Source organism: Lepisma saccharinum, chromosome 14 (genome assembly GCF_977018435.1).
Source record: "Lepisma saccharinum chromosome 14, izLepSacc3.1, whole genome shotgun sequence".
NCBI classification, from domain to species: domain Eukaryota; kingdom Metazoa; phylum Arthropoda; class Insecta; order Zygentoma; family Lepismatidae; genus Lepisma; species Lepisma saccharinum.
This window is the reverse complement of record NC_139242.1, coordinates 26,198,200-26,259,147: the sequence shown is the minus strand read 5'-3', so window position 1 is coordinate 26,259,147 and position 60,948 is coordinate 26,198,200. Positions and strand designations below refer to the sequence as shown.

General features: G+C 38.7%; 1 protein-coding gene across 2 annotated transcripts; it reads right to left on the bottom strand.

Moving 5' to 3' along the window:
• Nucleotides 1-6,316: 6,316 nt before the first annotated feature.
• Nucleotides 6,317-43,371, bottom strand: LOC145998459 (transcription factor 15-like). 2 transcript variants are annotated; one of them, XM_083134870.1, is made up of 4 exons: nucleotides 43,113-43,371; nucleotides 14,774-14,904; nucleotides 13,737-13,837; nucleotides 6,317-6,909 (listed from the first exon to the last, which is right to left on the bottom strand). In XM_083134870.1, the coding sequence occupies exons 1-4, from the start codon at nucleotides 43,250-43,252 to the stop codon at nucleotides 6,829-6,831; spliced, it is 453 nt and encodes a 150-aa protein (XP_082990996.1). In that variant the 5' UTR covers nucleotides 43,253-43,371; the 3' UTR covers nucleotides 6,317-6,828. The 2 variants fall into 2 exon arrangements, with proteins under 2 accessions (XP_082990996.1, XP_082990995.1); XM_083134869.1 differs by having other exon boundaries at nucleotides 14,774-14,914; nucleotides 43,114-43,371.
• Between the last annotated feature and the right edge of the window lie 17,577 nt (nucleotides 43,372-60,948).

Below are 60,948 nucleotides of genomic sequence, written 5' to 3'. Positions count from 1 at the left end.
TCATATTTCATTACACAGAAACTAAGAAAAGTGTTGCTTAACTATCAGTAGAATAGTTACTTTAACATCAAAAATGTAATCTGCACGCTTTTCTGCCTCTCTGGCAGGCCCGTAGCCTGGATTTTATTTCGGGTGAGGGTCATCCCTAATCAGCACAGGCATCGCCAAAAATATTTGATAAAACTTTATTATTAGAAATGATAATGACAATAATAATTATTACCACGGTTAAAATTTGTCATTTTACAATAATAACTATTATAAGTTATTAAAAATAAACCAATTTTAATTCCAAATTTATTGTTATTATTATAATTATTATTATTATATAAATGGAGAAGCTATGCTACTCGATCCACCTTATGAGTGAATATCCAACACTGTTGTCCATTATTTTTCTCACATTTTGTACAGTTAGTGTACTGAATTCATAGTTATTGTATTTCTCACAAAGAAAACTATACATTTTGATAGCTGTGGATCCATTTATTCTTAGGATTAAATGGTAGAAAATAAAACTATAACCTGGTTCCACTGTTATACACTAAACGTTTTTTCGATCTAATGTATATTCCTGCCAAGGAAGTAAAATTAATTACCACTATACACTATTTAAATTATATATTTGTAGGATTTCGGGGAGGGCTTCAGCCCCCTTAGCCCTCCCCTGGCTACGTTAATAGCGACGATGTGGATGAATGATGAAATGGATGACTGGGCAACTTGTCAAAATTATTGGGGGGGCTCTGATCACTGAAATAAATTAATGAATGACTCACTCTCTCCCTTTTTTAAGTTTTGATCTCAGTGTTCGGAATCACGTAAAACCCCATGAATTCCTCACAAATATCAAAGTTTTTATTCACAGTTCGAAAGCAGAATATTAATATTGTCCACGAATGGATATTTCACAAGTTTCGTCAACCATAATAGCAAAATATTCCCGACTTTTAATATCTGCTACCACGGAGCGCAAAACAGATCTCCCTAATATATCAATGATCTCGTTCTGAATGTCATGTTAGAGCCATTTGTAGCCCAAAAGTCTCATCCACTACCCTAGTTCATGCACATCGTCTTTTGAAACTCTCTTTAGTAAAAATTTTAACAATACTCATAATTACATACTTAGTATATAGTAATAAGTCATGTGTTTTGCTGTCTCTGGTCATAGCCCCCCCCCCCCCAAAGTTGATGGTTTAGCGGCCTCAGCCCCCCCCCCCCAAAGTTGATGGTTTAGCGGTCTCAGCCCCCCAAATTGATGGTCTAGAACATTTCAAATGTGTATTTAAAGTTAAGTTCATGTGGCACAATTCTGAGTAAACTTTACAAGAGAAGCAAAATAATACATTAGTTCCTCTAAAGCAAAATTATTTGGGGGCTCTGCCCCCTTATCGTTAACATTGGGGGGGGGGGGGCTCGAGCCCCCCCAAGCCCCATGGAGTCGGCGCCTATGCTGGGCAATGAGACATATATACGTTAATAAGGGTTCGAACTGCACTGCCTCTATTTATACTGAAACCTTACAAAATTGTTTTCTTCCGCTTGTCACGCTACTTCTACCATTTGTGTCCTCTTCTTATAGTCTCTCTTATTTTTGTCTCATACTTTTTTTTTTTTGCAATTTACTTCGTAGATTTTCGGCCCCATTAATCTTCTATTAATGTGCTTGTACTTGGAAGAATTGTAGCTGAAAATGTGTAGGCTCGACCAGAACTCGAAATTGGGTCCCTGGCATAATTACCCTCGTTCTACAAACCATAGCCCGGCTATGAGAGAGCTATGTAGTACAAACAGACTCAGCCTTGGTTTCGCCAAGTCATAAAAAAGAGGACACCGCAAAAAATGGCAACTCATTTTGCCATTCTACTCTCAATTTAATCAATATAGAAAATGAAACTACCAACACTTTGCTCACAGATAATTCTGATGATTTTTCAATAATTTCCTCTTACCTTTAAGCAAAGAAAGCAATCTCCTAATCTATTCTTTAACACATGACAATCATAACTAAGAATATCTATGGTTTGAAGCACAGAGTGTTATTCTTTTTCCAATTCTTGGATATTAGAATGCAATATCTCCATAAGTGAATGTAAATGTAACAAGTACGGTTCGCTTTAACTTCTTTCCAAAAACCGAATTTAAATTTTAGGTAGTTCAGAGTGGGTCAAGAAATATGAATTTAATGCCAGGAACATTTCTAGAACTCTTTCAACAGGGGAAAGTGACAGCCACCTTACACTTTATCTCATATTCGTTTCTTCCTTCCTTTAAAAGCTGGAAATTTTCTTGCAAGATCATAGATGAATTTACACTTTCACTTAATTATTTCATAAAAGTAAATATGACTTAATAATCAAAATTCTCAATACGCGTTTCTGTATAGTGTATGTATGACTCTAAAATGAACTGGCCGCCCTTTGTAGCGAAGTGGTTAGCACACCGTGCCACAACGCCAGAGGTTTCACGTTCGAATCCCAGCCTGGGCATGGGTGTTCTTTGTGAGTGTCCCTTCATCAAAATCGCTCATCCTCATCTTCATGACCAAACGTTTCAGAAAACCGAATTAAAATAAATCATATCAATCAATCGAAAAGGAACTGCTCAGATTACAAGCAACAAGTTAGAAAATACATACAAATGACTAGGGGTGTGTGGAACAGAACTTTTCTTGTCGGGACAGGAAAATTTTTAAAATCCAGACGTGCGGGACGGAAAAAAAATAGTGGGAAATGTTAAAAATTACTCGATGCTGTGGAAATCACGAATTTTACACGTCATTTTCCCTTACTTTAATTTTTTTTTCTAAAATCTCTGAAATAAAAGCTAAAAATTTCATAGAAGTGTCAAGACACCTTCAATGCAGAAAACATCAAGAATTAACCACTGTTCAAAATGACCATTAGGAAGTTCCGGACTGCTCGGGATCCTGTAAGGTCTGGAAATAATTTGCCGAAATTGTGTTCGGGACGGAAACATTTTTTTACCGATACTTTTCTGGATACCGCACACTCCTACTAATGACTCAGGAAAGTGATCGTGTTCAGCTCCCAGATGAGCATTGATCGAATGAATACTTAGCGCACCCCAAGTTATATGATGTTCGTTATGAGTGGAAGCATTCTCTAAGCAGTACATTTGCTACGGTCATGCTATACTCTTTCCAAAAAACGAGGACATTTACAGATTTCTAAAAAAATCCGCCCGGACGCCTAAAAAGGAAGACATGTCCGGATAAAAGAGGACGTCTGGTCTCTAGCTAAGAAGGCTGAAGGCCCCCCCCCCCAAATTCTACAAATCTCTTATTTATATGTTAATTTTTATTGTTAATAACATAAATAAAGTCATACCCACAGTAAAAACTGCATTACATCGAAAAAAATGTAGTGTATAATAGAATATAAAAATATAACCCTTCCTCTAACATTTAATCCAAAGAACAAATGGATCAACAGTTTCCAAAACTTATAGTTTTCCTTGTAAGAGATTACAGAATATAAACTTTATAAGTAAAATTTACCACTAACTGTAAAAGCCTTTTTTAACGATTGTGTAAAAGTTAATAATAAAATACAATAACTAAGAGTTTCAGCACACCAACTGTGGAAAGAAAAATAATGGACAACAATTGTGTTAGATATTCACTGATGCAGTGGATCGAGTAGCAAAGTGTCTCCATTTATGTAATAACCATAAATTTGGATTGAAATTTGTATATTTTTAATAACTTGTAATTGCTATTATTGTAAAAGAACATTATTATTGTCATTATTATTTGTACTAATCAAGTTTTATCTATGGCCTGACCCCCATATACAAATATTTCTGGCGAAGCCCGTGACAAATGATGAGCTTTCTTCAACCCCCCCCCCCCCACCACCACCCCGAAATAAAATCTTGGCTTGAAGTGAAAGCTTTTAGCGAGGGATTCAGTGAGGTGTCCTGGGATTTCAAAGGTGGCGTTACATAAATCTGCATTATTTTAGTAGTGAGATCTCTTTTACTATCTTTTCCTGTCTTTTTTTTTATTTTAGGAATACTTGGCCAAAAGGGGGGGGGGGTGTATGACCCACACCAACCCCAGTGGGCACGCGAATGGGGATATTATACTCCCTAAAAATCCCACTCTTCCCCTTTGAGAACCGAAAGTACCTTCTGCATGTGTGCCAAACCATACCAACCTTACTCCAAATAGTTTTTAAACTTTTTCTCTTGGTTTATTTTTCCTTAGTTTTCTCTAGCATTTTCATGTCTCCTCCTTTCAATATGTTTCTTACATTATTCTTATTTGCGTCTCCCGTCTCTTTCACACAAACCACATAAATATACATATAATAAAATATTTCTATGATACTACAGGAAGCATTTCAGCACTACTTCTCTGTACAAATATATTGTTTAAAATTTAGTAAGGTATAGATAGATAGTTTTTCTTGTATGTACGCATTGCTTGCATTATAGAATTATTTTCCTGTAGTTTACGGTTATTACAAGCATAAGAAAACAGTTTTTCTTTGTGACGTTTCAGGAGAAAATGTAACATTGACAACATCCATTATATAACAGATTCTTTTTGTTTAAAAATTACTAACCATTGTTATAACTGTATCTTTAGTCAAAATGAAAATAAATGTCTGATGAAAGGAGCGTATAGATAGACCTGATGATTTTAAAATTACAATGAAATACAAATGACAATTTTGCAAAATGATTTTATTATCATACATAACAATACCTCAAAGCATTTCATTTATGCAGCAATCAGTTATTGAATGTGGTGTTCATTGCTGTCAACATATTCTTGAAATTGTTCCTTGAAACTTCACATGACTCTGCACTGCACATGGGGTGATGCCACATAATTACTGATATCTGCTTTAACTCTTCCACACAGTCCTTGGTCGATTCTTGTACGTACACCCAACGGCAAAATAAATAGTAGGCGAAACGTCCACCTAGGGTGACCAACTTAGTCGCGACAAATTTTTAACATTAGTAGCGGCGCGGCATCAGTCCAGCAAATGTTTACGGAATGGATAATATTAAACATAATAATTCATTTACATTTTATATAATACACAGACAGTGGCGTGCCGAGAATTTTCGAAATAGAGAGTTACACTTACTTTTTTTTTTAGTAGTTATCATCCCTCACTTTGCCATCTTTCCCTGCTTTGGCGTTCTTTTTTTAAGGATACTGTGCCAAAAGAAAGAGGGGGGGGGGGTTGCAACACCCACCAACCCCTTGGACACGCCACTGTATACAGATAACAACAGAGAATAAAACTTTACACATTTGCATGTTTTTTAGTCCTAAGCCATTTGTATTTGTCCGTTGTTGTTACAGAACTAAGCATCAATCAACTAATGCAAAATATGCGTCAACTTGAAGTTTTGTATGGCTCGTCGAACTCTGAATGAGTTGAAATTTCGCGATCTTCGGTGTTAATTATACTGGAGAATTTCAACCTCTCCCTAAATCATCTATCCCAACCAGGGGAATAATACCCTTTACATCTTCTACCATTGGCTTTTAATTTCAAGTTAATTTTGCACCAATAAGAATTTTCTGTCAAATTTGTCTTCCTCTAGCTACATCTACACAATAAATTTGTCGATATGAGTGCAGGGGTTACTGATAGTAATGACACGTGGTTAAATGTTGGATTTCTGTGTAACTATTACAACTAAAAGAAATTTGTTTTATACATTTATATTTAATAATAATGCAATGAGCATTATTTTTAAAAAAAATTGAACCTCGAAAAATGGAAACACATCAGCGCAGAAGTTTGAGATAAGGGGTTCTTGGCACCCTGCCATCCCCAGAAATAATTATGCCTACGCCCTTGGCTTTCAAAGTACTGCATATCGGTTCAAACTCCAAATGTGAAAATAGGAAGCTCCGAATTCCCGCTCCCCACCCACCTCTACATTTTCTTCAATTCGAACCATAGTCAAGTCCGACAGTCCCCCCTCCCCCCGCATCTACATGTTTTATTGGCTTGTCTATTCTATAGAAGCAGTGCTAATATTACAAGCTGCAGTTTTTTATTTATTAAAATATGGTATATATTGTGCGTACGTAATAAGTATACATATCCATGCAGTTGAACTTCAACTACTGTACAAAGAAACATTACTGAAACAGTATAAGACTAGACAATGCTTACCTTCTCTTTCCTGAAAATTCGTCACTGCTAATCAGGACTGGCCCTACAACGAATCCCTTCACAGAAAAGAGGTAAAATTCAACTTATTTGAATCAAATATGAAATTCTCTCAGTAAACTTTCAATGCACGAATATATTATGTTATCAAAAATTTATTTGATTGTACATTGTACAAAGTGAACATGTTAAAAATATGCTCTGAGTGTACAACAAAGTTTGTTTTCAGGAAAACAACAGAATTAGTGCATACAGAAAATGTTGAGGTGCACATAAATGCTTTAAAGAATACATACCATGAGCAGTGATATCAGCCTTCAGTAAGTGGTATCATTCTTCTTAAAACATCGACTCCCAGCATGTTCATTATACCCACCATTTTCTTATCACTGCAAGTTGCTTGACACTTCATCACTCATGCAATTGTTTTCTTTTCTTGCATGTTGATAAATTATCAACTTAAAAGTTCAAAAATTGGCACATTTCACATTGTTGTAGTAGCGAGATTTGCAATGTTAGTAATATTCTACATCACTCTCGAACAATAACAATACTTTAAAATAAATCTTGGTGCCATTATCATTATGGCAAAAATGTCTTGCTTATCAATACAAAAGAGAATTCAGCTTTGCCAGATCCTGCTCTGCTGGACTTGTTACTGAGAATAAAATACCAACTTCTGGCTCCCTGTGAGCGGCGAAGGGCTTCTGAATGCGAACGGTTCCGGGGATGATTTCTGCAAAGAACAGAGAGAATCTTAGTTGAAATAATAGTCGACTGGACTGGAATCTGTACACTCACACTTATTTCTTTGAGGGCGTAAAATGCAGATCTTCAATGTACGATGGAATCGCACCATGCAACAACACTGTCGCCAGAAGCCTCACAATGTACTGGGGATCGCCAATAGACAAGGTGCAGCCTCGGCGACAGCTCAATAATCCACACAGATTTTCTGTTTTCTTTGCGCTTTGTGGTCTGACGACTCATATTGATGCCTTCAATAAGCATATCCTGTGTTCGGGCATGGGCGTCGAGCCTCCCTCCCCCCTACACACACACTCATGGAAATCTGCATCGTTCATTTCAAGTTATTAAAAAACAAAACAGAAAGCTTGTTATTTTTATTGTTACTAACATAAATAAAGTTCAGTTAGTTGGTATTCGAACAGAATAACGAAGTAAAATGGTCTAATTCGAAAAAATGAGTAAAATACATGAACTTGTTTATATTTTCATATCCTTCCATTTAGCTATATCAAAGAATAAATTATTTCAGTTTTCAAAATTCCAAAAAAAAAATACAGTTTTATATAAGAGGCCACACAACGACTAAAATTTCTCCCTAACTTATAAAGCTTTTTCCTGAACTACAGTAGGTATGCAATGTTAATAAGAGTTGTGTTGGATATTCACTCATCTGGTGGATACAGTAGAAAAGTGTCAAATATGTACAGTATGTAATAAAATAATAATAATTGGAGTAATATTTTAAAAATGTTATTAGTTTATAATAGTTATTATTGTATAACAATAACCATAAACATGCTAATAATGATAATAATAATTATTATTGTGATATTATTTCTACTATTCAGGTTTTATAAATGACTTGGACCCCTCCCCCTACAAAAATTTCTGGCGACGCCCGTACTGACACATGACCACATTGCAAACAATCCACTATCCTTAAGACGGCGACAGAACCAGTCTCTGAAACGATGGTGAATATACAATAAACCAAGTACAGTGGTTTAATTCAAAGTACATACAATTAAACATGAACACTTGTTATACATGGCAAAATGTCAGTCAGTCTCTATACATCGTACTACTGGAGCATATCTCGGCTGATAAGCACTTTGTTAGTCACTGCAAATATATTTTCACTTCTTATCTAGCTGCTAAACCTATTGTGTTCAGTGACAAAGCAGCAAGGTATGTTACTATCTTTCTCCATCTAGTTGATTAGGCGAGCAAGAAATACTGTACATTTATTTCTATGCTGATTTGCAACAGCACAACAAACAATTTGTCACCTTGAGAAAACTAAAGGCAATATGAAATACAAAGAGTAAAATTCACTAGATTTGCCGAAAAGAAAATATGGTGGTCATTAGTCGGGGGAAAGGGGTACGTCCCCCTCAACAATCAGCTGTTCCTGTCGTATGTTACCAGTGGCGGCGATTGGGTTCCAAAAAACGGGGGGGGGGGGGGGCGCAAAGGAAGTTTACTTTCACTTGGTAGGTAAGTTTTATCATAGTGCTGGAGCAAAAGTGGCAAAAAGTAGGGGGCCAATGCCCCCTAATCGCCGCCACTGTATGTTACTGTCCGAAAAAACACAAATCAAAAAGGATGGTTAAGCGCACTTGCTGCTAGGAACGATTCGTACATGTAGATCAGTCTAAATTATAATATCTACGAGAGCTGACCAGATACCGATCGGTCAGATTTTATTTACCGATACCGCCCGCTACCTTTCCGGCATTTTGATAGTTTGCGGACCCGCAAAAATGCCGCGCGACACTTCCGCGGAGTCTAATTATTCTGAAAGTAATTAAAAATTCCATAGATTCTGCACCATATTATGTGAATAAACTTTATTTTGTGAATTCAGGTAATGTAATTTTTGAATATTTTAAAGCAAAAATCTGGTAAATTGAAGTGAAATACTCTCCCACTAATATTGAAATTTAAAATAACTTAATTGTTACAATGTTCAAGCATCGGTATCGTGGGAATCGGCAAGTGTATCTATATCGGTTCAGCTCTAGTATCTATTGTTTTCGACGTATTAGCAATTTGTAAATATTTATTGTTTTAAAATATAGTGTAAATCACCAACCCTGAGACCTTCTGTAAACAAACCGTCTCACCGATTCTATGGCTCACTAGCGTCAGCTGAACACTGAGACATTCCCGCACGCATAGAACTCGCCATGTTGAAAGTGGCACTACTTCCTTGCTGTTCACATGATTATTTTTTAAAAATAACCCATGTTATAAAATATCATTATGTACACAAATCTCTAAGCTTGTTGAAAGTTACAATGCATATTCCTACAAAATGTTCACACTTATCTTGCCTTGCTATGTCACCAAGTTATTTTACGAAATGCACTATATTTGGCGGAACAAAAATCGTTATTAGGATGCTTGTCAAAGTTTCCAACCGCAATAAATTTACGAAATTTCTTTGTCTTGTTTTGATCATCATCATCAACGAATCTCTCGATGAATGCGTCCCTTTAAGACACGTTAAAGCGCCAAAATCTCCTAGCTGGTTTACGACTAGTATAATTAAGAAAATTAAATCAAAGGCGTACCACCACAAAAAGTGGAAACAAAGTGTAGGCGACCCAACTTACAATGCTAATAAATTTAGAGGAAATAGACCACTAGTAAAAAAAGAAATATTAGCTGCATATGATAACTATGTATTAAATGTTGAAAATAATATGCAGGATGACTCTTCTCTCTTTTGGACGTACAGTATATAAATAGTAAAAAACGCGACAAACCTAAACACCCTGTTTCTGAGGATGGTGAGCCCCTACCAAACGTAAACGCGGTTGCAGAAGAATTTGCGAAACACTTTCAGTCTGTGTACACAGGCAATGGGTCCACGTATAATATTGAAATTATGACAGAGCATTCACAAAGTAGAGTGCTAGACATACTGAATATTCATGAAATCAGTATAAATGATATCGAAAATGCTATCAAAAAGTTAAAACCAAAGAAGTCCGCTGGACCTGATAAAATCCCACCATACATTTTCAAAGGTTGCACTGATGTTTCAAAGGTTCCTCTGTCTATCATCTTCAACTCTGTCCTATCCTCCATGCAGTTTCCTGATAGATGGAAAGTCACTGCTATATGTCCAATTCAAAAGTCGGGTGAAAACAATACGATACAAAACTACCGTCCTATTTCTATTTTATCCACTCCTGCGAAAATACTAGAACAAATGCTTCCATATCCGAATTTCAACATTGATTCCTACCTAACAGCTCGATTGAAACAAATGTTGGAGAGATTTTGCATTATACAAGTACAGTATTAGACGAAGGGGGGCAAGTAGATGTGATATATACTGATTTCTCAAAAGCTTTCGACACAGTAGACCATGACGTACTACTGAGTAAACTAGGTAGCTTTAATTTGTCACACTCCCTAAGAAAACTCATGGCGTCGTACCTAATGAACAGACGACAGTATGTCACCTACAAAGGCTCCTCATTCGATGAATTTTTGATGAGCTCGAGCGTGCCTCAGGGATCCAATATAGGGCCTCTTCTATTTTTGTTGTTAATTAATGATTTGCCCGAACATCTGATTGATTCTCGCAAACTCTTGTTTGCTGACGATTTAAAGTTCTACAAAAGAATAACAAGTGCAGACGATTGTGCCTCCTTACAACGCGACATAAATAGGTTGAGTACGTTGTGTTCGTATAACACACTTTCCTTAAATGTTAAAAAATGCTTCTCTGTTACGTACACCAAGCAAAAGACTCCTATAGATTATCAGTATAAAATAAATAATGTTAACCTTAAGAAAGCGGAAAAGGCAAGAGATCTAGGAATACTTTTTGATTCTAAATTTACGTTCGCCTATCATCTGGACAAAGTAATAAGCGAAGCGTACAAGCTTGTTGGATTTATTATTCGCACGGGCAGGGGCTTCAGAAGTACACAAACACTAAAAATATTGTATTATTCTCTAGTGCTTACAAAACTCGAATTTGGCTCTGTCATATGTCATAGGGTGGCCGCGGTGGCTCAGTCGGTAACGCGTCTGACTACCATGCTAAAGGTCCCGGGTTCGATCCCCGGCCGGTTCAAATCCGGAAACTTTCTAACGATGGAAGCGGCCCCGGCGCCCACCCAGCGTCGAATAACATGGGTACCTGGGGGGTAAAGGCGGTCAGGGGCGTGATGCTGATCACATCACCCCCACTCACGACCGAATCAAGAAAGTGTGGGGCGTTACCCCCACACCCCCTATACGCCTTCATGGCGTGGTGCTATGCACAGGGGAGCACTACCTTTTTTTTTACCTTTTTTTACATATGGAACACAGAAGTTCAAAAACATACCGCAAATTTAGAACGTGTACAGTCAAAATTATTGCGATACATGAAATTCAAACTGGAAGGCGATTACCCCAGGTTCGAATCATATACGAACTTAATAGAACAATTCCATATGGACAGACTTGACCACAGAAGGACAGCCCGAGACCTTATGCTACTTTGGAAAATTTTTAACGGCAAACTTCGATCACCTCTGTGGCTTTCACAATTCAAAATACGCATTCCAAACATTAAAACGCGACCCAAGCATGGAACCTTCTATGTGAGCAAAGCGCGAACAAATATCATGAAAAGGTCACCTATTTGGAGAATGGGTGCGGTCTACAATGCTATGGAGAAAGATAATAAAAGTGTCGATTTGTTCACAATGTCATATTCCCAATTCAAGAAAATAGTTATGAATACATTGGCTAGAAAAATAGATGGAAATATGTTATGAAACTCTACAGTATTGTTATTCTATGTATTGTATAAGAAATTGTACTATTACAATATGAACTCTGTAAATTGGTGTAAACCTGTTGAGTTCAATAATAATAAATAAATAAATAAATTTATTGGACTTACAGCATTGCATATGGCTGTTTATGTCCATTATATATTTTATTTACATAAGATACAATTTACATAAAATCTACAAACAAATTTCAAATACACTCCTATCTACAAGGGTTGGATAAAAAGTAATGGCAACACTGCTGTCCCGTGAAAGGGGTGAGTCACAGCGCCACAAGCGTTTCGTGGCTGATAAAGGAATGTCAGACGAGAAAGTATAGTGAGTGGGAGCGATTGTATGTTATTCAGTCAAAAACAGCAGTGCTCTGAAGCAGAGGACGAGAGTGCAAGCGCCCTAACAATATGTTTAGGCAAGAAGAACAACGTCTCTCATGCAGACGGTCAACGCAGCCTACTTCTGCACCTTCTTGCAACACCACCTTCGTCTCGCATTAAGAAGGAAGCGACGGCACGGTGTCCCATCATCCTGCTTGACAATGCAAGGTGTCACACTGCGAACAATTTGACGGCGCTCCTGCATAACTGGTAGTGGGAGGTACTGGAACATCCGCCGTATTCACCGGTATGAGACCGTGTGATTACGACAGTTTTGTCAAAATGAAGGAACCACTGGGCGGGAAGCACTACGACACGCGCGAAGCCATCATACGTGCTATAGGGCGGTCACTACGGGACATCGACAGAGATGGACGCGCTGACGGTGTACGACGCCTTCCATACGTGTGACAGAAGGTCGTAGAGATGAGGGGCGATTACTTTGAAGAAATGTAACACGTGCTCCTCTGCCAATACAGTCAAGTACCAATTATACCAGTGTTACCATTACTTTTTATCCAACTCTTGTATATCAAACCTTAGAAATATACATTATCATGTTATATTATTTTGTCTAAAAAAATGCAAGTAAAATATATTCAATTCGCATGCAAGAAAGAAACCAAATTTATGGGAAATGATTACTGGTGCAAAGAGTTAACCATAAAGGTGAAGCAATAAGTACAAAAGAAAGAGCATTGGGTTTAAAGTGAGGCGGCAGCGTATCCCATACTACAAAAACGCTGGGTTTTCGTGTGGATTATTTTACTTCTATGAGTTTGCAATGCCTTCTGCATGCACGTGGTTTTGTTTACAGAAGGTCTCATGGTTGGTGATTTGAACTTTAGTTACAAAAAATTTAAGCTCAACATTTTTACAAAAACGTGAAAATCTTAGTTAAAAACTCGAAAAACGACGATAAACAACAAACAAAGTTTTAAAATATAGGATATTATTATTATTATTATTATGGTTATCATCATTTTGGTTGTACATATGCACATATTAAAAGTTAAGTGCAATTTTACACTGCAAAAATTTCTACTGTTGCTATTAGTAATAATAACCATTATCTGACTCACCGACCGCATACAAAGATCAATAAATGGTGTTGGTTTTAAACATAGAACGCCTCACAGAAAGTTCCGCACAGCTAGATTGATTAATTGAGTTGGTGTTTTAAGTCCACTTTATGTACAGTAAGGATAATCCGGACTCGACCTAAGCATAAGCACTATGAGCCTCCACCGGGTATCGAACCCGGGACCCCTTGATTACAAGGCGACGACGTTACCACTACGCCACCGGGAGGCACCGCACAGCTAGAATGCAGATCTTGGCGGCCCCTGTGTTCTAGAAGATGGATTGTTTTCACCTTCAGCGCCTAAAGTGAAATTGTTAGGTGGAGGAGTGTTTGCTCGAACCTTGAATCTGAGGGAGTGCTATGCTTAACATGGTGACAATGAGTCAACTGGGAGGAAGGGGGTATGCTTTCCGTAAATTTCCCTAGCTGGAGAATACCGTCCTCCCGCATGCCCCTTCACTTCGAACACTACACTAAACACAGAATTAGTTAGTAATGTCAACATTAAGGCAGTTGAACCACAGACAACGTTGTCTGTGGTTGAACTTACCATCTTCTTGAGGCTTGCGAGACAGAAGGTACACACTGGACGAGGGCCTTGTTCTGGAAATCCGGGATGAGAAGGCCTTAGACACGGTTGATCCACTGGACCTGAAAAATAAACATGTTTTGATTATTTTGCCACATTGGTGGCACATAAGAAGATTGTTGAGGAAAAACATACCTTTTTCATTGTAACTTGAGCAGCTGTTTAGTCAGCAGAGCACTTGAATTGACGGTTGATAATTGTAAAACTCAAAAACATTTGCTCGTTAAAAAGTATATGCACAAAAATTGACATTTTTATTTGTGTACATATTTTTAGGAAATCACAATATTGTTCATTACTGTTCAAACGAACAGAAAATTAACTTTAAAAGTAACTATTTGGTTACTCAGAAAAAGTTAGTTACCGTAACTCGAAAATGAAAGTACCTGTTACTACATTACAATCGTTGGAGTGTCCAGATTTTTTGTAGTGGGGGGGGGGGTTCAAGCCGTAGATAAAATTGAATAGTAGAAATAATCCACGTAATGAAATAATTTTTATTTTAAACTAATATTAATAAAGTACTGTTCTTCCCTATTTATTATTGTGGTTGTTTAAGTCCACTTTGTGTTCAGACAGGCTATTCGGGACTGGATACAGTTTGAAGTGGAATCTGTGCCATATGTGTCTCCACAGATGATAGAAAAGCTTATCTTTGGAAAGTGGCGGCGATTGGGTTCTCCCTTGGTAGATAAGGTTTAGCATAAGGCGGGAGCAAAAGTGGGGGGAAAATGGGGGATGACTGCCGCCCCTCCCCCCACCCTAATCGTCGCCACTGTTTGGAATTAATGTTATAATATGAAAATATGACATTCTGACCTGTTCTTGTATTTTACAATCAATTTTCTGATTTAACATATTTTTTGCTTTCATTGTTCTGAACAATCAATATCAATTTCTAGAAGAAACTGGTGGATCCCATCCCCTTAGCGGCGCTCATGATTACAAGTAACTTATTACTTCCGAACACATGATGAAAAATGATGAAAAGTCATTACCTGCAATTAACTGTGTCCCAAGGTGCGATATGTAGCTTGATGCGAGGCGTAGGGTTTCTATCTTCGAGAGCTTCCTGTCCGCTGGCTCCGTGGGGATGAGTGTCCGAAGCGTCGTGAATGCACTGTTCACGCTGTGGGGACAACAGAATGGAAACGACCCAGGTCACGCACAGAATACAACAGTCAACACTTGCCAAAATTGCTTAACATTTGGATGCTATATTTAACGGTACACGAGCAAAAGTGCATTGTAAGTATTCACAACACATTCTGAGCGCACAAATTCAAAATAAACAGGTACTCATCCACATGAACAAATGTTTTCTCTGTAAACACAGGATTAAAACCTCTGGAAAGTAATTTAATTTGGGCGTACAATCCACTTTTGCTTCTGACTGTAAGCAATAACGAATGAACATAACTAATTTACAAATTCATAGCATGCAAAATTTATTTTAAAAGCAACTGAATGGATAGTTATTTTTCCTCTTTCTCAAATATATTTTTACTACCTATATTGCGCTACACAAGAAATAGAAGTAAGTACTCAACATAAAATTAAAATAAAAATGAATTTTTGAGATTCATACACAAAAATTACTACTATTGCTCAACGAAACCAGAATTGGAAGTATATCAACCCAGGGGCGTAGCGAGACTCGTGGGGCCCCGGGGCAGACTACTTGGTTACTGCTATTACATTGGCTGGATATACGAAAACAAACGTCATTTTAGCATATGGGGTGGTAAATAAATATAATTCTCTCGATTATGATAAATGATGTGCTTATTTGGTTTTGACAAAAAATGATAGATACTAAAAATACGTTTGTGTACCAAATTACTAACAAAACAGATACCTTACTCATTATAATTTAAGATTAATGATTAATTACAATGCTTACATTATTGATTAATTGATTATCATTTACAATGATAGACTAAATACTTAAATAATTTCGCTCGATTTTTGTTTGCACAAAGCATCGATTACTTTGTTAAAATTTATTTTCTTGGTTCTGTTATTTCCAATTGAAAGTAAAGCCAGACACGAAAGCATTCCTGCCTCAGTAATGCCTAAATGTGTTTTATAATGTTCAATTTAGTACATAACGATCTCTCTGCTTTTGCTATTGTGACAGGTACAATAAAGGACATGAAACAAGTGGTGCACACATCAGGATAACTGGAAGTCAATGAACTATGTTGTATCACAATTATATCAACAAGGGCTTTCACATAATTCATGATCTTTGTCTTGCGTTTCAAAAGATCTTCTAACATAAATTTTTGGTTTTATGTCCAGTAAGGCTAATCGGTGCTGGACCTGCAGTTTAAAGTGGGATGCAAACCACTTGTGCCTCCACAAGTATTGAACCCGGGAGATAATATTACACATATTTTTATCACTTCAAAAAGTAATTCAAATGATTCCTGAAGGTCAGTCATTTCTAAGAGATCGTTCCCTAAAAGATCATATGCAGCTATAATATCTAGAGATTCCGCTCGTAATGAGATGAGACTATACAAGTTAATAATAGAATGAAACTGAAATATTCAATTTTCCCCTGAATGCCAATAGCCTCAATTCTTTCATTTGGCTTCCTGCTTCTTCATATTATGTAAGAAAACTCTTTTAAGAGCATACACAGCTTCTTTCTTCCTGCCCATCGGTAGGCTCAAGCATTTTCAGAGTTCGGTTCGGCTTATTTCTTATTCATGCCATCGCAGAATATTCTTACCAAAAAATTATGCACATTCTGAACTTTTTTCTTAACAGAGCTACTTCCTGCTTACCTTCTACAGTATTTTAATGACCAGATTTAAATTATGATTTGCGCAATGTATACGTAATAAGCTTGAGACGCTGACATTCGCAGAGGAGAAAGCTACCGCTTCAAAATTTTACGAAAGCAGTGAAGTTCGGGAAAACCTGAACCGCTAAATAAACCCCTCCCCTTAAAATGACACCCGCTACCATTTTTGTCTTTGAGCAACTTTTAAACGAACTTTCAAAAAATAACTTTTCGGTTTTGATTTTTTTTTAAAAATTGTGACTATCCCTAGTCTTCACTTGGCAGCAAGGGAGATATGGGTTACCACGCTAAGGCAATTTGGGTTGAAATGGAACACCACTTCTTATGCCTTTAGAATCGATTTGAAAGGGGGGGGGGGTTGCAGTATTATTACAAGGTTAGTCAAGCAGGTTGATTCAGTACACTAACAGTAGCAGTGAGCCTGAGCAGTTTTGCACGTTTTATGTTAGCATGAAGTGAGCATGTCTTTTCTAGTCCCTTTAATTTCAACTGCAATGAAAGGATTCGAATTTCATGCGCCTTTCAATTGTTGTCATCTCAGCCAGTGGTAAACAAGGTACATAGAGATTAGGTAAAGCCATCCGCGTGACGTCACCGGAGAAGCAGTGAGCTCGGCTGAAGCAGACGGCCCCTAGCATTTATATGGGAGATTCAGAGAGCGAAAGTATATTATTACTTTTAGGAGGGGGGAAATATTAATTGTCATCCTCCAAGATGGTATTGAGGCATCATCCTTTTAATGATTAGTAACATAATTGAAAACGCGCTACTTTTAAAAGGGGGCAAAATACATGTGAAAAATGTATTTTGAAAATACATATTCCTGAAACTTTCTGAGCGATGCGCTACAAAGAAAGTTGCGTGTTCTCCTTTAGAATTTCGTCATTTTACAAATTGTAATATAATTTTAACAAAAACGTTGCATGCTAAAGAAGAATTAAAGAGTTTTTAAAAAAAATGATTAATAGACTTAGTTTATTTTACTTCGCTTATCTGTCACATATGGCTAATCGCAAAGATGAGGATGCGTGATGATATGATGAAATTGAAGAAAGGAAAGTAGACCCATGCCCGGGCGGGGATTCGAACCTGGGGGCCCTTGGCATCGTAAAACGTTGTGCTAACCACTTCGCCACGAAGGTCAGCATTACAAGGAAATAAACAGAAAATGGCGTATATGTTTTAATATGCGAGAAACATTTGCGAGGAGGTTATTGAAGTAACAAATAATTATACAAGACGTTGTGATGAAAATTGTTAATATATGTGAAATGTCGAGAGTTGACCTTGCAGTCTCTAAATGTACTTTTAGGGTTACGCAAAACCTTTACTCAAAATTGCTAGTGTAAATTTATAAGCTATTAAAATTTAAAACTTATTCCTGTTCGAAAAAAGAAACTGCGAAGTCAAATTAATATTTCATATAAATACATATATATTTCTTTCATGAGGCCAAGAGAGTATTTGGAGGGGACAGTGGCTTGGGAAGGCTATAGCCCCGGATCTCGATCTGCAAAGGGGCTTCCAGTGGGAAAACATTGCTATGAAATAGTCCAGAAGAAGGGGCGAAATGATTTTTTTTTAAAAATGGCTCAAGAATACAAAGATATAAGTGGACATTTGGCAAGCTTAGTCTAAACCTTACAACTGATAACGTACGTGTGTGTGGGGGGGGGGGGGGGTGGCTACGTGAGGTAACACAGTGGAATATGATTCACAATACTAAAATTAAAATAAATATGTGGGAACAATAGAAATCAAAATATGTTGTAGCTAGTGACGGCGCAATAGTAAAGATGGAGGGGTAAATCATATTTTCCCGGGGCAATCATGTTTATTATTCCGTTACATATGACACAAAAATGCATATTTTGGCTAAAAGAGCATTCATTCATTTATTTATTTTTGTTACTGGGGGCATATAAGAGAGAGAGAGAGAAATTGTCGAACGAGAATAGGGGGGCGTTCCTGCCTCCCCCCTGTAGTGTGGTCACTGCCTATAGCTATGCAGGAGAAGAATGCACCAATTAATACGCTATTAAATAAAACAGATACTTTTAAAACTTTTAATCAAATTATTTGTGAACTATGATTTAAATTTAGAGAGAGCACATTTAATTTGGATGAGTTAACTTATGACGACTGCCATTTCCGAGCCTTCTTCCGGTGTAACTGCACTGCCCTTTGAGCCCTAGCTGCTACGTTCAGGTGGCGGAACGAGCAGAATACTAATTAAAACAAATATGTGACAAAAAATATATATATATATATATATATATATATATATATATATATATAAGAAACAACGTGTTGAAGCTATTGACGGTGCCAAAGAAAAGACAGAAGAGAAACGTGGAGAGAGCAGTGATATTTTACGGGAAGCAGCAGGCACGTATCCAGGGATTCCTTTCGGGGGGAGGCTGAACACCATTTTTTAAAGGGGTATCACATTTGTATGTTTAAGGCCAGTGGTGGCAATTGAGTTCCAAAATGTGTGTGTGTGGGGGTGGGGGGTGGACAAGGAGACAAGCATTAAGAGGCCATAGTGTGATAGTGTGGAGGCAAAAGAATGGGGAGCAACTATCTCCTAAACCGTCGCCACTGTTTAAGGCTGTCATTTTAATCAGAACGTGAAATCGGGACATTTCCTACCACTCAACTCCTCTGTTTCCATGCATTAACATTGTGTGCCGAAACCATCTCAGTATGTGTATTTGTCCATTTCTTCTCATCAGGCATCAAAACATCTATGTACCAGATGTATTTTTACGAAGGTGTTACACATGCACGGAATGCACAATCCACTCGACAACGCGAGATTCAAACTGTGTGCTGGGAACTGGACGCAGACAGTTCACGAATATTTCTCTCTCATTCGAGCCTGAACACCACTAATGTATCTTGTCCTCCCATGTTTGCAGCTCTTATAAAAGCCGAAACCCACCAAATTAGTCATATTCAGGCTTAAGCACTCGCAAGTGTTCAAAATTGTCTGTTGAGTGTGGGTCGAACCCAGTAGCCTTAAACAAAAGTATTTTTTTATGCCATGAAATTCTCGGACTGCATACACAAAATTTGGTCCTGGCACAACCAAAGCATCACTCAAAACTTTGATTTTCAGTTGATCTGTGCAGCTTATTTCTTTTTTTAATAAATCGCTCCAATGCCCAGCCCGATACCGCCGAAATATTCACTTTAGAGAGAGAGACCTTCGATCTATTCGGCCCTCGACCCGAACTACTCGTTGCACTACTCGAAGTTCCGCTGTCGTCAATGTCTTTAGCTTTGGGACCGAACTGGAACTAGTAGTAGACTTCGTTACTTTACGGTATTTAGTCCATTTTATTTTCGAATCACAAGAACTTATAAAGCAACCAATGGACACTGACTGATCACTAATCGACTGTATGAATTGTCATACTTACCTCTGAAGTCTCCACCTATTCTGTTGTACAGATCAACCGGGAAATTGAAGCCGCTTATTAATATCCTCATTATATTCTAGAACGTTCCGCAGATACAACGATTCGTAAATAGGCAGTAGTTCGACTCCTTCTCTGAACGTTTCCTCTCGCGCTTTTCAGAGATTAAAAAATTACAATGAATCCGAATCGCCCTACGTGTGGCGCTACCTTTGTTGTGCAGCTTGCAAATGCTGACAAGTCTCTACATAGAGTTCAAGTTCGCTACGACAACAACGAAAGTGTAAGAAAAGTTTACGTGCAATATTATCAACAGCAGGTTATAGAACATTCTCCGTCTAGCCTTGATAAGTATTTCTCTCCTAAAATTATCGTCACATTATTCAAGAAGACAACAACCTAATTTTATCTAGTGTAAACAGCGAAATTTCCTGGTGGGCGGGGGGCACGAGTTACGATCCCCACCTTGGATACGCGCTATAAACAATAACAGGGTTATAGAACATTCTTCGTCTTGCCTCGATAATTATTTATCTTCTTAAATTATCGTCACATTATTCAAGAAGTCAAAAACCTAATTTTATCAGTGTAAACTGAAAAATTTCCTTGTGGAGCGGGGGGGCCTCAAGCCACCTGATCTTTACCTTGGATACGCACTATTAATGATAACAGGCTTATAGAACATTCTCCGTCTTGCCTAGATAATTATCTCTCAAATTATCACCATACGTATTTTTCAAGAAGCCAAAAACCTAATTTAATCTAGCGTAAACTGAAAATTTTCTAAAGGGGGGTTTGAGCCCCCTGATTCCCACCTTGGATACGAGCTGTTACCAATAACAGGGTTATGGAATATTCTCCGTCTTGCCTCGATAATTATTTATCTTCTTAAATTAACGTCACATTATTTTATTTGACACCACAAGAAACAAAAAATCTCATTTTATCTAGTGTAAACCGAAAACTTTGGGGGGGGGGCTCGAGCCCCCTAAGCCCCTCCTTGGATGCGTGCCTGGGAAGCAGTCACGTTTATTACACCCTTACATTTATATACAATATTAAAAAGTTCTGCTTTTAGATCTCGCACAATGCCTTTTTCACAAAAATGGGCAATACCGCATTTTTTATATCAGTCAAGCTGTGATATTTTAGATTTATTCCGTTATTTTTCTGATAATAGTTTTCACAGCTTTCCATAGCATTTAGACATGATTTCAGTTGACAAGAACAAAATAATCTTATTTCAAAACATAGAGCAAAAAGAAATCCAACGCGCTTAAGTTAAAACTCCCTTACATTGGAAGCCTGGAGAGAACAAAACAGGGGTTCCTTCGTAACACGATTTCTTGAAAACCATTTTACACATTTGAATCAACTTTGTGATAAATTGATTAGAAAGGATGAATCTTAACAGTAACAGTTGTAACTCTTCCCCTGCTACTATATTTTAGAAGATATTCGTTGTCAAATATCTCAATTTTTGCATAAGGAACCAGCCTTTTCCGTGCCGAGTGTTTCAATGATGACGTCATGCATCCACGGACAACTGCGCATACGATCTGCGCCGCCGAACGAGCACCCCCTAGTGGTCTAAACTGTCATGTGTTTCTTTGTGGTAGTTCCGCTTCCGAGTCGGCTCGAACTTCCGACATGCGGACTTCAGTTTTAGTGTTGGATGATTGTGGGCACGATTTGTTTCGCTTATATGCAGATGCGCAACCACGAATTTTTGTCTGCGGGGGGGGGGGGGGGGGGGGCAAGTACCAGGACCAGGAATAATAATAAAATAACATTACCATTACTGTTATTATTATTATTATTATTATTATTATTAGTTGTAGTAGTAGTAGTAATAGCAGCAGTAGTAGTAGTATTATCAAATACTTTATTATCCTCGTAAATTACGCAAAAAAGGCGGAGAAGTCTGTGCTAAAGCATTTGTGTTCGAACATACTATTTGAAATACATATTTTTAAAACGTTCGATTTCACAATAATAATGGAAAACAAGCACACTGTATTTTTGAAAGACAGAAAATGCTTGATAAATGCATTCCGAATATAATTATTTTCTTTACACATAACATTTGTAACTTTCATGTACAATATATGTTTTACACATATGTAACATTCTTTTTGGGGAGATTTTGATGAACGATTTTGGGGGGATGCGTCCTCGGCCTTGGGGGTGGTTACAGGCAATACATGAGGGTTACAGATTCATGAGCTACGAAATCCACCACACACACCCCCTTGTTGCTTACGCCATTCAACATACTGCAAATAGAAGCCTGCAAATGTCTGACGTGACGATGTGGTCAGCATAACGCGCTCTGACGCCAGAGGCCCCAGGTTCGATGTATCTTAGTCTTTAATTATCCCTTCTGTCCTCATTGTCGCGATGAATCCCAGAAAAGGCGACGTAAAAGAATAGAAAGGCAAGCATCCAAACGTATCAGTAAAATTAACGCTTTTCCACGTGCTAAAAAAAGGAAAGAAAAAGAATTACGTTGCAAGCATAACGGTTGTGTGAAATGCTGCTATGACTCACGACCGTGGAATGACGTCATGAACAAGTGCTGCACTCTGGGACACAGCCAGCCTTTATCGTCTCAATCAATTCTCCCTTGGAAGACAACGTCAAGTTTCTAGAGCAGTCCCTCGCCAAAAGGACAGCTTGGCAACTGGGAGGAATTAAATCAACACGTCCATTACTACGTTTGTATTGTGCGTAAATCAACGTGGACGAGGTTAGGCCAGCTGAATCGCTACCACCAACTTGCTTCAAAGTTCATATTGTCACCTCCATCGGATGGATGTAAAATACTTTTCCCTCGTCTACTATTTTACGTTGCTTTTCTAAGGCTCTAAGATAGAAAAAACTGAAAGTAATCTCTTCTACTGTGGTTATGGGAGATTTCACATCGAATCGACAAGCGACGCGCGACACGTGTCGCTTGAGGATTTCACCAAACGTGCAGCCTGTCGCGCCGCTACGGTGTGCAATGTTTTGTTGGTTGGCCCGTTTCCATGCGACAATAATAGTGTCGTTTGGAAACCAACTAACATACATGAATGCAACCTTCCGAATCGAAGCAACACAAGAAGCTTCGCTTGTAGATCAGATCGGGCCGTTTTCTCAGTACCGTGCATCGTGTCGCTTCGGTCTGTTGTTCGAGTATGCTTTGCTTTAAACTCGAGGGGTCAGTCTCGCTTGCCGCTTCGGTCTGAAAGTTACTTAAACATACACTGCAACAGCTAAACGGACAAATAAAGATATACCGTAGGTATTCCCTGGACATTGCAACATAGGAGGGTGTCTGCCATTTGTGGAGGTGACGTGATCAGCACCACGTTCCGGCCGCATTTTCCCCCAAGGATTGTCCCCGGTTACCCATTTAAGAGGCTGGGTAAACCTCGAAGCCGCTCCATGCAGGGACAGTGCTTGAAAAATTCTTACCTGAAATCACCCAACCCAGTAATTGAACCTGGGTCTCTCGCGTGATCAGATGACGTAATATATATATATATATATATGTTAATGCCAGCGTCCGTGGAGGAGTGGTTACCGTAGCATGCCACAAAGCGTAGGTTCGAATTGTAAGAAATAGTGTCCGACCCTTCCAACAATTACATATAGAAGATCAGTGGCGGCGATTGGGTTCCAAAATTGGGGGGCATGGGTATCCGGAAGGCGGAGGCATGCCCCCCCCCCCCCTGGAAAATGAAAGTCAACCAAAAATTATATATCTCACACATATAATTTCATTCCAGCCGCAATAATATGTGTTAATTATTGCATTAATATGATAAATTCAAATTTAAGCAATGTGTTTTGAGGGAACAACACTATTATTGGGTAAAATGTGCCTTGTTTGCACCCCTGGAAAAAACCTTCCTTAACCCTCCCTGGAAAAAATCCTGCGGACATCCATTGGGGGGGGGGGCAAGATGCCAAACCTAGGGGGGTTAAAACAGTTTACTTTTCCTTGATAGATAAGGTTTAGCATAGTGTGGCAAAAGTGGCAAAAAGTGGGGGGAGCAACCGCCCACACTGTAGATAGTGTTATGCCTGAATCACACGAGGCCAGATTTCCTGCTGAATTTTCCAGTTGGGTTTGGACTAGTTGTGTGGTACTGACTCATCTGCTAGCTTTCGCCTCACACGATACTCGTTACCCTACTTGTTGGTAGACTTGTTCTCACGAGCGACTTGCGGAAGAACGTTGTAAGAAAAGAGCCACAGCTGTTATTTCCCTTACAACTGTCAAAATTTAAAGTAAAGCATGTGCTAGAAATTGCTTCGAAAGAAAATATGAAATCTGGTATGTATTCATATATGATATATGATATATATATATACGATATTCGCAGGATTAGTTCATAAAAATAATATTTGTTCAACTAAATATGTCGAACATTTAATACAATGATGATGATAAAGATATTATTCATTATCGGCTACACCTGTCGTGTACAAATCTCATTGCGATGGATAAATTGCTAAATATTAATGAACACGAATGTACCTAAGTTTATTTCATGGAGCAGCAAACAAAACAACCAACACTCAGAAAGCACAGGCAAAAAAAAAAACCTTTACCTCACCGAACTCAAGATTATTATCTTTACATGACCAAACTTATGCTCTGAATGGACCTGGACAAAGCAAACTATTGTAGGTGGCAGCACCCCTGTTGCGTCCCCACGCTTTTGATCGGCAATTGTTCTCCCATTTATATACATGGGGAATTTGATGCTGAACGTGCTGCTAATACACTAAATTGCAAGTTTAATATCATATTAACCTCAGAAATGATGTCTGAACATGATAGTTGAATAACCAGTGCTGTAAGAGTAATACTTTTGAAAAGACGATCGTGAACAACAGAAAAGATATCGGAACTCAAAGAAGCCTTAAAATTTGCACAGCACTCTTACGTCACTTGCAATTTTCACAATTTAAGTGATCTACTGTTGAGAATCCGGTCAAGAATAATGCATAATAATTCCGCGCGACTGTACTTTGATTTTTATAATTGTTTTTAATAACCGACTTTTTTTCACGTGATATAATACTTTTCCACGTAGCTAGTAAATATGGTCCTTTGTTTTATATACACACATTTATCGTCAAGAATAGTTATTACATAAAATATTTTTTCTTCTGTTTCATGTCTCGCAACCTCTAGGGCTATCTTATTTACAGGTATTATAATTTTAAAATTGTTGTTACCAAGAAAAAGAAGGACGAAAATACGAGGGGAGAATATCTGCTTAATACAATTAAAACATACCTTAATATTAAATTATCGGATAGGGCATAATGCCAGTCATATTGTATAATATATATCATGCATTTACACACTTAATACATTTTTTTTTGTATATGTTGGGAGTTTCTTCGATTCCTACCCGCCGTTGAATTACACATACTCCAACCAGAAAAAAAGCAAAGCATAGTGTCAAAATCTAAATTTTTGTATTATCGACCCATGGCAGCTACAGACGACCCAAATGACGTCAGGTTTAGTGTTCTTTGTGCGTAAACGTGCTATATTTAGCTCGTTTTCGCAACCATTCCGTTGCGCTTTAATATATTAATTCTTAGGTTCAGGAGGATGTAATTTTCGGAAACTTATGATTTTCTACATTATCTTAAAGCTTTGCTAAACCCATTTTTATTATCGACTTAGACGAGAAATTCTTACCTTCATTGAAAATAACGTTTGAATAGCCATCCCATCGAGTTCCAATGTAAAGCTTAGGGCAACCAAATGACGAACGAAATTATTTAGGGACGCAACGGGGGTGGCGCCGCCACCGGAAAGGTTTGGCAATGAACAGCCTCATTGGCTATTACCACAGCACCTAGCAAAGAAGCCAGTTGCAATTAGATCACGGTCTAGTCGTCAAAACCAGTCTGGCGGTCATTTCCAGTCTAGCGCCAACTAGAGCATTTCTACTGGAAATCCAGTTCCTTGTGATTCGGACTTTAGTTTATTTTACGACGCTAAAAAGGCAGGAAGAGAAAGAAAAAGGAAGACATTCAATTTCTCGTTTCTCTCTTTTTCCTTTCTCCACCTTTCTTCTTTCTTTCTCTCTCTCTCTCTCTCTCTCTCTCTCTCTGTGTCTGTGATAGAGGGGACTCTTTCCCCTTTTTTTTCTTTAGACAGAGGGAGAGCGAGAGATTTTCTCTCTCGTTCTGTCTTGCTTTATCTTACCTCTTTCCCTTCATTTCTTTACCTCTTCTTACCGCATTTCTCTCACTCTCTTAGTTCTATCTCTGTCTTTTCCTTTTAGTGACAGGTGAATAAGCTGTTGATGTTCTTTGTGAGTATCCCTTCATCAATTTCATCATATCACCACTCATAGTCATCCTCGTGATTAGCCAAAAGTGACAGAAAAGCGACGGTAAGTAACAAAAATCAAATCAAGAAATATTGCAAAAAATCTGATAAATCATACTTGAACCAAAAACTATTCAATCTACGGCAAAATGTGTTATAAACTTTATTTAAGATAAAACAGTATGCTTTAAAATGAGATCTCCTTCATTAAAATCCGTTCAGTAGTTTGAGATATTCAACTTTAAAGAACCTTCTGAGCGGCCATTTTAATGACGTCACTGCGCGTGATGTAATCATTTCTAAAATTGTCTCCCGTCTGATTTAGTCTTTGATATGCATTTAGCCAACACATAAAATTTGGTGCTAGTATCCGGAAGTGAAATATTTTTAGGTTATATGGTGCTTGTTCCCCGTTCTATTTCTCCCATCCTTCAAGGGAAGGGGGGGGAGGGACAGTGTTCGGAAAGTTACTTTTAAAAAGGTAACTAGTTACAGTTACATGTACTTCAAAAGTAACTGCAAGTTACTTTCTGCTGAATATTTTCTTGCAACCAAATTACACAAATCGATCATTAATTGTAATAACATATTTTGTGAAGACTAACATGTATTTTACTTACGTTACTGGTACATAATATAAGTCTTCGTATATTTATATTTATTACAAAATAAAGTGCTCTCCTGTGCTTTGCGCGACACCATGAAGGCGTATAGGGGGTATGGGGTTAGAGCCCACACTTTTTTGATCATGGCCGAAGGTAGGGGTGATGTGATCAGCACCACGTCCCTGGCATCCTTTTACCCCCCCCCTTCCAGAATTTCCTCCAGATACCCACTTTATATGACGCTGGGTGGGCGCTGGAGCCGCTTCAACAGGTGAAAAAAATCTCTGTTCTCCCCCACCGAGGATCGAACCCGGGGTCTCTCGCATAGTAGTCAGGCACCCTAACGACTTTTTTTTTTTTTTAGGAATACCCCTATGCGGTAGTATTCCCATTATTCACATCTCAATCTTCACGAATGCCAATTTTCTGCTTTCTGTATTCTCATTGGAACAAACAGAAACAAACATCCATGTCCGAAACAAACTAGAATCCGGGACCCCTGACATATAGTTCGTTGTGCTAACCACTTCGCCACGAAGGTTGGCCTGAGCTACTGCGACTTAAACATTTGTATTTATTATCATTGTTGTTCTTAAGGAATGCCCATTGGAGTGGGGGGGGGGATTCTAGAAACTGTATAGAAAGAGAGAGAAATCACTCAAGTACAATATAATCTAAGAAGAGAGGTCTGTTTCGCATAAAGGACGTGTCAGAGAGAAATAAATTTTGTTGTATAATTTCAAGTGTTTAGAACCAGAAAATGATAAAAAAAAATTATAGTAGCCTATAATTGTGCGTTATCAATTAAGGTAAAAATGGCATTTTAAACTTACCCCTTCAGTTCTCTCTAAGAGGATTACATAAACCAGTAAGAATAATGGCTAGGGTCTTCCTGATTCGTTAGTTTGTCACTTGAGTGTTGTAATTCACTGTTGTATCAATAACAATGGTGAGATCTGTCGTATCTGTTATTTCAAGAAAATGGGTTCTCATTTAAATCTTAAACGAATAGCACTTACCAAAATATATTACTTTTTTTCAAAATATCCAAAAATGCTGAATAATGAAGCGAATTCTATCCGGAAATATTTTTACTTTCATTTTTAAATTATCAGGAACTGAGATAAATGACATCACGTGGAAACAATTGGATTGTTTTGATTTCATATGCGCAATTGCTATCTCTCGCCTTCTTCAGTTTCGTTCATACTACCAGTATCGTTTAAAAACACTGAAATATTGCAGTACGTCCCTTTTCAGCTTAATCCGATATTATAGCAAAGGAAGAAACTATCGGATGCTGCTTACAGAACAGAAGGGGGAAGTTTTTCACTGAGTAACACCACAGAGGAACAAACTACAGAAACAAGAGACACTTCACAGCACACAACTGACAATGGCAAACTGTCAGCAATAGGAAGGAATTCTCCTCCTAGAAGTTTATCTTCCCGCTTCTGGGAAATCCACTCCTCTTCCGAGGTGTGTATATCGCTTTGGAATTCAGCTCTACCAAACGGGAGATGAAACATACTAAGATAAACCTTGAAATTCCTGGCACCTGGCTGGAGCCTACCGACTGACCACCGCCAGGAGACAAATTTACAACAACTACTTTCTCTTTTTCCTCTTCATCTATTGTTTGCAAGAATTAATGTATGAAAGATGGGCTTCTATATCACAGCAGAAACTGAATTCCGGTTCACTTTGAGTCCTAAATCGCCAATAATGTATGACACTTACATAGCAATTTAAGTGTCGCAAAGTTACTGTAAAAGTAACTGTTAAAACGTTACTTCTATCGTAAAAAGTAACTCGGTTACAGTTACTCACTTTTAAAAGTAAATATTTACAGTTACATTTTCTCAAAAAAGTAACTGTTACTTGTAACTGAGTTACTTCCAAACACTGGGGAGGGGGGGAGAGAGAGAGAGAGAGAGAGAGAGAGAGAGAGAGAGAGAGAGAGAGAGAGAGAGAGAGAGAGAGAGAGAGAGAGAGAGAGAGAGAGTGAGTATCAAAAGTCAAACTGAAATGTTTACGTAACAGCAATAAAAAATAAAACAAAAAGGGACAGCTAGAAAACAATGCAAGGAAACATTTAGCATAGCTAACGTCTCAAGAAAAAATATACTAATAATTGATAAAGAGTATAAGAAAGACATGACAATTAGAAAAAGTAAAATAAATATAAAACTCATAACGAAATTATGATAGAGTTGAAGAAAGGCAACGTTGAGGAACGAAAATTAGAAAAGGCAAAAATATAGGAAACATGAGTGAAATACAAATACAAAAATATCTACTATAAGAATAAAACTTTGAATTGCGACAATTCATAATTCCATAAAAATTTACACCTTGATGGAAATTATTATTCTAAAGGAGCACATCTTTAGATTCCGAACATACAATACATGTGTTTCTAAACTAAAATTTGTCTGTAAAAAAATACCTCATCAAGTATTATTCCAACAATTGTTTACAGAAATTCCAAGATTCATAGGATTGTGTCGGTCTCACCTTCAATTTTCTTTTTTATCTTGTGCTTTCAGAATACAAGGAAGGCTTTTTTTTGTAAATTTCCTTGGTTATATTTTTTCCCTTTACATGTTTCATACATCGTATACTTCTAAAGTGTCAATCTGTTACCTATGCAATTCGTCAGCCAATAGGCCTAACGGTATACGGTTGTAGTTCATTTCGTCGAATAATTTGTGTGCGAGTAAAGAGCAACTCAACCAGGAGCGGCGCCAGGGGGTGTGGTGGGGGGGCGAAGGAGTGCTTGCGCACACCTTAATTTTCTTCGACGGGGAGGGCGAAAGGGGCGATCGCCCCTCCCAACTGCCATGCTTTGGATATATATTATTATGCCTAATAATATTCAAGACTCATTCGTTCTGTATTTTTATCACCACGTTTAACAGGCTCGAGAAGTCCATTTCATGCTCATGATAGGCTAATCGGAACTGGACATACAGTTTAAATTTGCATCAGAACGAGTCTACAAGGTGCCTTAAAAGGGAATCACTGGAGAGAATGCGTCTTTATTTCTTTGTTTATTCATTTTACTCCTCCTATCTGACCTTCAGTTTACCGCGACAATGGGAGGAATTATGATAACAACAGAGGCGTTGCAAAGGGTGGGCGAAGGGGCCTCGCTTCCCATGGGCTTATATTTTTTATTTAACAAAATGTTATAAATATAGGTGAGAAAAGTAGATGGAAAGGGCTAATTTTTGTGGGCGATAACTACAACATTGTGTTTTTTAACCGGTTATAAATTCTAGTGAAACATTACAATTTGAATAAATAAGTCAACTATTTAGTATTTTAAATAAACCGGGTGGTAACCGTCTGATTTTAAAATATCCAGGAAGCCAAACAACAACAATGAAACGTTCTCTTACAAAGGTTGATAAGCATACACACAATTTTTGACTTCTCATAATTTAGCGGTTCGAGAACATCGAGAAACATTACACACAACTGATTCGCCAGAAAATTAAGGAAACCTAACAGATGTGGTGAAATTTCTTTCGAAATATGGCCAATTACCACAAGAACATTTCAGACGTACACAATAAAATGACATTCACAATAATTATCCACGATCTGAAATTGAAAATGAACTGATACAGGTAAAGAGCAACGATGTCAAAATGGCTATATTAAAAAAAAAAAGAAATTAAATATTTACTTTCTTTAAAGTTCGAAACTTCTTTTACATTCTAGATTATTTTGTAAGTGAACGTGACGTAACACCAAACAGCACAACAATGTTTAACATGCAACAGTTATTGTTCATTGTTAAAGCTCGTTACAGTAGCTATGAAACCACTTCCAAAAACTGACGACCAGACACGTTTAAGAATTTTATTGTACTAAACTTTCACTTCAAAAGTGGACAGATGCTGGCAGCTGTGGGATAGTACGTAAGTTGTTTTAATTTTATTATTTTCAGTCGTTTTTCTGTAATTTCTGGCTAATACCGACGATGCGTAAATTAAAGAAAGGACACGCGTACCCAGATCGAGATTCGAACACGGGAACTCCTGTGGCAAGATCGAAAGTCTACCACTTAACACACACTGTCACCGAACCGGCGGTGTTATTAATGCTACACTGATTTGGCTTATTTTACTTAACTTTTCTGCCATTTTTGGCTACTCGCGAAGCTGAAGATGATGGGGCAGTCACAAAGAACGCCCATTCCCAGGCCTGTATTCGAACCACGGACCCTTATTAATGCTATATATGTTCAAAGGTGCTTGTCTGCAAAATAGATACACCCTGTGGCCAAAAGGGCTTAGAGTGCCCAAGACTGCTAACCAGATTTCAGTTAGATGGCGCCTAGTGAACTCATATAATACCAAAGCCGCTGCTGGAAACAGCTTGATTGAATGCTAGTTATTCTCCTGATCTGCTATTTTATCTATTAGTTTATATCCTGTGTGTTATATTTTGTGCTAACAGAATATAACACACAAGATTTTCCTGAAGTAACTTGGATTCTTGCTGTAACACGATTATGCCTTGTTTCCAGATTAAACACACTATAGTTGCTAACAAAGGCAGTTCTTTTTTGCTTCTTTATTTTTTAATTAAAAGCACCCAATATCTCGTGGATTCTTGATATTCGGATGGCAAGAAAAACTGTAGGGTCTCTCCCGATAAGGTTTTCCCTACCGTTTGGTAGGAGACCTTGTGGAAGTTCCACCTAGGACTATGGGCCTGCCTATGCGTTGGTGGGCCCTATACTATGGTGTGATAGTACTTGAGATTTTCCGAGCTAGTACAAGTTTGTCTGCTCTGGAATGTAGCTGGGTCGGGAAGGTGCTATGTTTGCTCAACATCCACTGTTATGCTGGGGTGAACTTTGCCAGCTTGCCACAGTACAATTACAGTAATAACAGTAATCCATGAGATTTATCCATGTCACTTCAGGTAAATGTAGGTATGTAATGAAGTAAGTCTTGATAGCCAATTGTAATATAATTAAGCCTTGTTTTTTCCATATTAAAACCAATACGTTGCTGACCAAGGCAGTTTATTAAGATAAAACACTTAACACGTAACGTTTCGACCCTGTATCAGGGTCTTCCTCAGACGAAGAACTAAACTAAAAAATCTTTTTTAGTTTAGTTCTTCGTCTGAGGAAGACCCTGATACAGGGTCGAAACGTTACGTGTTAAGTGTTTTATCTTAATAAACTGCCTTGGTCAGCAACGTATTGGTCTTGATAGCCAGTGTGTATGTAGGTATGCAGATAGTAGGTTGTAATGTAAGACCACTAACGGTTTATCCTTTTGGGTCTGCAAAGTAATTCCTTAAGCTTGTAGGTTAGGTTGAGTGATAGGTATTTTAGTGCTTTGTGCAATTTTTTTTTTACCTTAGATTTAAACATGTCAGTATTGCAGACTCAAAAGGAAGAATTGTGTATTATAAGAAATCGCTGTGGACATGAAAGCGAGATCTTGTTATACACACATGCAATCGACATTTATATCGAGTGTATTTGCAAGCGTATCAAGTCGATTGCAGTTGGTTCTCCGGCGCAAAGCTGTAAGGTACAAACGGCTTTGCGTCCCTCTTCCAATTGAAAAAAAGAGGCCCTCACAGATGGTAGAGACGTTGACGGCGTTGTGAGACTTCGAACTGACATCTACCTGTACCAACACTAGTTGGCCCCATTTTTTCAGGACCTTGAGAGACAGATTGCCCACGAACCATATGAGATGGAAAGCACATCAGACATCTAACTTCACGGCCTCAAAATCAACAACGCAAGGATCCATTCTAGGTTCCGAATTGTGGAATCTAAACTTGGAGCCATCTCTCAAAAAATTAGGAAATATTCCGGAGATCAAAACTCACACTAAGCTAAAGCTTCACATTTTGAAATACGATCTTAAAACATTTAATTGATTAATTGGATTGGATTAAAAGTAATTAATTCTTCCGCCAGAGTGGCCTCCTCAAGAAGGCTCAACTGGTAACAACATGAAAAACTATGCAATAATTCTAATATATGCCGACTCTACCATATCGCCACAGATTCTAAAATTCGGTTAGAAACAGTGAAAAAAAATATAATGGCATTTTTATTATTATTATGAAATATTTCAAGTGATACAAAAACCACCCAAACATTAAAAAACACATACTGTGCTCGTGTTGCGAAAGTTAGGGGGTGATGGGGTGTGTGGACCATTCACTGTAACATCTTCAGCTTTAGAATTTCAGCTACTGAACGCTCTGAAATTCTATACCATCAGAATGTTTGTGCCCTCTGAAACTATGCAAACTACAGGCTTCCCCGTGTCTTAACTATTGACCCTAGCGACAATGCTTCCAGGCCAGAGCTTCAAATATGGTGGTGAATCTACAGTACATCGCTTCAAATTTGGGTTACTTTACCATTATTTTGAGGTAAAATATTAGCCCACACTATCCAACTCGAAAATGTTTGATACGATATTGTTCCACACAGCTAGGATATCTGTTTCTAACACCTACTTGATGGTGTCACATGTTAACCATTCCCTACTCGAGCAGCATATGGAAAAGCAATATGTTCCTGCCAGCAAAAAGGTGCGAAATGTCATCATTTTCCCTGATAGCATTTCCAACAATTAAGCTGTGAACCAGACGCACGTTGAGCCCTTTTTTCCCCGCCATGTAAAACACGCCGTCTTCACTCCAGATGGTGCTGGATTCTATCTTCTGTGACTCTTCGCTCCATCTTAATCTCGAACACACGGCATGTTTTCCTTGTTTTTGCTTCCCTCACAAACATCGTGCCCTAATTACGTGTCACCAGTCTCAGCACCCTCCATTCCGCGACCTTGGTTGGCGTAGGTCTATTAAGTAAATGGCTTTTAAGCCTTGCTCTCTAGATTAGAACAAGAAACATTTCCCCAACATGTTTGGAGTCTTTTTTTTTTTATTCAGCGGGAACTTTAAATATCCATCGAGAACAGTGAATGCAAACGATTGCGAAAATTACTACAACGACGACGCAGTTTTAGCCGGCGCGGGTACTGTCTTTATGACAATGACCCTCTGTTGCCGCGTTTACTACTAATAAACTTGCGGTCAAACAGGCAATTAGGCCTACCGCTTGGACAAGAAGCGGCAACCTTAAAATCCCTCCAGGGAAACAGGATTTTCTCAAAATAACCGTTCTGCCCTGTGGATGGACATCTGTTGATACGGCTACTCCACTGTAACGTAACTTAACGAATCAATAAAAAAAAATCACTGACACTTCTGAGTTGTAATGACTGTCTACCCCAACTGGACCACTGCGGCTCACGATTGGCCCCGCCTTGGATGTGGACCAATGATGAAGTGATGAAATCATGGACGTTACCAGACATTTTGGTGGTGAGGTTCAAGCCATTGATAAAACAGGAACAGAAATAACAAAAATATAATAATTATTATAATGTTTATGATTATTATTATTATTATAAACTATAATCAAGATGAACTAATTTTATTACGAAGTTATTATTCATAAGATTTTTCTACTCGATCTAGCAGGCGAGTGAATATTGATTCAGTGGCACCAACGTACAAGGTTCGCCCATAAAAAAAACGAACTTTTTTTTTTTTAGGAAAGAAAACAAGTAATTAGCTTCAAATGACTATCACCCTGAAAATAATCATCAGAGGAGGCAATACACTTTGACCAGCGTTTGTACAGGTCTTGGAAACACTGTTGATAGTCATTGACAGTAAGTGTTCGTAAAATACGCGTAACATTTAATTTAATGTCCGCGACGTCGTCAAATCTTCGCTCTTTCATAGCCATCTTAAGCTTGGGAAAAAGGAAAAAATCAGCAGGCGATAAGTACGGAGAATATGGAGGGTGATTGATCACTGTCACTGAATGCTTAGCAAGGTATTGTTGTACAGCTCACCGCTCACCCAACGGAAGTGCAGTGACGTAGCGACAGGCGACTCCACTATTTGGGTTGGGGGAGTGCACCCTTAGTGAGAAACATATGTGGGCTCGCTGTAACCGGTGCAGCGATACAAATCGTCTAGGGTTATTGTTGGACTTTGCGTCTCCTCTGTTGTCGCCGCCCGTCGCGTAAGGTTTTGATTTCACAGCATTTGTGATATCTGCCGAGGCTCATGGTGATCAGCAAGTTTCTAACAATAGGTAAGAATATGCGATCCGCCGCCGCGGCTTTCTTTGATTTGAGTTTCACGACATCAGAATTCAGAAATAAACAATAGTTTATAACTGCTGTACTCTTAGTTGTTACATGGCAGTGGAGCAGTGAAGTTCTGTGGATCAGCGATCTGAACCATGTTGAAACGCAAATTTGATTTTAGTAACGACTTACAAAAACTGTTTCCTGACTTTAGGCCTGGAAGAAACAACTCCAAGGCAGAATGTCAATGTATGTTATTATTTTAAAGTAAGAGACCGAGTTTCACAACCGTATAATATTACGGGCATAGTGAATAAATATTAGGATATTCAGACATATGCCTATAATGAGGCCTATTCTTAGTTATACGGAAACTGTGTGAAATTGTTTTACAGTGGTGTGTGATCTATAAGCTCACCAAAGCACCATTAAGTACAAAACGTGTGTTCGAAGTGCTGCATCTTCGTCGAAAGTTGTTAACTTTTTGCAATCTAAAAATTCCATCTTTTTTTTAAAGTTTGTCATCAGGTAACCTTAAAGTCGTTGCCGTATATTCTTTTTAAAATTCTTTGAAATGCAGTCTAATTAATGCACAGGATAAGCAATACAAAAATGCGAAATGCTTTCTGCTACCCCTAACATCTGCAAATGGGCCGGTCCTTCCCTTCACCCCCGCTCCCCGTCTCGGGATCTTCTCGTGAGCAGTGAGCTGTACAGACAATGCGGTATGAGGCCGAGCATTATCGTGTAACAGAAACCATTGGCCAGAATCACAGAGGTCCTTCCTAACCCGCTTCATCCTGTTTTTGAGTCGACCAAGCACTTCCTTGTAATACCACTGATTGATTGTTTGGTTTTCAGGGACAAATTCATGGTGGATCAGTCCTTGGGAATCAAAAAATGCGATAAGCAGCACATTTATCTTCGATTTCGACATCCGTGTTTTTTTCATTGCGGGCGAGAACTGTCCTTTCCACTGCGCACTCTGTCTTTTTGTTTCGGGGTCATATTATAAACACCAAGTTTCAGCTCACCATACACTGCCCGTATCAACTGTAACGTTTCGATAAACGATTTGCCCGATTTGTAACAACATTTTATGCTGTAACGTTGTTTATCTTCGTGCGCGCATTTTGTACGCCGCCTGCACACGACCTGCATCTGACGCACGCTTGCCCCGATACCGACTGCCTGTAACAGGTTGAAACATGCACTGACGGGAAGTTTAGATATAGCTCTTTGCAGTGTTTCCAGAATTCGGTACCTTTTTATTTGGTTTGGTTCCATTTTTTTGACAGTTCGGTTTCTTTATGGGCGGACCTTGTATATGGACCCATAGGGCCCGAACCACCCAATAATTTGTCATATTATTTATTACATTTGTTATCGTGATACGTAGTGAAGTGCTTATTGAAATCGGTAAATAACGTATTTTTTTTAAAAAGTAAGGGTACATTGTTGGTGTGCATTAATATGATTTCAGAGATGAAATGAAGTGTTTGAGCCCACACTAAGTTTTCAAAAATTGCCGCTCCTGTAAGGATTGATTGGTTTTTATTTGGCGTCGCTTTTCTGCCATTTTTCGCTAATCGCAAAGATAAGGATGAGTGATGATATGATCAAATTGATGAAGGGACACTCACAAAGAACACCCATGCCCAAGCCTGGGCCCCTGGTGTCGTAGAGCTCTGTGCTAATAACTACGCTACGAAGGTCGGCGTTATTCTGTTATAATACCATCTAAACTTTATAAAAATAACATAACAAGCTCTCTGTTTTTTTGTAACTTCAAACGAATGAAGCCAAATTTGGGTCGATCCTTCCGACGACCATAGACGAAAGACACATCTATGTCTTACCCCATATTCCAATGTAGGACCCTATTATTGAAAGACTGGAGGGGGGGGGGGAAGCGGAAGATCGACCTCCCAGATACTTCCAAAAGTTGAAAAGACAAACCATATTGAAGGAACGATCTCTTTATTATTATTAATTATTTATTTACCTCCAACAGAGAAAAATCTCTGAACTTGTTAACTGAGTAAAACAGGCCGAAAAATTGAACTTTTTAAATATTTTTTTTAAGAAATAGCTACGAGGGTCACTATTTATATTTTGAGCCTAACAATGAAAAAACAGGAATTTGGCATTGAAAACTGCTTTATTGTTTTTCGAAGTATTCTCCTTTATGGTCAATACACTTTTGCATTCGTTCGAACCATTTGTCAAAGCAGTTTTTCCAATCTTCTTGAGACACCTCCATAATATGGTTTATGAACGCATCAACGGCGTCTTCCGCCGACGAAAATCGTTGTCCACGCAATTTTTTCTTGACATTCGGGAACAAGAAGAAGTCATTGGGTGCCAAATCAGGACTGTACGGCGGATGACACATGAATTCGATTTTTTGACTGTTCATAAAGTCGGTTGTTAGACGAGATGTGTGACAGCTGGCCTTGTCTTGATGAAGAATGATCCGACGGCGTTTGTTTGTTTTCCGTATTTGACCGAAGACCTCTGGCAAACAAATCGTTGTGTACCATTCAGAGTTGACCGTTCTACGTTCCTCTAAAGGCACAGTTGCCACATGACCAGTTTTCCCCAAAAAACAGGCAACCATTTGTTTCGATGTGCTTCGAGCGCGAACAACTTTTGTTGGATTGGGTTAATCTTGAAACACCCATACAGTCGACTGCTGTTTACGTTCTGGCTCATATGCATATATCCATTATTCGTCACCTGTTACAATCTTATATACGTCTTTTGAAGCACCACGATTGTATTTATTGAGCATTTGTTTGCACCAATTGACGCGAGCGTCTTTTTGAGTTTTTGTCAAATTGTGTGGGATCCAACGAGAACATACCTTTCTCACAGCTAAATGATCATGTAATATTTTATATATGCTGGTGGAACTAATGCCTATGGTTGCCTCAATCTCACAGTATGTCACATGACGATCTTGCAGTATTAGGTTTTGCACAGCATCAATGTTTTCTTGAACAACAACTGATTTTGGACGACCTTCGCGAATCTCGTCGGTGAGCGAATGGCGGCCACGATAAAATTCGTTATACCAGCGTTTCACAGTGGCAAAGGATGAGGCTTCATCGCCAAATGTGGAAGTAAGTTGATCGATGCACTCTTGTCTCGATAATCCACGTCGAAAATCGTAAAAAATCATCGCACGAAAATGTTCACGAGTTAATTCCATTTTATTGTTGTCGCGCAATCTCCAAGGCAACATAAACAACACAAATGAAGCTATTGACAAAACATTTTAAGTACGTTATGGTCAATAATGCCAGACGATTCCGTGCAAACGTCAAATCGCGCCTAACTTCAGTGTTGCCAAGGCTCAAAATATAAATAGTGACGACCCTCGTACGAGAGTGAGAACGTCGTATCATTTCAAAATGTCAAGGACACATCACTATGGACTTCAGATGTTCTTTGCAATAATGGACATTTATAATGAGAAAGTTCTTCCAAATACCCTGAGGAACAAGTTCTTGTAGCCAAAAACCTGAGGTTAATTCTGATATTCCAGTCTGGAAAAAGTGTAAAAGTATTGAGACGGAGAAGACTGTAAAAATCTAAACGGGAGCGAATTTGGCCTTTCGAGACTTATCGAGATGAGACAAAAACGAGACAGACCTGTACATTCCAGACGAGAGTTTGGTATGGTATTGAAAATTTTAACTAAAAAACTGAATTTACTACTTGACTTCTTCAGACAACCAAGGAAATATCTATAACCTGATCATTTACAGATAAGTCGTATATTTTGTTTATAATAATTACAAAATCGATCTATTAGTGGCAATTATAAGCCTGTGCTGCGCAGTTACGTATACATTCAGGGTAAAATTATAATTTTAGAAAAATCTGATGCCAAACAGAAAAAAGTTATTTGCCTTAACGACCTCTACAAGCTGTAAAAGTGCTGTGGCACTCTGTGAATGTTGTTTACACTATATTTTTCTAGACTGGAACAAGACAGGCTCTTACAGCTCGAAACGAAACCGAAACATTGCTAAGTCTCGTCTCGTTCCATTCTTAGGTGTAAGTAAATTTAAGAGGGGGTGTAATAGCAAATTTAAGGGTGGTAAAATGGTCATAAATTAGGACTTCATAGAAAATTCAATGGGGTGTAGTGAAACATTGAAGGGTACTGAGGGTGTGTGAATAAATCACTGGCCAAAGGGTGTCTGAGAAATCTTGAATCAATACGAATATGTTTATAAATTTATGTTGCTATTATATCATTCGATTTCTGCTTTCTTTAGTAGCATTAGTAATGCTTGAACTTGGTGTAGTATATGGTCAAAGAAGAATACAGAACAAAATACCCATTCACTGATTATCAAGCACAGGAGTTCCGGTGACTAGCATGGGGTTTTAATCTGCCTGTGAAATATTTAACTGTGTCGTAATTCTTCCTCCTCAATACACTCACATATTGGAAGAAAATTGTAAAGGAATCTAGAGAAAGATTTGATTGATTTCTTGTTTTAAGTCCACTTTATGCACAGTAAGGCTAATCGGGACTGGACCTACAGTTTAAAGTGGGATCCTAACCACTATGTAGCGACGACGCTACCAAGAGAAAGAAAATGCTTTGGGATAATTTCGTAGTTTTCAGCAGCTACTATTGTAAATAACAGATTATATATACATTTTATTTCAATATAATAGTTTCTGGTTGTAACTGGAGGAATTACTTCGCAAACTTTAAATGGGAGCTGGAATTCGACTTTCTCTTCAGACATATTTTATAACTCTAGAACGACCAGACCGTCAACCTCCAAATTTTGAGGCATGAAAGAACCAACCCCTTGGATCGATTTTCTCTTATTGCAGTCGAAACCTAAACGAAAGTCCGTTTTATCCACCTGCTAAGCTGGACTTTCACATCGCAACTATTAGATCGAAAAAAAAAAGCTCAGTGATAGAAGTTATGTGACCAAATATTGTACTATACATTGTATATTATTTTCTGTTCATTTATGCCATTTTATTTGATCCACATTCAATATAGTGGTAGAACTATATCTCTTGTATATCTTCTGTAATGTTTAATAAAAGTTTAACAAGTACAACTTATGTCATCTTTTGTATTTCCTTGGACTAATACTTGCCTGTTTGTTTATAAGAACTCATTCATTGATTTCGTCCGAGAACATTTCAAGAATTTTATTACGGAGCGCGAAAAGGCAGAACGAATGGGACAAATAAGACTACGTAGGCTAGAGGGGGCCGTGCCCCTCCCAAAAGGGATAATTAAAGTACGAAAAGTATTGATAGCGTCATATTACAAGAACAAAAAATGTTTGAGCAATTCTTTACCAGGCAGTAAAAGAACAAAATAAAGTTTACCACAAAAATACATTAATCGGGACTAAATTTATTACACTTAAACAAGTAGACTCCGGATAATACAGGGCTTCTTTGTGACAATACAATATTGTTAACTGACACAAAACGATATTATTCTAGGTCAAATATTTCCTATGTTGGTGACAGGTTCGTCTGAGAAAATAAATACTCAACATTATCTCTTTCTTACTGTAATCATTGATTTAATATCAATAACGTAGAGCCAGGCACGTATCTAGAAATACGTTTGGGGGGGGGGGGTCCGAAGCAAGTGTCTCAAAATAATATCAATAATAAATAATAATAATGTTTAAACTAAATTTAGTATATGAATAGGTAAAAGGTCGGCAAAATTTATTTAAAAAAATATTTTAAAAGACCTGCCCTGGCAACGAAATTATATAAAATAAATAATGAATCATTATTTATTATATATAGAAAAGGATCCAGTTGACGAAAAGTAAAGCTCCTGGTGATATTTTATAATTGTCATGTCATGATAGTTTATGAATGTTACGTTATTACGTATTAATAAATCTTCTTTGGTACTGTCATTCAAAGGCGTATGATCTGAATATAACCCTTGCCTTCCAATAAGTTTGGCGGAAATAAATAACTTTTATTATTTCTTTATTTTCATTATTTAATTTTTGTACTTAGTAAGTCTTTCTGGAAGAGTCCGGAACCCTCCCCCCTAAATACGTCCTTGCGTAGAACTATTTCTATCTCACAAAACTTTAGTAATGACATTGTCGTAGAATCAAAGGGTCCTGCGTTCGTTCCCTAATGGAGGTGCAATGGTTCGGATCTCTCTTTGAAGGTCCAGTCCCGATTAGTTTATCTGTCACAAATTGGTCCTACAAACAACCTTGGTAATTAGCCTGCTGTTAATATATATAATCTAGTTTAATAGAAAATCTGCACATTATATTTCCAGTGCTTAACCTGTCGTATGCTTACAACATGTTCTGTGGTCCTCCAAGAAAAATATTCTAGATCCGCCGATGCACGTCGGTGTCTAACCGGAACCTCCAGTAACGAGACCTCATATTTACCCCTCAAGGTGCTAAGCCTCAGAGTCCCAGAAGAATAACATAGATATGAAAATACATGTTCTTATCAACGGCGCGCCCAGGAGGAGCTGATGGGCCTGTCGCCCCTACAGGAATTTTGACAAATGAAAGCAGTAAAGAACTCCGGAAAAACCAAAGTTGTAAATGGAGACTCCCCTCCCCTTAAAATTATCCCCTTTTACCATTTTGTCTTTGAACAACTTTTAAAACGAAGGCTAAAAATGGTAATTACGAAATATATTATGATGTAATCCCCCAGAATGCAACTATCATGGGCGTCCGGAAGAGGGGGGCAATGGGGGGCCGTGCCTCCCCACCTGGAAAATGAAAGTCAACCAAAAATTATGTATTTCACACAAAATTTCATTTTAGCCACAATAATATGTGTTAATTAATTATTGCATGAACACCATAAATTCAAATTTAAGCAATGTTTTCTTAGGGAACAACACTCTTTTGGGGAAAAATGTGACGTTTGCGCCCCCTTGGAAAAAAATACATTCCTTGACAATTGGCGTCCGGAAGGGGAGGCTGCCCCCCCTGGAAAATAAATGTCAACCAAAAATTATGTATTTCACACATATAATTTCATTTTAGCCATAATAATATGTGTTAATTATTGCATGAACATCATAAATTCAAATTTAAGCTATTTTTTTTTAGGGAACAACACTATTTTTGGAGAAAATGTGCCTTGTTAGCTCCCTGAAAAAAATACCTTCCTTGCACCTCCCTGGAAAATATCCTGCGGACGTCCATGGCAGCTATATACTATCCACCTTTACAATTCCAACAGGCACGTAGCTAGGGGGAGAACTCGAAGGGGGAGGCTGAAGACCCCGAATTCTACAAATATCTAATTTAAAATAGTGTGTAGCAGTATTTAATTTTACTTCCTTACCAGGATAAACATCTTGTGTAATAAGTTGTAATATACTGAGAAATTCATCTTCACTTCAGGGCATTTAACCCCCACTTTTTCGCCCTTAGATGGCTGCTGCTCATAAGAGATGAGCCCTGCGAAAGAAAATTCTGGCTACGGGCCTGAATTCCAGCCCTCCGGAAAAAAAAAAAAAACTGTGTTTCTCAGTGGTTGTTACAGTGCAATTATTACGGCTTCTTCAGGTAATATTCAATAATCCGAACAGTTTATTATTATTGCATATGACGTGCACAAGTCTTATTTCATAAGCAATTGGTTAGCCAGTTTTCTTGGACACCTGGCTGTTGCACGATAAAGTCTTGTTGTTAATTGTTACGATTACTACTTCAAGGAGTCTGCATGCTAAGAATTCTTTCTCGGATCACGCCCACCACTTCATGCTGTACAAGTGACGTATACATGCATAGAATCACGTAACTGACCACTTTGCACGTGCACTACAAAGCGTTGTTGACTCTCCCCTCCGAAAACCAAGACCGGCCTACTTAAAAATAGAACAAGATCATATTGGTCTTTTTTTTTAAAAAAAAGAAAAAAGTTTCCATTGTTTTATACCAATGCACAAAACCAGTCGCGTGTTGGTAGTTACCTGTGCGTACGATCCCTCTCCCTAGCATTAGCTTGGTTCCTGTGTTTCACGGGATTCAGATCTTGGTGTAGAAATTGTTCTGCTTTTCTTCTCTTCACTTCTGGCTCGTCGAGCACATTCGCACCGTCCTCTGACTCCATGGCAACTTCGCATCACTCAGTCTACACGAGAACTGAGCACAGCTGAGAGGGGAGCAGAGCTCGCTCAACAAGTGGAAAAACAGACACCCTCGACCGCGCCTTCCAGCGCTCCCCACGCCCCCAAACGGCCGAGGCAGGCAGTACTGACCTCACACGAGCACGCAGCTATTCTCTTACCGCTGTTTATTGCCTGGCTGATTTTTTTAATGTACGTTTTGTCTAGCCTCGAGGGAGAGGCGTTTGGATTCTGAACCCGGTGATTAAGATTGGCTGTTATTGAACAAGCCCTCAAAAGAAAGACTTGAATAACATCGACATTTCCTGAGAGGGAAAAATATCTGCTGCATTTGTGTTCAGCGGCGTATCCAGGATTTTCATAATGTAGCCGTTAAGTCTTCTTTCAGTAGTGATGAAGTTGATTTTTTTAGTTTGATTTTTTTGTTTTCATGCACAGATAGTCTAATTGGAACTGGACTTACAGTTTAAAGTGGGATCCGAACAACTATGCACCCCACCGGGAATCGAACCCGGACCCCTTGAGAACGTTACCTCTACGCCATCTATGAGTCTCTTGTTTCTCTTACGAATGCTGGGCAAACTCACCGTTATAACCTCAACGCCACCTTGGGCACACCACTAAGAGAACAATAATCTAATGCTTTATTTGGAATTAGAACTGAAAGGTTGTGTGCGCAGGGTTGGTAGTAGGTCATTTTTGTTTCATTTATTTATTTTGCCAAAATGATCAGATGAAATTGATATTGCTCCTTCCCGAGATGTTAAAAGTAATTAACATAGAGGAGGGTACATGTAATTCTCTTCTCACGAGCAGTGACGAACAGGACCGGTGTCATAGTGTAGAGTAGAACTAGAATGTCCTCCATGGTAAACCTTCCCACGGATAAAATATCATACGTGACCAGTGACCTATTATAGAATGTCCGGGGTGACAAAGTACACTGATGTAAAACGTTCCCCCCCTAGTCATAGAGACGCCCTATCTAACAATGGGGAGGAAATACTGTAGAATATAAGAGGAGATAATTTACCATAATTAAGTGACAATGCGTTTTGTCCCATTTGGGGACATTCTACCGCGAAGGGGGAAATTTCGCACTGGTCCTAATGAATTGTATTTTATTCGGGGGTACATTTTACTTTTTCGTGGGAAACGTTTACCATGGGAGACGTTCTCCACTGTGAAACCGGCTCTAGGTGGGGGGGGGGGGGCTGGGGCAGTACAATGTACGCGGGGCCTATAACCAAAAATTATCAGAGGTGTTAAAAATCAATATCTTTGCTTTTCGTTTGAAGAACAGGTGCCCTATACGTGTATCTTTACAATACAAACATTACTACAATTAATTTATATATTTTGTATTATTACCTATAGGACAATAAGAACAATAGACAGAACGTGTTTAAGATTAAAACCAAGAATTATGAGGACAATAAAAGTTTTTTAAGCCTAATTTTTTCTTGCAATTTCCATTTATTATGTCTACTATTCAATTTAACAGCCCCTCCCCCTTGTTTCTGGCGACACCCATGGCTTAGTTATGTCAAAAATATTCTTTACTTTTTACATTCACACACTTAATGTAATGAAATGTATAATTACTTTCTATTTCGTTACTAATTTTCATGCACCACGTTCAAGACAGTTTTTAAATTAACAACGCTAATTTCCATGAGGGGGGAGGGTCGACTGGCCGGCTCGACCCCCCTCCCCCATCTCTCGCGATGCCTATGCTAGAAACATGGACGCTCATTCGATGATTAAGAGATTCCCTATCAACTAATAACCATTATTCTTAGATAATAATTTCCCTGACATGCCTTAAACTTTTTATTTGTTTAAAACTCGTTGTTTGTTCGCGATTAAAACACAGTTTTCAAGCGTTTAGTTTATCTCTTTATAAAACACTAATTTTGCCAATCCTGCTTGTAAGTGATATTAGCGGAATCCGTCTCGAAAGCCAGAAAATAGGACTCAACGTGATGACTACGTGTCACTCGGCAAATACTGGGTGTTTCAGTGGGAAGTCCCGCTTTTTAAATAGCTATAGCATTCGACACAAAATTACAATAGCGCTACTGTGTGCAAATTAGAGGAAAACTGTGGGAGAATGACTTAGCATCACATCAAATGCTGAAAGTGACCTCCATTCTCTTCAAGACACATTCTTGCACGTTTCACCATGTTTTCTGATTATACGCCTCAACATGTCTGCGCCAATATTGTTTATTTCAGCCGTGATGTTTACCTGGAGATCATGAATAGTTCTTGGTTTGTTGTGATGGTAAGTCATTCTCCCACAGTTTTCCTCTAATTTGCACACAGTAGCGTTATTGTAATGCTATTATGTCGAATGCTATAGCTATTTAAAAAGCGGGACTTTCCACTGAAACATGCTATATCTGAACGGCCTTGGCCCTCAATAGTCTCTTGTATCACAGATTTTATTAAATTTTGAAGTTATGAACTCTAGGAATAATAAGTTCTGTTATTCAGTGGAGTGCAAGAGCTAACAACGTTCAATCAGATACGACCATACGAGTTTGGCAGAAGCAACATATGGCAAGATGTTCAACAGCTGCATTCTGATGCACTTGGGAAACAAACGGAATTATGCAAGCCATATGGTAAAAGTTTTTTCTTTTCTCTTTTGCAAAGCTTGTTTAAGTTTGTTTTATACATAGACTAGCCTAATCGAGGCTAGGCCAACAGTATCAAATGAGATTATATGCCCACGCTGTAAAACGATATCGTTAATCAGCAAACTAAATGGAAAGTCCGCAAATCCATAATAATATCCGGAGGGGAGGAGATTTTGCAGTTTCTGTGAGGTCTATCTTCTTTAAACAACAGAAGCCATTAAACTGGAAAGAAACAATACTAACAATAGCCTTGTCTTTTTATTTTTCACTCTATTTCGAACATTACATCGCTTGTCTACCTCTTGTGTCAATCGCGACAATAAGGATTAATGACGCACTGATGGGACAAAGATTGATACATCCATGACTCAACCAGGGATCGAACCTAAGATTCTTGCTTCGTAGTGCGGAGGTCAACTCGATTTACAGTATAAACACCCGACTCGTTCACGTACACGTACACTCGTACACGTAAAATAAAGCAACGTATTCAGCATGTTCGCGAACAAACTTTTGGATCACGCTGAACACGGCTCTTTTCCAGTCTTACGGCGGGCGGTCTACATGCTGGCAAGGGAAGTGGGGAGCGACCAATCCAGCGCGAAAAGAAACACAGCAGCCTTTAGAACGAGTTGGGCGCAGCACCTCCTCCCCTCGACGTCATAACTCTCGGTGCCACCGCTGTTGTCCAGTTTGTCTGCTGCGTATTCCCCGTTCCCCACTTCCCTTTCCAGCATGTAGGCCGCCCGCCGTAAGAGTAGAAAATACCTATAGTAATGCTACACGGTAGCCTACTTGGCGTAGTGATCAACTTTACATGCTATGAAGCCAAAGGTCCCAGGTTCGAATAACCGAAAAAGAAAAATCCTCTTCTAAATATGTTCCTTTTAGGGTCTTCTTGTTTCCTTCAAGTCAACTTTATGCTCAGATAGATTTATCGGGACTGGACCTACAGTTTAAAGTGAGCAATGTGCTTCCACTGACTTAGGGCTTGATTACCAGGCGACAGTGCAAAAGCTACGCCATCGGGAGGAATTTCTTGTTTGAGGATTTACACCTCCCCCCCACACACACACATATATGTATTATATGTATTTTTATGTCTATTTCCTGCCACTTTTAACTAATCGCGACAATGAGGTTGAGTGATGATCAGATGAAATTCATGAAAACACACAATACCCGTACCCAGGCCGGGATGTGAATCCGGAGACTTCGGTGGCGAGATGGAAAGAATTCATTAAGTTCAGCACCATAGGTGTGCGCACGGGGGGAAGCAAGGGGGCAATTTCCCCCCTTAATCAATTGACGTCCGCAGATTTTTTCCACGGAGGGACAAGCAAGGTATTTTTCCCTGGGGCATATTACCCCGATAATAATGTTTTCTCCTCAAAAAACACCACTTGAATTTGAAATTATCGCATTAATATAAATTACTACTATGACTGAAATCAAATTATACGTGTGAAATATATACTTTTAGGTTGACTTTCGATTTCTAAGGAGGAGGTGTGGCCATTTTTGCCCCCCTTCCAGACGTCTATGTCCCTACATTATTATACTTTCACCTAGAAATTTAGTGTAGAGGAATCTTATTGCTGTTATTAAACGATATTATACTATTATTGCTCCTCCCCAATCTTGGACGGAAATCAATTCTTGGGGGGCAAGGGGGGCAAACATTGAGGTAAAGGAAAGCAAGGCTAATAGAATCTAGGAGCAACAGGAAAAAAATATACTCAAGATAGAGTTTGTTTTAACGTCTTTCTTGCATTATTTCTTCCAGACGGCCAAGATCACCTGCAGGGGGCACATAGGGGCAATTCCCCCACTTGATATCAAATTTTGTACAAATAAAAATACATTTCGTAACATTTTCTTGCTCACTTAGCTCGCAATATTTGCTTTTCTTACAGTCTTGTCAAGTTCAGAGCCGTAGCTAGGGGCGGCGGGAGTTGGTCCTGGGCGCCGAAATGTAAAAAATGTAAAACAATGACATGGTGGCCAATGAATTATTTTTTTGTGCCATATTAAATCAATATTGTTTTCAGTTTGCAAAAATTTGGATCTAAAACTATTCTTGCTCGCTTCGCTCGCACTTTTTGTTGTTTTCTGTAATACATTGTAAATTATCAGAAAGAGAGAAGTTATAACTACCAAGTACTTTAGGCTCTTCCTGCTAAACAGTTTTGTCTTAAATGCATGAACACCAGGACCGGATTAACCTATGGGCAACTGGGACAATTGCCCCGGGGCCCCCACCAAAAAGAAGCTGTGAAGGGCCTCCACCAAAAATAAATCTTTTAACCAGCTGACTATGCTTGTGAAAAATTACATAAGAAGTTGTATTTTAAAAATAAAAAAACTTCAATATTGTCGTGTGTCTACACTTTTCTGGATCCAATTGTAGCACAGCTCTCAGTCGATCTGTTTGTAGATATCTGAAGCTCATGGAAATAAGGTACACTTATTCAAACAATCAATTCTCAAATACCATTAAGATAATAAATAATCCTACGAAGGACATAACTTTCTTTCGTTAGTAACATCGTATTAGAACTACGAGTTTTTCTAGGGAAAAAAAATTGGCAACTCCATCACAAATTACATCTGCAGCTCCCGAGCTTGTCAGCATGTACGAGGAGGATCTGGAATCCCCGCTAGAGAATGAGCTGATACAGTTTGCACACCTAGTAAGCAGTAGCAATGTCAAACATCAGGAAGACATCCCAATGGATGTATAATATTATATGTAAGGACCCGTTCCGCAGTACATTTCCCAATGTCGAAATTCCCTTTAGAATGTATTTGGTCTTAATGGTAACAAACTGCAGCGGAGAAAGATATTTCTCAAAAATGAAATTAGTGAAAAACAGGCTTCGTACTGCCATGGGAGAGGATCGCTTATCCAATCTTTATTTATTAAGCATTGAACATGAATCCCTTCGTGAATTGGACTTCGATTATATAGGTAGTAGATGAATATTCGGCGAAAAAGGCAAGAATAGTGTGTCTACTATAAGTGTTAAGCCTTTGGGAATTTTCTTGAAGAAAGTGTAGTTACTACAATTTCCACAATGAACCTGTCGGTAATTGTCCAGTAGATGGACCATGCATATGTAGTGACATATTTACTCTTAATTGTAAATAATATAATTTATAATACATTATGTACGTAAGTACAGTCTACTGCTCAGTTCTCTGTTTCCGTCTGAACCCCCTTAGTATTTACTATATATTGGAGTTATGGTGTTCACTCTTCATAATATACTGTAGACATTTAGACGCAGATAAGCTCCCATAAGAATGGTGGGGATGTTGGTTGCGGCTTGTGCGATAAGTGAGACTGGCAATAAAAATGGGACACCTGAAATTCTCGCTTTCCTCCAAGGTGTTGCCTAACTCTACGGCGCTGGTAGAGCTTGTCATTAAAAATAAATTTACTATTAAAATACACTTTTCGCCTAGAAAGGAAGCGAGCATTTGAAGATCAAGCGGGTCCCGGGTTCTATTCCCGGTGGAGGCAGATAGTGGTTCGGAACCCACTTTAAACTGTAGGTTCAGGCCCCATTAGCCTTACTGTGCATAAAGTGGACTTAAAACATCAAATCAATCAATCAATCAAGTCAGGACGATCAATTCAGGGTGCGAAATCCTGCAGGGACGGGGGGATTTCCCCCCACTAACAATCTTGGCCTCAAAAATCCCCCCACCAAAAATTTCCGGGGGGAGAGTTTTTGTTATAACAAATTGATATAATTGATTTATATTAACATAAAGCACAAACTAAACAAAAACTTACACACAATAAAACCACTTGACCTATTTCATAATTTATTAACATCTTTAACCAGCTTTGCAATACTTGATATGTATAAAAGTAACAAATTAATTTCCTTTATGTAATTAATAATACTATATTTTTAATTGTCCTCCTCCGTAGTCGAGCGGGTTAAGGCGTTCACTCGTCTTGAGATCGTTCGCTGCGGGACGGCGTAGGTTCGAATCCGGCTCTGGTCGGAATTTATTCGGCCTACGTATAGGGCCGGTGGCAACCCACCATCGTGAGGAAATTGGGGAGCTCCAAATGAGTGAGCGTAATCCGGTCGAGACGACCTACTATAACGGCTGGGGATACGTCGGGCCGACCCCCCGACTATTCCAATACTGGTTGAAGATCTCCACGCTTAGAGGTGACGCAGGAAAGTGTGGGAGGGAGACCGGCAGTCGGTAGGTAAGCCACGGCCCTTCATGGGCTGTCGCGCTAAGGATTATTATTATTATATTTTTAATTGAGTATTATATTTGTACTTTTAATAACATTACAAATATGTATATCATATAATTTACACATATGTTTGTGGGGGAGGTATTTTTTTGTAGATGAAGAACTTTCTCCCCCCACCAGTTTTCAATTATTTCGCAATTTGGAACCTAGGTGTCCCATTTTTATTGCTGCTTTGATCCTCCCTGCCTTCCAGCTTCTGCTATTTTTTTTTATTTTTTTTTATTCTGGATAGTCGGAAAATTGCAGCCATTAAAAAGTACAATGGGGCATGGAAAGTTCCCATTTAGGGCTCTCATTTTCTACTACACATTTCCAGTGGTTTTGTGGTTCGCGAGCTGAGTAGCCCTTCTTTCGTGATTGCCGACATAGTACTCTGATCTTTCGACCTTGCCGCTTGTTTACACAGGTTGCCGGGACGGTGACAAGGCGACGAATGGTTCCCAGATGCCTTTGTGGAGGAAGTACTCCACACATGCTGCTCAGCTGCAAGTGGGAGGGCTTCCCTCCCTCCAACCCAAGAATTCCATAAAGAAGACTCTATGGACGGGGGACTCGGAACAGGTTTACGCTTCTGTGCATGGTTTCCGTGTCCAACTTTGACGCAACACTGACTGGGTGCAACGGCAATTATTGGAACGAAGATATGCTCAATTACACGGAGCCACGCCCCCAAAGAGCGTTCCGAGAGATGAGGAGGAGGAGTATGGGCAGTTAAGTCCTTTTTGAAAATGTAACAAAGGAGCTTTCTTTGATACATTATTTCCAACAGTATTTGAAGAATGTCCAGTAATTTATAGCAACTTTTGAGAAGAGTGGGATTATAACACGGGGTTAAGGGGCCCATCCCCCGCAAGGCAAATGGCGCATTCATCCCCAAAATCATGTTATGCGCCCCCCCCCCAAACGATATTGTAATCCCCATAAAGTATTAAATTACGACAGCGTTTCTCAGGGCTATAATATAAAACGGCCTCTCTTTCAAAAAACTCAATTTAAATTGTTAAACTAAAATTTCCCTGTGACAAGAAGTTAGAAATGCGGATTCCATATATTTTTGTTCCGAATGATGCACCTGCTTGAAATTAAGCAGTATACCGACACTAAGCATTATATTTTAAGAAGTGATGTTATCGTATCAATCCATAGGATTATTCTTTATTTTATTTTTAAGGAACGACAAGAAACGACAAGATATTAATGAATATCAAGAATATCGCTTATGTCTTGTAAGGCAGCTATAGCATAAAACTTCACATTCACCTCACTAAAGCGCCAAACACGCATTCACGCAAAACACGAATTCGAGCGAAGCGAGCAAAAACATTTTTTCATCCATTTCTTTGCAGGCTTTCAAGAATATCAATTTAATGGGTTGTCAATACTTTCTTAGCATCCCGAGATATTTAGTCTCTTCTAGCTTCTCCTTGGCACGTTCGGGGTCGAAAACGTGTGGGTACCATATTGCTAAATACAGTCACCAAAATTTAATGTTTGAACTCTCTCTCCACTACAGAAATCCCTTAACAATCTAAGATTTAACATTTTAACATTAATATTCAATCCTACCACCAAAATTTCCATGCCAGTTTTACACTTAGCCTACTGTTGATATTGAAGAGTAAATATTGCCTCCTCCAAAAAGTTAATTACACAAGAATTGGATACCCCTCAAATTAATGTTCAATACCCCTCTAACTAAAATACCCGTCATAATTTAAGACCTAGAGTTGGATACTGCCCTCCCCCCCAACGTTTAATTCAGAATCCCTCCATAACGCACGTATCAATTAAGTCCTAATATGTAAGAGTTGGGTATCCCCCCTTCAATAATACCCTAAAACACTTTCTTTTCTTCATGTAATGGATTTAAAATGGTGAATTTAAGGTGTAAAATTCTTACATATATTTTACAAAAATATGAAATGTTGAATTTTATATTCTTTGAAGGGAAATAATCCCCCCAAAAATCTCGATGGCGGAGTCTGCGCCATAATTCCCTCCTGTGGGCACCTCTGTGTGTGCATGTAGTCTGCATTCATATCTGCATAATGTCAAGGCGCCAAATCATTGAAGACTGGTGGGGAAGGAGATCTTAATCTACGCACACACGCAAATACGTATTATATATAAATATACAAACATACACACACATTATTATGTGATATACATTTTTATAGTGTATTAAATATAAACTAAAATTTCTAAATATTTAAAATACATTTGATTAAATACATATAAAGGAATTAGTTTGCTACTTTTATATATATCAGATATTTTTAAAGTAGCAAAATAATTGTTATTTTGTAATTACTATTATTTAATTTTGTCCCCCCTCCCGGCACCCTACACACATGCTCGGTAGACCTATCATGAATATCACAACAATAGGATGGATTTTATAGAAACTATAAATATTTCTAGCTAAGCGAGCAAGAAAATATTTATATCAGTTGCTTACAAAATGGACACTAATATTAATGAGCGCCTTTACTTCCACTCGTTCCAATTTTGATCCAAGCAACTCTCGTCGTGTAAGATTCTTATTACTGCTTATTGGCTTGATGTGTGTGTGTATTAGTGGCGTGCTGTGCTAAATCAGGGAGGGGAACAGGTCACCTGCACTTACCCCCCTTCCTTGGGTGTCTTAATATAATACAGTAGACCAAGTAAAATTAAACCCTTATTGAAATGAACCAAAATAAATATACAATACATTTGTATATTACAAATTGTCAGAAGTGACATAGATGAGGCACGTTAAAATTATATCACAATAATAATTTTAAAGCAAATATGATATAAAGAAAACATTAAAAACAAAATTGTTGATGCGAATCAAAGAAAAATTTAATAAAAGCAATTTATTAGTGATCAGAGAAAAAAATAATGTCTTGTCGAAACTTTTGTCATGTCTTTATTAGTAGATTAAATTGACGAGTTTTCCCCCCCCCCCATAGAGTTGAAGTTGAGTATTCTTGTAATTCAAACGTCCTCAATGCAATAATGCATACAGATTTGAATTTGAATTTAAATTTTTGGGTGCGTCAGCACTTAAAGGCTATTTTGCACCCGTCACGTTTTACGGGATCCAGGCCCTTACCAGAACTAAAACAGCATAATTGCAATGTCGTGTTACTAAAATATTAAAACCTTCTGACTTTCGTTAAAAGCTGAGGCTCTAAAGGGGCATTCAGCACACACAAGGAAAAAAAAAAGGACAACACCCACAAAATTATACTGGCCATAGTGCCAGTCGCCAGAGCCTCGTTCGTCTGCAAAATGCAGTCCAGGGTGTACTACATGGAAGTGAGGTTGACTTTTGGGCACCTACGTGGAAGGTCACCCCTTACACCCCAATAATGGCATACAGATGGCTGAGTTTTTCCATGACGTCCGCTAGATTTGTAGAAGTTGTTAATGTGACAAAATCCGAACTGTTCCAAACTCCCTTCTCAGGGGCAAACGAGGACAACAATATAATTTGCCAATGGAACAATATCCAGTTCATCATTTTACAGAGTTGTAATAACTCTTTGAGAATGCCTTGCGTACAATTTCGTTTTAATTTTTAATTCAGTTAGGAAAGGCGTTGGTTTGCTGTCTTTTCTGAAAAGTTCAATGAACTAAAAGTTCTCGTCTTCAGCCGGTCGATCATACAACATTCACTTTCTTATCCTGCCGCTGCGTGCGTTGAAACTTTGGTCTTGGGGCTGTTATTTTTTCCAGTTCGTTATGAATGTCAGACGAGTTCGTAACGAGGTCAGGAAATTATGGACTTACTGTAGAGCGACCACAAGAAAAGAACCTTCGACGAGAAGTCTCCGCGCACCTTTCCCTTCCTCCGTTCAGCTCGGGCCATAAGAAAGAATGCTCCACTCTGCCCCTCCCCTCCACGCGGGGATACGGTGCACATGAGTCGCGGTCCAGCGCAGGTTCTTTTGCTTGTGGTTACACTATACACTCAAAAGTATCTCCCATGACGCAATTGAACTTCAGCACATAGCAAAAAAAACTCGAAGAAAAGAAAATCCGCTCTATCTCTCGGAGGGAACAGCTAGGAAGTTCAGCTTCCGTGGGACCGTGGTGATCGGAAATACTCGGCGTCAGGCCGTAGAGGGTGGAAAGACGAGGGTAGGTGAAGTAAACAAACGTCCAGCCAGTGGTGTAGCGCAGTGCCCTGGCCCCCCCTGCAACTAAATTATTGGGGGGAGTCCTTAGTAAAAAAAAATATCGAAAATACTACAACGTATATAGCCTATATCATCGATGACGTCAGAGGGCAAAGAACGTACAGTAGTTAGCTACCCCCTTTTGAAGTGTTAAACAATTAAAAGAAAATTGAACTACCTTGTCACACTATAGCTAAAAATCGAAATTAATCTGTAACACTTAACAGGTGTGGACTATGTGACAAATTTGTCTCAGTTCTTATTTGTATATGAAAAGGCTTGTTTGTGTGGCAATCAAAAACAGACTGTCCAAGCAACTGAATCTTCCTACTGGATTCATAAATGCAGACAATTTATACTCTAAAATATTCCGACAAACGGTATATCTGTAAATGTGTGAGATGAGGGATTTTTTTTTTCATATTTTAGGCGACCTGCGAGCAAGTAAATTAATACGGCATTTCTGAGGGCCCACAGGGTTGCCAGGGCATTTTTGATTGAGCCAGTCTACGTCCCTGCTTATTATCGCAGACATTGTGTTATGATATGTTACTGGGAACCCACTCGACCACCTTCCACATGAAAATAAATAAATAAATGAAACAGTCACAGTCGTGAAGTTATTTGTGGTGTCCATTGATTCGTAAATTGCAGTAACTCTGTTGATACGTATTCTAAGTTCACCGATCGGGCGTTTCTATTTAGTGCTCACCTCAGTGAATTTTGAGTCCAAATTTTGTCATTGTTCACCTACATTTGGTCTATTTCGTATTTTAAAAAAATGACTGACGCTATGTGTTGAATTTCTAAAATTATATAAAATTTCAGGAGCGCAGAGAAAACATTGCGAGGCCCTTACACCTCGGGGTCCCACTGCATTGCGGGGGTTGCGGGGGCGGCCGCTACGCCACTGCGTCCAGCCACGGTGAAAGATATTCTTCAGCGTTACTTTTGGAAACGTTGATTTCGGGAGAAAGAAGTGTTCTTATTATGTTAATATAGATAATTTATATAGATAAAAAGAGCGATAAGTAGCCAGAAGGGAACAACCCGTTCCCTCTGTTCCATGTAGTGTTGCCCACGGGACGAGACGGGACAGGCTTTTAAAAATTCGAGACGAGACAAGATTGACCATGTGTCATAAGACAAACGAATATTTTCGAGACGAGACAGCATTTCCACGAGGCTCCACGAGACGAGACAGGCCAAAGTCTCGTCTCGTGGGCAACACTAGTTCCATGTTGGGACCGCCATTGGTGTATATGTGAGAGTGTATGCGTGAAGTGGGGAAAAGAAAAGAAGCTAGATTCGAACACGTGCTTTGAGGACATTTCCCCAGCACCCAGGCTGAAATGGTGAGAAATATTTTTATGTCCGGGTGCTTGTAGATGTCAACACCATCAACCACATGGTTCCAATCTTATCTTCTACACGCCAAGCCGCAGGCATCGAAATTGAGATAACAAATGTTTCTTCTTCTTCCCCTTCTTCAATTAATGTAAAACGCCTGTAGTTTATACTTACCAGCTTGCAACAGCGCCATAAATTTAGGATTGAATTTTGCAGGTGTCTGGAATCAGGGAGCATTAAAATATAGGTGCTTCATAAATAGGAATATAAAGAAATACGTCACGCCACATTTACGATTGATTGATTATTTGAATTAGGTTGTTTTACGTTGCTTCTTTTCTTCCACATTTGGCTAATCGCGACGATGAGGCCGAGTGATGATCAGCGCCGGCTGGTGGGTCTGAGTTAGCAGGGCTAGTAGGGAAAATGGGGTAATAGAGAGAATAAGATCAATAGTTACACATATACTTATTAGAAAATGGGGTTTCTAATAAATAGGTATGTATAACTATTGATCTAATTTTGCATATTACCCCATTTTCTTCCTACTAGATCCTTCACCTAACGCAGGTGCAGAGCTAAATATAATAGCAATATAATTTATAGTGCAAATCACTTGAAGCACCGTCTTCTTCAGCTTCACTGATGTGCGTTCGCACCCCTCGGGGGTGATACATAATCCGGAGGTGATAGCCCTCCATAGCGACACACTAAGGCATTCCCCGTGGATCACAGAACATCGACTCTACAAGCAGTGATGTGTGAATGGTGTCAGTTTCACTGCTCTGTATTGTACCTGCGGTGAAATGTCACGTTTCAAACTCGTTCGTATGAATTTGAATTTAAAATTTTGAGTGCGTGAGCGCTAAGGCTATTTTGAACCCGTCACACTATACGGGGACCAGCCCCTTACCATAACAAAAGTGGCATAACTGTAATGCCGTACAACTACAACCTTAAAATTTTCTGACTTTGGTTAATAGCTGTAAAGGGGCACTCGGCACACACAAGGACAAAGCACAGGACAACACACAAAATTATACTGGCCATAGGGCCAGTCGCCAGAGCGTCGTTCGTCTGCGTAATGCAGTCCCGGGTGAACTACGTGGAAGTGAGGTTGACAGTTGGGTAAACTACCTGAAAGGATCACCCCTTACACCCCTCGTTCATATGAAAGCGAATAAACTTCTATGTATGAATTATTAACAAACACCTTTTTGATAATCTCCATTAATTAAGCACATGAAACAGAAGTGTAAATGCTAAGGATGGTAATTCGAATGAGGATCGTCGACCAATTAATCTCATTTTAGAATTATCTGTTTTACAGGAAGCAGAGAATGGCTCAGAGTACGTACCCAACTAAAGAGTTGCCAATACACCCAACACAAAGGTTCAGCTTTTCGCCTTGCTTCTCCAGGACTCGAGACGCTCCAGGAAACTTGTTACTAATAGATATGCAAAATGATCGTGAACTCTTGCAGGAAGAGATTTAATGAAATTTTAAATTTTGATGAAAACAAAAGAGCTATGAGGCAATTCTTCTCTCAGTTTCCATTCACCGTACAAGAACAAATTTTGGAAAAACTCTCGATGGGATATGAACATGGAAGTTACCCTTTCCATTTGTACCTGGACGAGGTATTGTTCTCGATGGGGATGAATAAATTAAAATTCGAGGTAGGGTGTCATTGTCGACAAAATCATGTTGATACTTTCTTTAATTTGGCGTCGGTGGAGGGAAAGAAACTGTGCACATTCAAATTTGATTGCATGTCCTACGACCGCATCCAGTTTCATGTTACACCAAGAATTTACGAGCTGTTGAAGAAAACCTTGGCATCTGCTGAACACCTAGTGGATCTGAAATTAACTTATATGTGTAATGACGACATCATGAAGATGATTGGCGACAACTGCACAAGCCTTGAGAAGCTTAAGTTATCCCCTGAGAGAATTACTGCTAAAGGTATCCATTACGTATTTAACCCAGAATTTTGTCCGTCATCCAGCAGAAACTGAAGAAGGGAACAGGGTTTGGGAAAGCACTCTGTGGGGACTTCCATGAATATTCCCCCCACTGGAGGAGCTGCTGCCGGAAGGGGAACCTGTGGAGTTCTACAAAAGGAAGAAAAGTCCACTGTGCTCCACGCTGAAGTTTGTCAACCTTTCGTATTTTTTTCTATCCCAATTTGAAGGAGTGCTGGCGTTGACAGTGTAGGGTGTTTTTGTCAATAAACATATAAAGTGTATAAACTAGAATTCAAGAGTTAATATACTACATAGGTTGTAGTCTGTGCAAAGCTGCAATATCGATGTTCAACTGTTTTGGTTCTCGAATATTTTTTTGAAGCACTTGTGTTCGTCCGAGTGAGAACCACAATAAACTTCTCGGAATAAACTGTAGATGTTCTTTTATTAAACCAACAGACAGAGCTCATCCCAGGCTTGGAATCACTTGGACCATGTATTGGTTCCTTCTTGAGTCAGCTCTGGAAGAAGTGGTTTAAGCTGAAGGAAAAGGGTGACGATTTTGTACCTCTATGTTTCAATCTCACATCAATTGAAGTTGGAGAAATGGAAGAGCAACTGCTTGACATGATAATTACGATACCTATGTCCAAAGCTGCGACACATACGCTACAGATTCTTTAAGCCTGACACACCTTCAACATTTTCACTGAGTTCATTCAATCGTTTCATACACCTTCAAACTCTGAACATTAGCCACAGTACTTGAAACGCCCCGCACTGCACACACGCCCTCGGCACAACGTTGCAGTTGCGGTAAACTCAGAATCATACTTGACTACAACGTACCGGGTTCGACGTTGTGACGGTGAACATTATTCAGTTTTACCCATGATGTTAGTTCTTTTCTAACCGGAGATATGATGTTCTTATACACTCAGGGTTCGGGTATATATATATATATATATATATATATATATATATATATATATATAATGAAAGTTAGCGTCGACTTAACAAGTTTATTACACTGGGGTGAAATTAGATATCCGCACAAAACAAAGTCACAATATCTCCTGATACGATTTCACTGCACTTTGTCGTTCCTGAAGTTCCAGGTTCGAATCTCCACTGCAGGCATCTTGGAGAGGGAGGCTCTCTTCGATCTCGTCTCAAAAACTCTCAAAAGGTTTAGTCTTATTCTCGTCATAAGTTTTAAAAGACCACCACAACTAGTCTCAATATTCGAGACAGAACTGAGATAAAACAGAGATTTGTCTCATCTCTAATTTCAACAAAATCTCCATCTGCCTATAATTATAGTTTCCGAACACCTTTTGACAAAGTTTCACTTTCAGGTATGGAGAAAAATGGGTGATAATTAGAGAAGCACTTAAGGCTAAGCAGGACAAGTGACGTCAACAAAGTAGTTTTCAAAATTTCCTCTCCTTATAAAAACCGCTATGATATCCCAAAATCTGATCTGCTTGGATTTCCTTCCATAGCATTCACACGAGTCTTCATGTAGTTTACTTCCGTTCTTTTCTAGATATTTGCAAGTTTCTTGCAATCTGTAGCGTATGTGTCGCAGCTTTGGACATATCGTAAACAACAAACCACACGAAGATTCACCTGAATGTTAGAATGAATTCTAAGCAGATGTAATTTTTCGAAAGTACAGTAGAAGAAATTTAGAAAAATGCTCTGCTGGCGTCGCCAAAGCCCCAGCTACACCTTCATGATACATGCCGTCAGTGGCGTCGCGTGCGGTTCACATACGGGTGTTCACAATAATTTTTTTATACTGAATGGAGATTTACTCCTCTCCCTCGTAACTTCATCTTCAATTGAAAAAGTAGGAATAACAGTTCAACTTATTTTCAACTATTTCCCACAAAAATCACGCTATATTTGAAGTAATACATTTTTTTATTCAATTAACACCCTTTTAATTACGCAATTTACAATTAGTAATGGTTAGTGCAACCTAATTAGTATAACATGCAATCTCAGGTATGTACAATGCAAGACTACCATACTTCGCAATCTACTTTCTATTACACCGACCATATGTTAACCAACCACATTCATTCAGCATTGAAAGCACGTGCATCGTTAGCGGGACAGAGGGGAGGACGCGTCCAGTCCAGAAAAAAAAAAAATTTGTATGTAAGATATTTGGGAATTATACAGAATGACCTCGCCCCGCCAACAATAACTCGGTTGGGATGCTTATGATTGACGTATCAGTCAATGTGACATTCCATATGTTCCTTCTTCCCTCGTGTTTCGTATTTTCCCTCCTAGCATCATTTTGCCATGGTTCAGAGAGATTGATTTTTGACCATTTAATGCAAGGGTTCTCAAATTTCTTTGCTTCACGGGGCCCTTAGAGTTTCAAGATTTTTCCGCGGCGCCCTGAATGTAGCCCTCTCTAACACTTGCATCAGTCAGTTACTTGTAAGATTGCATTCCTTAAGTTAAAAATTAAACACGTATTTCAAATTCAGAAACATTTCATATGTAAAAATGTACTAAATAAGCACATATTTGAAACATTCATAGCATTGACTAACAATTCAGTGAAAATATTGGAACATTTCGCAGCGCCCCTGCGCCCCTCAGGATGCCGCGGCACACTCTTATTATTAACATATTTACCCATCGTTGCCTTCTAATCGAGGGGTCCTCGGTTCGATACCCGTGGAGGAACTTAGTTATTCGAATCTCACTTAAAACTGTAGGTCCAGTTCCGATTAGTCTTACTGAGCATAAATTGGACTTAAAACACCAAAAAAATCAATCAAACATATTTACCATCCTTGATCTTATGCATTGCACGAAACTAATCGTTCCAGAGGCAGTCTTTTTGTATAGCTATGTGCAAATGGTAACAAACGCCCAGAATGTTTTCTTTGCCCATCCATGCTTCGAGTGAATTGTTCAATTACAAGAACTGTCCGATGAAAAAAGAATAACAATTCTCTTTTAGATATATTAAAATATTTTTAAACGTATCTATTACAAACAAGACTACTTACTGATTTGTCCGAATAAGTGGCCAAAGAACACACTCTAAATATCACTTTCAATTATACATTTGCACATGAACTCCCTCCTGAAGGATAACCGGCCGAAGCCTATAATTGAGCTCTAGATATTACACAGAAAAAAATAAAATTCTCACTGTGGGTCGAGTAATTGAACGCCACACACCGACGCACAATGCACTTAATAATGATATCAAGAGAAACTAA

Coding starts and splice junctions, on each gene's coding strand:
- LOC145998459 (XM_083134869.1), bottom strand. CDS start 43,252: ATGGAGTCAGAGGACGGTGCGAATGTGCTCGACGAGCCAGAAGTGAAG. Junction 13,838..14,773: donor TGGGACACAGTTAATTGCAG/GTAATGACTTTT, acceptor TTTATTTTTCAG/GTCCAGTGGATCAACCGTGT. Junction 6,910..13,736: donor TCGCAAGCCTCAAGAAGATG/GTAAGTTCAACC, acceptor TGTTCTTTGCAG/AAATCATCCCCGGAACCGTT.